The following is a 69,215-nucleotide window of genomic DNA, read 5'->3' as shown; positions in this document are numbered from 1 at the left end:
AGTTTCATATTGAACGCTGCTGCTTATATTTCACTAGTGTTAGCCTGATTAGATTACCTATGTACTGACTTTTGGCTTTTGTTTTGCATAGTCTGATCTTTTAAAGCCACGAGAACAGATAACAGTCCCACTAAAGAAAACTTTATCAAACAAAACAACGATAGTGAAATAGCTACCTTAAAGAATCGCCATATACAGATTTTATTCCTGGGGAATAATCAGGGCCTCATCGTTTGCACTATAAAGAATAAGCCTTTACCAAAATTTGAATTCTAAAACTTAATTTTAAATTAATTTTAGAGTATTCTCAACGTACTCTTTTAACATTGGCTTTAAGTCGTCACGGTCGCACATATAAATTTTTTCTACTTTCAAATTATCTTTTAATTACGATATTACCAACCGATGGGGACCATTTCTGTTCCTGACCAATTATATGGGTTAAATCTACTCATCAATTAATAATGAGAAAATCGCTTGTATACCCCTAAATTTTTAGCTAGTTCCTTCTATGCCCCTGAATTTTACTTACTTCCTTGTATACCCCTAAAATTTGATTTTGATCCCTTCCATACCCCTCCCGTCAAATGACTGTTAGTTGACCGTCTAATTTCTATAAAAACAAACGACCATTTTAGTTGACCGTCTAATTTCTATAAAAACGACCATTTTACCCTTTGAATGAACATAGAAATTTATGGATTACATTATTAAAAATGTAAAAGCTTCTTACATGAGACTGTTATAGTTATGAGTTTGTTGTGCGATGCATTATTTATCCAAAAAATTATGTATAGATAATGAAATAAAAAATTATGTATTTATTTTAAAAAAATTAGAAAAATGAGGAGCATTCATACGAAGATAGGACTACCAATTTTCACAATAATTATTTTATGAATGCTGCCGATCAAAAAAAATCCATTGTCCTATTAAAATTTTAATTTATTACATTTGTTTTATTTCCTAAATTTATGTCAAAATTTTTTGCACTAATTATTTAATCTCATTAGTTTCATAAAATACACATACTGTGCACTCAAACAAAAATTTCAATCGTGTTTGAAGCTTATATTCAAACCTAAAACATCAAGGGCAAAAAAGACATTTGCAACCAAACGTAATAGTGAAATGATGAAAAATATAACGGTAGGGGCATGGAAGGGATCAAGTTAAAATTTCAGGGGTATAGAAGGGATCGGGTAAATTTCAGGGGTACGAAAGGGATTTAGTGAGTTTTCAGGGGTACATAGGGAATTTACTCATTAATAATAACCAAAACCCATAATATTTCTTTCTTTCTTGCTTGCAAACTTGAGCTTTTCAAGGCTTGTTGATCCTCAATAGCCAAATATTTAAGGTCTTGGGTCACCAGCCATATTGTCATACCATGGCTGACAGCCTGGAATATGGGATTTTTTTTTCTAAGTTCGGGCACTTTTGGGAATTGTAACATTCCAATTGTAAGAATGCAGGAATAGAGAAAAAAGGATTATGCTAGCAAATAAACTTGATTCTAAGCAATCTCAAAACACTAGAAATGCCCACTTTTGTTGTTTGGATGCTTCACAGTAAAACAACACTGACTTAGGAGAGAGAATGATACAAAGGAAATTCTCCAAGAGGTTGGAGCTCATGATTTTCTCCAAAATTCCTATGAATTAGACTATTCCATAGGAACTTCAAAGGCCCATTGCTTTGTTTCAAAAGAAACAGAAAAACTTTTCCAAATATTTTGTACCGTACAAAATTTTCAAACAAACCTTTGTTCCAAAGGAGCTTGACATGAGCAAACTGATCTGATTTGTATCAAAAATCCTATAAAGCAAGCATGGTTGCATGCAGAACCCAAATTCATGATTTTTCATCATAAGAAAGAGACAGTATAGCCCAATACCCAATAATGCTTCAAGCATCAAAACCTAAAGGACAATACTGAACCTAATAAATAGAACAATCATCCAAGCATGATAAATCTAACCATATCTCTTTTGATTGTTAAATAGATGTCTCAAAAGACAAATCTACTGAATGTCTTATGCTTGGAATAAACATTCATAGTGAAAGACAGACAAAACCTTAATCATCTTGGGCATACTTCTCACCTGACTATCTGACTCAAAACACAATATTTCCTGGCACAATTTAACACTTGTTGTTTTGGAATTTTATAGCAACTCTTCACATCGCAAAGATGTAGACTTCCCTAAAAATCCCCTTTGTAATCATCTTAACTACAATGCTGCATGTCCTATATTAAAATGGAGATGTTTGATATCTTCAACCAACTAACAGAAGATCAGAACAGGCAGTTACACCTGCCAGCCATAGAATCATTCTGGCATCTCAACAAACTTCGCAACAATATTCATCCAGTCATCCAGATGCCTCAGAACTACAAGCTAAAGAACATAATTCCATTGAGTTATTTTTTTTTCTCGGTATAGTTCCCAAAGAATTTGCATACAAGAAAATTCAGCTGATCTTACTTTCTCCTGTGATTCTCTCTAAACTGTCTGAAACAGTGCAGAAACATACGAAATCGAGCTCTGAATTTCCTATCCCATCAAAAAGTTGGGGATCTACCAATTCTTGTTTATTAACCCATCTAAAGATAGATTTGGATCTTGCAGCTCACACCAACAGCATTTATCCAAGAATTGCTTTAGAGCAGCAACCTCCAAGGATCGAGGAGGAGGAGGATTCTAGAACGCACCTCGCAGCCGCAGGCTGGGCTCCGGCAGCGGAAGCGGCAGCGACAGATCGCGGTGGTCGTGGCAGTCGAAGCCGCAGCCGCACTGCGGGGACTCGAGGAAGTTGTCGATGCCGAAGTCGGCGGAGGCGATGCCGACGGAGAAGCCGAGCTCGTCGCCGTGGCGGGTGACCTCGACGATGTTGACCCACAGGAAGAGGATCTTGACGGAGACGCCCTGGAGGTTGGTGAGGCGGTCGGCGGCGATGCGGCCGGAGAGGCGGCGCTGGTACCGGAGGGAGTAGGAGCCCTGGATGGAGAAGGCGCAGGTGGAGGTGGTGTTGAGCGTGGCGGTGAAGTCGCCGGTGGCGTCGTCGAGGGTGTAGGAGACCACCCCCTTGGGGAGGATCCCCGGCGGGAAGTCGAACGTCGCCAGCGCCTCGTACGCCGTCGGCTTCGTCTCAGCCGCGGCGCCGCCGCCGCCGGCGACGAGGAGGGCTACGAGGAGGAGGAGGGGGAGAGGCACGCGAGGCATGGCGGATCTTCTCCGGCGAGGTGAGGTGAGCTCCGGTTGCGGCGGAGGGAAATCGGTTTCGTGTGCGTGCGGTGCGGGAGTGGAGAGTTGGGAGAAGAGAGGGATCAGAGGAAGCGTGAGCTATAATTAAAAGATAATAAAACACGGATTAGGAATCTTGATTACAGTCAACTAATCATGGATTAAGTTGTAGTTATAGAATCATCGAAGAACCGTTTCAGTTAGTTTGTTATAGGGTTTCCTATTCTTACTCCATCCGGTGAAATTCAGTTACAATTAACCCATGACTGTAAATACTTTCGGCATTTGTGTTTGTTGTGCGCTTTTTTTTAAACTAGTCGTTTTTCCGTGTGTTGTCACGGAATCAAATTTCTCCTTAACAATAACTAACCAAATTATTTTGTTTATAAAACTGAATCAAATTATTTAGGATGGACGACGACAGTGCTCTTGGCGTCGTTCCCTCCTTAGAGGCGTCGTTTAGAAGACCCATTCCTTAGAGAACAATTTCAGTTTGTGCTAGGGTTTCCTATTCTTACTCAATCCGGAGAAATTCAGTTAATCATAGTTATGATTAACTGATGACTACAGATACTTTAGGAGAATGCTTCCGATCGTCCGTCCGGTGGAAAGCCAAATATCGGACACGGAAAATGCCAGCCGCAGGGCGCCCACGTCTCTCCCACGTGCGCCCTTGTGCTGCCACGTGTCCCCACCATATATTCCGTTGTAACAAATCAATCACATATTTTGGAAACCTTCTAGTAAGAGAATCTATTTCATTTTTTGTTCCACTAAAAATATTTCACCTAGTGTACTCACAATGTTTCACTATGTATAGATCTAATGTTGCATTGAATTGAAACATTCTTTTGCAACAAATCACCCACATATTATGGAAACTCTATATTAAGGGAATTCGCTTCATTTTTTTGTTCCATAAAAAATGTTTGTTTTTTTATTCATAATGGTTCACTATGTATGGATCAAATATTGCAATGAATTGAAACATCCTTTCGCTATTCGCTGAAACATTCTTTTCATATAAAGTGAAATAGCGTCCGATGAAACATTTTCGATCTACTTAGTGAAACAATTCTGATATACTTGGTGCAACAGTGTACAACATTTAAAAATATTTCAATAATAAGCTAATTTTTTTCATCGGATTATATCCATGTGTGGTCTTGTTTTAAATATTTAATTCCAACAGATTTAATTGTGCAATTGGATTATGATTTGGATTAAAAATTTAAGAGAAAAAATAGTTTAAAGTTTGCTTAGATGCATGCATGCAGGATGACGTCATGATGACGTGGGCGCGTCCGATTTGTAGCTCTCTCCAATACTTTATGCATCGGTTTCATATGCGTGCGGGAGTTGGGAGGAGAGAGAGAGGGGATTAGATCAGGAAGCGTGAGCTGTAATTAAATAAAAGCTAATAAAACAAGGCTTAGGGAATCTTGATTACGCTCAACTAATCATGGATTAACTTGTAGTATCATCTAGAGAACAATTTCAGTCCGTATATTTCCTATTCTTACTCGATCCAGTGAAATCAGTTACCGCTCACTGATGAATGCAAATACTTTCGAAAATTCTCCGCGTGGGGCGCTCGATGGGGGGAGAAAAAATCGGGCGCCCTGCCTCCCGCCCCTCCCACGCTCGCATGCCGCCCCCACAACGCGCCCCACCACGCGTGTCGTTGCAACAAATCACCCGTATATCACAGATACGCCCTATATAGGGGGATCTGTTTTTTTTTTCACCAACAATGTTTCATCTAGTGTACTTGTGATGTTTCACTGTGTATGGAATAAATGTTATAGTGGATTTTTGATACTATTTTAATAATTTCATCTTGATGGAAACGTGGTTTAGGTGTTGCAATGGCTTTAAATCGTTTTTTTCATACGTTGAACCAAATTATTTCATGTAGCGATCTAGACCGTGTTTCACTTTTTTTTAAGAATTGAAACATTCTTAATTAAAAGCTAATAAAACAACGATTAGGGAATCTTGATTACGCTCAACTAATCATGGATTAAGTTGTAGTATCATCTAGAGAACAGTTTCAGTTTGTACGTTTCCTATTCTTACTCGATCGTGTGAAATTCAATTACCGCTCGCCGATGACTGCAAATACTTTTGAAAATTCTCTGCGTGGGGCGCCCGATTGGGGGGGGGGGATCGGGCGCCCCATGCCTCCTTCCCCTCCCACGCTCACGTGCCGCCCCCACAATGCGCCCCACCACACGCGCCGTTGCAACAAATCACCCGCATATCACAAAAAAGCTCTATTAGGGGGATCCGTTTCATTTTTTGTTACACCAACAATGTTTCAGCTACTGTACTCGTGATGTTTCACTATGTATGGATCAAATGTTGCGGTAGATTTTTTATGCTGTTTTAATAATTTCATGTTGATGGACACATAATTTGTTGATGTACACGGGGTTTAAGTGTTGCAATGGCTTTAAATCGTTTGGTGCATACCTTGAACTAAATTGTTTCATCTAGCAATCTGACCGTGTTTCATTTTTTTTAAGAATTGAAATATTCTTTCGCTATTTGCTGAAATATTGTTTTTATGTAGGGTGAAACAATGTCCGATTTTAGAAAAATGTTTCATGAGGTGATTTGGTTGTGTTTCAGCTTTTTACAAAGATTGAAACATTTTTGATCAACTTGGTGAAATAGCGCCCGATTTTTGAAAAAAAAAAGGGCGCCCGATTTGTAGGCGCCTCGAATACTTTTGGCATTGCGTTTATTGCGTTCAAGTTTTGTTAAAAATATATGACATTATATTTTTACAGTAGGTTAGTTGGATCTACGCTATTGCAAATTTACCAAATTAGAGAAATATCAATACTATTCACGATATCGGTTGAATGCCACTGGAATTTGAGAAAACTAGTACCATACCACTCCATCACAATTCTTGTCATCTCCGTCACATCATTATCTATGTCCTCGTCCCCATCCTCATCCCCTCCTTGTCAAATATATGAGGATTAGCCGATGACTGCAAATACTTTCGACATTTGTGTTTGTTGTGCCTATTTTCTAAACTAGCCGTTTTTCGTGTGTGCCACAGAATCAAAATTATCCTTAACAACAACTAACAAAATTATTTTGTTTATAAAACCGAATCAACCATGGGCAAGCAAAGACGATGCCTGCGGAGGCCGTTTCCTCTTGGGGTGTTGTTGCATTTTATCTCCTCTCCTCTTCATCCCAATAAGTTCTTCAGGTGAAAACCACGTTCTGATTCTTTAGGACGGACAACGACAGTGCTCTTGGCGTCGTTCCCTCCTTAGAGGCATCGTTTAGAAGACCCGTTCCTTAGAGGTGTAGTTATAGTATCATCTGGAGAACAATTTCAGTTTGTACTAGGGTTTCCTATTCTTACTCAAACCGCTAAAATTCAGTTACGATTTAACTGATGACTACAGATACTTTAGGAGAATGCTTCTGATCGCCCGTCCGGTGGGAAGCTAAATATCGGATGCGGAAAATGCCAGCCGCCGGGCGCCCACGTCTCTCCCACGCACGCCCTCGTGCTGCCACGTGTCCCCACCACATATTCCGTTGCAACAAATCACCAACATATTTTAGAAACCCTCTATTAAGGGAATTCGTTTTATTTTCTGTTCCACCAAAAATGTTTCACCTAGTGTATTCATAATGTTTCACTATGTATGGATCAAATGTTGCAGTGAATTGAAACATCATTTCGCTATCCGCTGAAACATTGTTTTCATATAAAATAAAACAGTGTCTGATGAAACATTTTCGATCTACTTAGTAAAACAATTCCGATATATTTGGTGCAACAGCGTGCAACATTTAAAAATAATTCAATAATAAGCTAATTTTTTTCATCGAATTATATACATGTGTGGTCTTGTTTTAAAGATTTAATTGCAATGGATTTAAAGGTGCAATCGGATCATGATTTGGATAAATAATTTAAGAGAAACAATAGTTTAAAGTTCGCTTAGATGTATGCCTGAAGGATGACGTCATGATGATGTGGGCGCGTCCGATTTATAGCTCTCTCCGATACTTTATGCATCGGTTTCGTGTGCGTGCGGGAGTTGGGAGGAGAGAGAGGGGGGATTAGAGGAAGCGTGAGCTGTAATTAATTAAAAGCTAATAAAACAAGGATTAGGGAATCTTGATTACGTTCAACTAATCATGGATTAACTTGTAGTATCATCTGGAGAACAGTTTCAGTTTATACGTTTCCTATTCTTACTCGATCGTGTGAAATTCAGTTACCGCTCGCCGATGACTGCAAATACTTTCCAAAATTCCTCACGTGGGGCACCCGATGTGGGGGGGGGGGATCGGGCGCCCCATGCCTTCCGCCGCACCTCCCACGCTCGCGCGCTGCCCCCACAATGCGCCCCACCACGCACGCCGTTGCAACAAATCACCCGCATATCACGGAAACGCTCTATTAGGGGATCCGTTTCATTTTTTGTTGCACCAACAATGTTTCAGCTACTGTACTCGTGATGTTTCAATATGTATGGATCAAATGTTGTAGTGGATTTTTTATACTGTTTTAATAATTTCATCTTGATGGACATGTGGTTTGTTGATGTACACGGGGTTTAAGTGATGCAATGGCTTTAAATCGTTTGTTGCATACCTTGAACCAAATTGTTTCATCTAGCGACCTGTCTGTGTTTCACTTTTTTTAATAATGGAAAACATTGTTTCGCTATTTGCTGAAACATTGTTTTTTATATAGGGTGAAACAATGTCTGGTTTTAGTAAAATTTTTCATGAGGTGATTTGGTTGTGTTTCAGTTTTGTACAAAGATTGAAACATTTTCGATCTATTTAGTGAAATATTTTTGATCTACTTGGTGAAATAGCGCCTAATTTTTGACAAAAAAAATAGGGCGCCCGGTTTGTAGGCGCCTCGAATACTTTTGGCATTGCGTTTGTTGTGTTCAAGTTTTGTTAAAAATATATGTCATTATATTTTTACGGTAGGGTTAGTTAGATCTATGCTATTGCAAATTTACTAAATTAGAGAAATATCAATACTATTCACGATATCGGTTGAATGCCACTGAAATTTGGGAAAATTAGTACGATGCCACTCCATCACAATTTTTGTCATCTTCGTCACATCATCATGTATGACCCCATCCCCATCCCCATCCCCATCCCCATCCCCATTCCCTCCTCGTCACCGATGACCTTCTCCTTCTCCATCCCTCCCGCTGCTCCCCGCTACGCAGCGTCATCCTTCCCCATTCCTCATGTCTCCTTCTCTTCGCTCCCCGTTGTTTGCCGCTGCTTCACCACCCGTCGGTGGGGAAGGAGTAGCACGGTGTTGTTGTGCTCGCCGCAGGACTTCCACGACCACCAGGAGGCAGTCGCAAGGTTGCAGCGTCATCGGCCGGTGCGTCACCTGCCTTTGTCTCAAAGTAGCGGAACTATGCGTCCTCGACCTTGGGCATGGTGCTCAATTTCCTTCTTCCACAGTCGTCGCACTGCTGAAGCCCTCGATGGGGAGGATCCCTGGCGGGAAGTCGAACGTCGCCAGCGCCTCATACGCCATCAACTTCGTCTCCGCCGTGGCGCTACCCGTCGCACTGGCGATGCGGAGGAGGAGGAGGAGGAGGGGCACGCGAGGCATGGCGGATCTTCTCCGGCGAGGAGAGGTGAGCTTCGGTTGCGGCGGAGGGAAATCGGTTTCATGTGCGTGCGGGAGTGGAGAGTTGGGAGAAGAGAGAGGGATTAGAGGAAGCGTGAGCTGTAATTAAAAGCTAATAAAACATGGATTAGGGAATCTTGATTATGCTCAACTAATCGTGGATTAAGTTGTAGTTATAGACTTCTAGTATCATCGGAGAACAGTTTCAGTTTGTTGTAGCGTTTCCTATTCTTACTCCATCCGGTGAAATTCAGTTACATTCACCGATGACTGCAAATACTTTCGGCATTTGTGTTTGTTGTGCCTATTTTTCTAAACGAGTTGTTTTTATGTGTGTTGTCACGGAATCAAAATTCTCCTTAACAAACAACTAACCAAATTATTTCGATAATGCTCGTTACCGAGCGCCCGACGCGGAGGGAGCCGGATCGGACGCTTCCCCCGTGCGCCCCTCCCCCATGTCCTTACTGTTGGGCCCACCCACTTCTCTCTCCCCTTTTTTCCACAAAAGATGTTTCACCTAGTGTACTTACAATGTTTAAATAGATCCAATGTTGCTGTGAATTAAAATACTCTTTTGCAACAAAAAACCCACATATTTTGGAAACTCTCTATTAAGGGAATTTGGTTTATTTTTTGTTCCACAAAAAATGTTTCACCTAGTGTACTCACAATGTTTCACTATGTATAGATCTAATGTTGCAGTGAACGAAACATTCTATTGCAACAAAAAACCCACATATTTTGGAAACCCCATATTAAGGGAATTTGGTTTATTTTTTGTTCCACCAAAAAATGTTTCACCTAGTGTACTCATAATGTTTCACTATGTATAGATCTAATGTTGCAGTGAACTGAAACATTATTTCGCTATTTGCTGAAATATTGTTTTTATATAAGGTGAAACAACACCCGATTTAAATGAGTGAAACATTTTCGCTCTACTTAGTGAAATAATTCCGATATACCTGGTGGAACATCGTGTAATATTTAAAAATAATTCAATAATAAGCTAAAAAAAATTTTCGTCGGAATATATCCATGTGTGGTCTTGTTTTGAAGATTTAATTGCAACGAATTTAATGGTGTAATCGGATCATGATTTGGATTAGTAAATTTAGAAGAAAAATCAATTTAAAATAGTTTTGCACGTAAATCGGACGCTGACGTCGGCCCCCTCCCGATCGGACGCCCGACCGGGAGTCGTCTCCTTAAACAACCATGGGCAAGCAAAGATGATGACTGCTGAGGCCGTTTCCTCTTAGGGTGTTGTTGTGTTTTATCTCCCCTCCCAATGAGTTCTTCAAGTAAAAACCACGTTCTGATTCTTTAGGACGGACGACGACAATGCTCTTGGCGTTGTTTCCTACTTATAGGTGTCGTTTAGAAAACCTATTCCTTAGATGTGTAGTTCCTTAGAGGTGTAGTTATAGTATCATCTGGAGAACAGTTTCGGTTTGTACTAGGGTTTTCTATTCTTACTTCATCCGGTAAAATTCAGTTAGAATTAGCCAATGACTGCAGATACTTTATGCATTGTGTTGTTTGTTGTGCCTCTTTTTCTAAAGTAGCTGATTTATCCGTGTTGCCACATAATCAAACTCTCCATAATATAATATAATATATTTCAATGCCAGTTGTGAAAAGATGGAGAAAAAAATTTCAAAATATAATATATCAATGCAATTACCAAATGAGCTATTGCAGCATCTATGTTAAAATATACCAAGTTTAGTGCCTTTGGATCAAGACCGGTCAGACAGTAGTAAAAAGAGGAGCTTGGTTTAGGCTGGTCCGACCGGGGTTCACGTGATCTGATTGACATATTCTGAGTCCGAGTCCAATTAATATATGTCTTGTGTTTCTTTGGGTGTGCATGAGGTTTCCTAAATCCTAATCAATCTTGGGATCTAATAGCCCTATGGACATAGCCAATTATGACCGATTCGATCGAATACATGAACCCTTTACCTGAAATACACAAGAAATGTTTTCTGCTTTACCTTTTACCTAGTACCCTAATTCATTTATCTTGGCTGATTTGCGTCAGCCGTTTACCTTTACTTCTAGTCATTTTCTACTTTATTTTTCCCCTAGCAGAGTAGTCTGTTCATCTTTAACGATTCGCACCATAAATATCTTTGCTACAAGATCCTTTGTAGTTTTGTTCCATAATTTTCTAATTCGCCCATGAGATATGCGTTCACTGCTAATCAATCCAAATCGGCCTAGAAATTTGCTTGATCACTAAATCGGATCCACCAACTGGTTTTTGATCTTCACTAACCACATCTTGATTAAGAGATTCTCCTGATTAAAATGATTGGTAACTCCATACTATAGGTGAATTCGTGTTGGCGGAAAAAAACGCCAACACTCTACTGCTAAGCGAGAAGAGCCCCACTACGAAAGCAATCTGAATCGTTAGAGATTTTCTAACGTGCTTGGGAGGCATTATATCCGTGGATGGCTTGTAATCTGACGATCTGTAACAAAAGGTAGATATAGGAATGTATTACAAATGTGGGCCAAGGTATTAAGTAAAAATTGGGTGGAGGGTTATATAGGTAATTTTATACCTGATATCACATTAGAAGGCAACGGTTGTTTCCAACTAACTGCTGAGATAAACTCGGTAACTACACTTGAAATTAGGTAACCGGGGAAGAACTAGCAATACTACAAATTAGCGACATGCATCGAACTTTTTGCAATCTTGCATGGAACTTTCTAAATAAAAACATAGGCATATAACAAAGCTTGATCAAACAAGAACCAAGTACGAGTGCCGTCATAAATGAAATATACTCCTACATGTCAAGCAGCCGATTACCATCTACGCCATGGAAAAATCAAATGGCAAGGAGTCAAGGTTATCGAATGATAATGATTACCGTATAAAATAATTACTTAATTATCTGTGTTTACGTTAATCTCTTATTCCAAAGTTACCCTTTCAGAAATCAACGGTAGATTTTAAGCAGGGAGGAGGGTACCTCCCATACGTTAATCTCATTTGATCAAAAGGTTTAGATCTATTTATACTACTACCTTAGTTATAAATGTAGAGAAGCATTATTGTAAAAAAATAGATATAGAGAGGTATAATCATCATTTAGCTATGATTAAACTCTTTTTCCTTCTTTGTTGGCTTTTTCGATAGGATATGAGCGATACCAACGCAATGGATGAGCATATATCGGTCTAGCCGAAAAAAAAACCATAAATAATAAAGTTAGCCATAAGTAAATTACTAATTTACTCTTAATTCTACACCGGAGAATACCTCCAGCCAGGAAGGGTATAGGCAGAGACGGTGGAGATCCGTACAGCGGCCAGAGCCAACTGTTAACAGTAGAAGGCAGGAGGATGAGCGTGGGCCGCGTCAGAAGTTGTGCATCAGTGCATGGGCCGTCTCAGCAGATGCACTAACGAGCTCTACAATATATTCATATATATACTTCCTATATTCATAAACTGTAGTCCAGATTTACCACTTATTCAAACTGTCGTACACAATTACAGATTTTGCTAACTATCAGTTGTAAATAAAAGGAAAAAAAAGAGAGAGATAACATCACTGCATCTCCTCAAATGGGAGTCACGTAGCAATAGCAGCAGGATACCAGTATGAACAGATGAGATGAGCCCCTAGAGCCGTGACATTGCACCATCAGCCATGGCGGCCTGCAGCAGTTTCATCGACAAATTTGTAAGGCGAAGCCATCGACCCAAAGGTTTAGAGAGGAAAGTGGTGTTTGGTAAACGCAAAAGCTGTATCAGAGCAGATTGAATATGCTATATAAGGTCTTACCAGAGACAAACCCTGACGAGCTCTTGTTGATAAATATTCACAGGGTTCAAAGATCCCTCCGTGATACTTGGACCAATCCTTCAGTCTGTCGTAAATGTATTTCGCGCCAAACGAATCGGCCCAGAACATCACTCCGCCCCTGGTGTCAAAATACATGTTGAATGGAAGATTCACCAGTTATGAACATGTAATTAGTGGCAGGGAAGGAGAATTAATGTGAGAGATGATGCAGAAGAGAAACAAAGAAAGGGACCTGTAGGAAGGGAAGCCCCTCCCCATAATGGATGCTACATCAAGATCAGATGCTTTCATAGCAACCCCCTCGTCAAGCAGTCGACAGGCCTCATTCACCACGGGGAAGAGCATCATCTCCACGATTTCATCATCTGTTAATTTCGGCAGCTGACGGGAAAGAAACTGTCAGATTTCTTTGTGTAGAAGCAGTGAAAAATTAAAGGTTTGCTGGTATGCATATTTTGCAGATCGAACGGCAGCCAAAAGATGCAGTAACCATACATGTGTACAACCATTTTCTTGCAAACTATGATCTACAGCACTGCAGATACCTTGCAATTCACTTGCTAGTTACAGTACCTGTGCTGAACTAGTATTGTACTTCAAATTTATCATTTTTTTTTTGAAATCAGGTTAATTTCATACGGTTTTCAGCACCTTGCTACAAAGCTCACTACTGTAACAAAAGAACAAAAAAAAGACACCCGGAGAAGTTTACTCTGAGAAGTACGACATCTAAATATGCAAACCAAAGTACAGCTGTGAGATGTGATGCATGGCAGTACGGGCCAGTACTAAGTGTCCAGCATAAAGAAAAGGAGAATAATTTGGTTCCAAACCAAACCTAGTACTAAGTGTCACATCCTAGTACTAGGTTACGCTTTTTTTGGACAGAGGAAGTACGAGAGTACCTTAGGATCTTGTACAATACTAGCCATGCTTCTTGATTTCTCAATGTACTTGTTCATTTCAGGATCTGGAGAAGCCTTTCGCTTATCATCATAAAGATAAAATCCTTTGCGTGAAGATTCACCTGCCAAGCACTCCAGAAAGTATATCAGCCATGAGATTCAGCTTCACATGTAGCTCAAAATCATATTCAACAGCATGAAGAAATTGTAAGTGAATGTATTGTTAATATGAAAAACCTGTCCTGTTTTCCTCAAGCATAATTTGAATAAGCATTGACTTGTAACATCGCTCAGGATAACTTTGGAGATATTGCTTTCTGGAGGCAATAGCAACTCCAAAACCAACAAGATCAGCTAATCTGTACGGACAAGACAACAGAGAACTCATGGTCCAGAAAACATGCACCACAAAGGCCCCTTCAATAAACAATGAAGAAATAGATATCTACTAGAGTACAGAAACAAACATGAAGAAAGCGTGAAGATATCTACCAAAAGGACCAGTAATAAACATGGGTATGCTATATCTGTTGTACTAAATCAGAAATAGATAACATCAGAACAACATTACTATAGTAGAAACAGAAAGAAACAGGTAACATCAGAAACAGTGGTTACATGGAAAATGTAATAGGTAGCTAAAAGAGGAAGAAGAAAAGACATGAATCTGTTGCCATTCAAAAAATCGTATTGTACCATAGTTTTACTGGAACGGAAGCCAAAAAAAATTAGACATAACTGAAGGTTAAGTATGATAGGAGAATGGACTGGTCCAAGTTTTTAATTAAGGCATGAAAAGTTCAGCAACCAAATCCTATCTACTCTATCTAAACTGCACAAAATGGCTCATAACAGGTTTATGGAGAAATTGACTTGTTGGCAGTTGCAGATAAAAGTAAATGGCTGCACATGACAGAGTACTGAGTGGAAACAATAGCAACAAACCAAGTAAGGTTAATGCTGAAACACCTTTCTTTATATAGTCATAGACAATTTTCATTTGCTCTCATAACATCTGAGAATCTTTCTGATGCAGGAAAGCTGTACCTCATACTTTTATTACAAGGAACATAATTCAGACAATTCATAAATTACTATAAAAGGAAATAAAAATAAATTTGCATCCGAAGTGCTTAACAAGACTAATAGCCATCGCCTAAGTGCTCAAGTCTATAAAGGAATATCTTGTTAAAAAAAAGAAGTCCGTAGAGGAATAGGATCATTCAGTAAAACTGGCATCCTTACCGGAAAGGTCCCATTGGCATTCCAAACTTTGTAATCACATGGTCTATGTGGTAGACATCCAGACCATAATCAACAAGAAAATAAGCCACCTGTGTGAAAGGAAAGAACATCCGATTCACAGCAAAACCTGTGCAGTTCCCAACAACTATTGGTGTTTTTCGTATCTGTTTTGCCACGTTTAGCAAGTCAATGACAACTTGTGAGGAAGTCCGATGAGTACGGATTATTTCCAACAGTGGCATTGCATGGGCTGGACTGGAGAATATACATCAAAAGACAAGTTATAAACAGTAGTTCAGAAAAAAAACAGGAATACAAGAAAAGAGGCATAACACATTACCTGAAGAAGTGTGCACCAGCAATTCGATCCTGGCAAGATGTCTTTTGGCCAATTAAATGAAGGTCTATTGTTGAAGTATTCGTGGCAAGTATGCAATTAGAGTGGCAGTATTTTTCAAGGTCAGCAAATATTTTCTGCTTTAGTGATAAATCCTCAATAACTGCCTGCAAGAGTTTTTATCATCAAGCAGCGATTAAGATCAGTGCTTTCTCCTTCAGTTACAATAGACTTAAAAGTTCAACTACTTGACTCAAAGACTGATGAATTGATTTCTACAATCACTAAGAACGAAAACATTCATCGTGTCAATAATATGTCATCATTTTATCAAGTTGCTATTAAATCATTCTCCTTATCCTGAAGCTATGGAAAAAATCATAAAAATATTCTTAAGTGGAAGTGATCTGGTATTTTTTATTTCTTATAAATTTGCTATTAAATCATTGTGCTTGTGTCCTGCAGGTAGGCAAAATTGTTCTTCTTTTCTTTCAGAGGAAAAAAAAATCTTAAGCGGACATTCTGATGCTGTAACCAACATCTTAAGTGATCTAGTCCAGTTAAATTTCATAACTATGTTATAAATAGCACAAAAGTTCTGGCAAGCATGCTGAATAACAGAATAAGCACTCAAGTAGAGCTATTTTCTACTGAATAAAGTTAGCGAAAAGAAATACTTGAAAATATTGGATCTACCTCAATGACCACATCAGCTTCTCTAAATTGTTCATAGTCAAGAACACCAGATAGTAAAGAAAGTTTCTTTTCATAATCTTCTTTGGTCATTTGCCCCCTTTTGACTAAGCTCTGCAGATTAGCTGAACAGGAAAATAGAAGAATTAATGAAAAACTTAAAAGACAAACAATAAAAGTTGGAGAAACAAAAAAAGATCACCTTTAACTCTGCTAATACCAGCATCTAAGAACTGCTCATTGACTTCTTTCAGGATTACCAGGAGGTTGTTCGATATCAATGCAGTTGCTATTCCAGATCCCATTAGACCTCCCCCAACAATAGCCACCTTGTGTATTCTCCGTGGTGTCAACCCCAAGTTGCTGATATTTGGAATCTGTTAGAGCATAAGACGCTCAGATAAACGAATGCATTTGACATAAGTACTATATATAATTCTATACCTGAAAATTCTACCCAAAAGGATCTTTACCTGAGAGTAATCATGGAAATCACAGTGCAACACGACATTTTTGCATTTAGTCATTCAGATGCTAATTCATCGTATACAATTAAATAGATAATTGTACTGCACCTTGTTCTGTTTTGATCTTAAACGAATTGGATTAAAAGGCATATAGGTATGATTCTCTTTTATCATTTCACAGATGTTCATAAGAATCTATTGCTAACTTCTGATTATGAGGCAGGATGAAAGAAGTATTAAGAATGAACACCACATAAACTTCAGCAAATGTGACTCTAACAACCTTTGAAGTTGCACGTTGTGCAAAAAAGACATGCCTTAAGCTTTTGCTTATCTGAGACATCTCAAGCATTTTTCCACAAAGTGTTTCCTGTCATTACCAAAAATGAACATTAAACAGCATTAAGAACAACTTAGACTAGGTATGTAACAATTGCTCGAAAAGTTAGCACTAAGTGGTGATGTACCTTCATTAGGCCAGCTCGAGGGCCAGAAATTATGCCCTCCTCAATGACATCAATGCAAACTAAGGGATGTTGGAGACTAGCAGACTGCTTTTGGGCCTGAACTCTTGCAAAATTCAGAATTTTCTTCGTTTCCTCAAGAGCTGGAAGTCTATCGGTTCTATGGAGACTCCTGAACCATGGGCGTTTGTCTTCAACAATTTCCAGAGCCCAGGAACAGGCCGTGCTGATCAATTCATCAGCTGAAACTACAGCGTCAACTAAACCAAATTTATGTGCCTCCACTCCTTTTAGAGGTTTAGACATCTATTAAGAGAAGACAATCCATAGTTAACTTTCTTGCATGACCATGACCACCATAGAAGAAAAGATGGAAAAAGAAATTGTCGATGCACTACAATGCAATGTATAAACAGCCATACCAACAACATCTCAAGAGCTTTTGGCAGGCCAACAAGGCGGGGCAGTCGTTGTGTTCCTGTAGAAAGTAAAGATCCTTCAATCAACTGGAAAAAGATAAAAAAATTCTTTTGGCAGAGGAATAAACATCCATGAGGCTTTCTCTCGTCATATCTAATTTTGTTACCATAGAACAGGAAATTTGTGTATGCCTTGTTTTTTTAATAAAGAATTAGGCACTGTTTGGTACAAGCTCCAACCCCAATTGTTTCTGGAGTTGAATATATATAGCTCCAAAAAATTTTGGAGTTGGAGTTGGGGCTAGATTAGGGTTGTTAGTGTGAGACATCTTGTTCAAACTTTTAGATTAATCACTTATTTTAAGCAACAAACTCTGTCTTCTACAAGAATCTGGGAGTGGGAGCCATGCCAAACAGGCCCTTGTAGACCCCTTTTTTTTGGAAACCATGTAAAATGTTCTTTCGTTTCCTTTAGAATGATTATGCCTTTCACTAAATAGTTAGTTTGGAAAAGAAAAATACAGATATTTTTTCTTGCTCATTTTCTGATGTATTCGCCCTCTGTACATCTTAAAGTTCATAATTTATCTTCCTCTTTTTCAACAGTCTTTTCTGATTTCATATCTTATTAGTAATGGCTGCAAGGACAGATGTCCCATGATTAGAGTTAAGCCAACCAAACCAACAAAGCGCAGTAGTTAAACATATAGGATCAGAGTCTCTTTTTTTTTAAAAAAAAAAAGGGATGACCCAAAAGACCAGGTTGGGACTTGAGCATACCTCCCAACCCAGGAATGATGCCCAGTTGAAGTTCAGGTAATCCTAATTGAGCCGAAGATGTAGAAACACGAGCGTGACAAACCTGCACAAGAAAATGCCAATGTTGCAAAAATAGCCACATATTGGAAGTAAAAGAAGAATCCCAAAAGGTTGAAGCATACAATTCGACCATTGCAATCTACACATACCATTGCAAGCTCTAAGCCGCCACCTAGAGCAACGCAATCTATAGCAGCCACTGATGGTTTCGGAGCATCTGGCAGCAACATGAACTTAACGACATAAATATTCAGCTTGTTGACAAACTTGGTTTAAAGAAGAAATCTCAGGTTATGTTACCTTCTACTATGTCCGTTAAAAAATCAATAGACAGATATCCAGGCTTCTCATTTTCTGGTGAAAAGAAAATTTTAGCAATGGAAGTGGGGGTGGTGAAAAAGGCAGGAACATACTGAGAGCACTGGACAATCTTTACTTGGCTTCTTGTCGAATGCGTTTATATCAAAGCCTCCAGAAAACCTCCCTTTGGCGCCTTCACATCATATGAGGCATTAGAAACACACATCGCTAGCATAAGATCCTTGACAAGAAGCTCATGTGCAAGTAAGTACCAGTGAGAACAATTGCCTTGACATCACTCCTCCTCAGAGCTTCCCCATAATCTCTCTGCAAGCTGGCTATCACTGCAAAAGTAGAAACCATAGGTCCTATAATTAGTAACAAAAATAGTTACTTGATTAAACAGCACAAATTACTTGGCGACAGCGAGAACTGATCAAACAAGGCCAACAAAAATTGACTGCATATAGTAACACAACACATGTTGACAACTTGGCAATAACAAATAATTCGTGTATATATAAGGCATGGCTCGGAGCATGGAACATGGAGACATGGAGTAACAACCAAATCTGGCATATCAACTCTAACATAGACCCTCAAAATATCCCAAAGCACACAAATCATCTCAGATTTCACAACCTGTTCTTCCAAAACACACACTCACACACACACACACACACACAAAAAGAAAGTTCAGCAAAATTTGGCAAGATTGCGACAACACAGAGAACCACGCAGGCAAACATGGCTGCTAACCAGCCCCGCAATGGGCGGAATCCGAGCATGGAAAGGAGGAGAGGAGGGGTTGTACGGATATGATACCGTCGAGGGAGAGCGCGTTCACGGGGGGGTTGGAGACGGTGATGACGGCGACGCCGTCGCGGCGGACCTCCATGGAGGTGGAGCCTCTCGCCATCGCTCGCTCGCTCGCTCGCCGGCCGGAGAAGGCAATGCGGGGAGCCCCCCTCGCCGCCGGCGACGATGACGTGGCTCACACTCGCCCGGCCGCGAGATCTCTCTCTCTCTCTGAGGATACAGCCGACAGATGGTATAGTATTACTACTACTCTCCTCCCGGACTCTGGTTGTTCAACTGGTTTTAATAATAGAAACGATTAATTATTTGCCAGTGGTGATAAAAATTTTGTACCGAAAGCACCTGTTATAGACACATGATGGCCTATATGTTATAGAGTGGTAAATTCTTAATTGTCACATTTTAAAAATAGCAAAAAAGCTAAATGTCCCTTAATAATAATTGGAGCTTTGGATTAATTGCACGTACACTTCATTAAATACAAGTTGGAAAAATTAGATATTTGTACTACTGCTAGTACGTGCCAAATATGAATTGTCTTAAGGACTTCCACTGTTTGGAAAAAAAAATCAGGTAATTGTCTAGTGAGATGTTTGTTGAAATGCTCCATGTTTTTTTCCTCATTCGTACGAAAACGTAGAAAATTCTATGAAGAACTTTAATCCTATCGTTTATTTGGAAATTTATATTAAATAAACAATCATGTAGAGATTTTATATAAAAGTTAAAAAAATCCAAAACCTCTTGAAAAAAATTATTTGAGTATATATCTCTCATCCGATTCTTTTATTTTTCATGCAGCCTAATCAAAACGACAATTCTTGTGTTGTGTTTTTACTGTATTTTGTAAATATTTTGTTTTGCACTTGTATTATGTCAAAATCATATGTATTTTCTATTCATCCGTTTTCTCATTCTGTCGTTTTAGAGAAACTATTAATATACGACGTTCTACTTTTCAACACAACGTTTGGTCATTGGTATTATTAAGAAATTTAGTGCAAATATGTAAAAATATATATCAGCTTCATGTACTCTTGTACCAGTTTATTCTTTCATCTATCAACTCCTCTACTAGTTTATATTCCTCGTATATCAAATCTTGTAGAGTACTACTTTGTTCCCCAACTATCATATTTTGTACTATATGATATGTCTTTTTATACTTTCTTAATATTTTGAAAGAAATGGTATAATGTCTTATATTATAGGATGAAAAAAATATAAAATTTGGCTGTATTTTGAGCCAAATCTGGATGTATGATTTCGTACCACTTTTTATACTATTACTACGTCTAAAATTTTGCGTCATCACGTCAGCTTCCCTCTTCTCCGATAGGAAATTAGATCACGAGAGGGGCGTGGGCAATATGTTAGCAATACCGTGTGATTTGCGTGATAATCAAGAGTATATTTAATTAAATAATGACCCCACCGTGTGATTCTCTACTGAACAGTTTGGGTGGAAGCACATTTCCCTTCTCTGTTTCAATGATATTACTGTAAATCCCATCTCAATGCCCATTGGATTAGTTATGTACTTATAAGTCGAGTGAAGAAACTTGGTCTAAAAAATCATTTCTTAGTGATCTGCAAATGACAACTCTGATTGCATAGTCCCCGCATAAAAAAAAAACTCTGATTACATAGTAACTTCTCCATTTTCTATAAAACTTGTTGTTGACGGCTCTTATGCCAACAGAACCACAAGTGTGTGGATACTGTTGTAGCTTCCACTCTGTAGTATTCCGCTCCGTAGTATATCAGAGCATCGAATCCACGATAAATAGAATCAGTATTTTACCCTAGTCAGCTATCTAGTTTTAAAAATAGCAACATATTTGAATATAAGGTAAAAAAGAGAAATCAAGGTCTCCTAGACGTCTAGGTGTCGCCGGTGAGCACCCAAGGTTGTGGTGTGCCACAGGAAGTTTGTGAAGGCTTCGACTTTACCTCCACAAATGAAAAAAATGATCAAGAGTGAAATTGAGGAGTGTATTTGTGCAACCTCGTGAGGCAAAGGGTTGAAAGAGACCTAGCCTTTGTGGCCCCTCAACGAAGATGTAGGATTGGTGGATTCGAACTTCGTTAAACAATTTGCATGTCTCTTCTCATGGTTTGCTCGTTCTTGCCTTATTCATATTGTGCTTGAGTTTATTCTTGGCCGATCTATTTACATTCTTAGTTGATCTACTTGGTAACCATATATCTTGATTATATATCCTGGTTGTCTCCCTGTGATTCATACATATTGTTTTGTTGAGCTACATGCAAGTTCACATTTAGTGTTTTACTCTCTTAGTTGTCGGACATTCGGATTGATATCAGAAACTTTGATTTCATATCGAAAACTCTGACTTAAATCGGAAGGTGCAATTGCTTATTAATCTGCTTCAAAGTTGTTATAATTTGTAAGAACACCAATTCAACCCCAGCCCCCAAGTGACATCAAGGTCCTTTCACGGGATGGGTTAGGGTTGTAGATCCAATTGTTTTTTTTTGAGTAAATTACACTAGCGGTCCTTAAACTTGTAACGAAGTTTCACTTAGGTCCATAAACTTGCAAAACACGCATCGAGATCCCTAAACTTGGTTTAATGTATCATCCGGGTCCAAAGCCTCGTTTGACTGTGGTCTTACCTACGTGGACGATGACATGGAATTTTTATTTTTTTCTCCTTTCTTCCTTCTTTTTTTCTCCCTTCTTATCACTTTTTTTCTCCACTTTGCCTCCTTCCTCTACCTTCTGCCGCATTTTTCTCCACGCGAGGTGAGGAAGGAGAGAAAAGATGGGAAGAAAAAAAGGGAAAAAGAAAAATTAGCCATGTCATCGTCCACGTGGCATGACATATAGGCAAGATCACGGTCAAACCAGACTTTAGACCAGGATGATACATTAAACCAAGTTTAAGGATCTCGATGCGCGCTTTCCAAGTTCGTGGACCTAAGTGAAACTTCGTTACAAGTTTAAGGACCGCTAGTGTAATTTACTCTTTTTTTAACCATCACTTGTTTTATTTTCTGGTTTTCTCGGAGGGGCAATGGTTGCGCACTTCGTGGAGAGGAGCAGACATACTACTTTTGTTTCTTTTAAGTAGTAGAGATAAATCACAGTCAATCAAAATATGCATGTAATTTTTTTCTCTTTTCCTTAAATTAGTTACAACTACTTCGCGATAGTCCTAACCTTTAAGACCTGGATGTGCATGTAACCATCCGAAGAGCACCATACGTGTTCTTACCAGTACAACATTGCAGTCCTCGTGGTACACATGGACTCCCAACTTGTAGGTGGCCAGGGATGGGCAGAAAAAAAGTGGGTCTAAGTGCCGGTGACGCGATGTTAGAGAACATTGTATGCGTTGTTGCCTCCTAAATCCGAAAAAAGGTGGTGGTGTTGGTTGCAGTCGATGGGTATATGGAAACCGATGTAAATATATAGGATTTGGAGATTTGGTGTGTGGTAAATGAATTATTGCGTGGGGTGGGAGGGGCATAGGGGTATTGCGGAGTAGTGTGCTACTTGTGCTATAGTAGTTCTCAACAATTCATTACATATTATTGCTCAAATCTATATGCATAATGAGAAATTTTTGAATTGACATTTAGAAATACGGACATTGTTATAACAAGGAAAAATATCATTTCTAACAAAGAAAAACTAAAAATGAAGCTTAACTTTATTGCTTTAGCATGAGCTGGATGCTTTACATTCAGCTATATTTTTAAATGACATCTCTTCTCCATAGTGTCATGTCAAGTACTCAAGCTCTATTCTATCATACCATTAGGAGGACTTGGAGGTGGAGGTTGAAATAAATTGTGGACTGGATCTAGGCCTGTAGGAGTCAATCTCTTGCCATCGCCAATCACATTAGCACCATTAGGAGGACTTGGAGGTGGAGGTGGAGGTGGAGGTTGAAATTCATTGTGGATTGGATCCGGGCCTGTAGGAGTCAATCTCTTGCCATCGCCAATCACATTAGCACCATTAGGAGGACTTGGAGGTGGAGGTGGAGGTGGAGGTTGAAATTCATTGTGGATTGGATCCGGGCCTGTAGGAGTCAATCTCTTGCCATCGCCAATCACGTTACCACCATTAGGAGGACTTGAAGGTGGAGGTTGAAATTCATTGTGGACTGGATCGGGGCCTGTAGGAGTCAATCTCTTGCCATCACCAATCACCTTACCACCATTAGGAGGACTTGGAGGTGGAGGTGGAGGTGGAGGTTGAAATTCATTGTGGATTGGATCCGGGCCTGTAGGAGTCAATCTCTTGCCATTGCCAATCACATTACCACCATTAGGAGGACTTGGAGGTGGAGGTGGAGGTGGAGGTTGAAATTCATTGTGGACTGGATTCGGGCCTGTAGGAGTCAATCTTTTGCCAACGCCAATCACATTACCTGCAAGACCTATATATGGGGTCACATGGACCAAGAGCAACACCATGGTTAGTAATAAGTCTATGGTGGATCTGGTCCAAGCCACTTGGAGAAAACTTACTTCCACCATCTATCCCAACGAAGGATGGAATTCCTGAGGAAGAACCACCACCTACCACTTGAGCAAACACGATGAACCCAAAACCGTCGCATAAGAGCATAGCTACTAAGAAGTAAGATATTGATGACATTTCTCTCTACTTTGTGTGTATCCTATTGTATCTTTGTTGTAGGTCAGAAGTGCTTGAGACAATGATATATATGTAGGGAGGCGCATGTATGTCATAGTATTCTTCTCTTTCTGCATTGATATGTACCTTCTGCATAACAAGGCAATATATTAATTTATACTTTTGTGGCAATCTAGATAAGCTGGTTTGGCTATCTTCCAATTTTAGTTACATTCTACTATTTGCCTTTTGAAAAATGTGATCTAGTTTGAATATTTGCTACTATGGCACCCAATCCATTAGCTAAAATTTGAATCAATGTACTCATTAACTATTATGTCTCATATTTAAAGTATATGTATATTTCCTTCCTTTTTATTTCATGGATATGTCTAGGTATGCTAGTTTTCACATTCTAGTATTGCCTTTTAGAAAATATGATCTACTTTCACTATTTGCTAACGTGGCACCTTATCTATTAGCAAATTTAGAATTGATGCTCTCACTAACCATTATGTCTCAAATTTCTAAGATATATGTCCTTAGGGATGGTGTGGTCATTTGCTTCCCTTTTTTTCTTGATTTCATACCACTCAATCCTTGATTCTCCAAAATAAGACGTGTTGTACCTTGGTTAGGCTCAATTATAGGTGGTTTTGATTGACACGTGAGACCTCTAATCCATGTATTCACCAAGACTTATGGAAATGGTTAATAATAAACACTACCTCTAAGTTTGATATTCCATTATATATTTTTTTTATTTGCTTTTATGAAGGGTCGGATTTTATAGTTAAAAGACCGTCAACAGGGTGCTAGGATTTCCTGAAATTTACTTTAGAGTTTAAGAAAATAAAATAAAATAAACGGGTAATTTCGTTCTTACCCCTATTTTGATGTTCAATATTGATTTTCCCCTATTTTTTTAGGGTTTTCATTTTTGCCTCCGTTTTTTAAATGAATCCACATTTTACCCCTACTTTGGATGATGAAGTTAACGGTGTTAAGTCATTGGCAAAATGACATTTAGGCCTTTTTTAGTTGGTGAAAATTTTTGTGTTTGGTTGTCACATCGGATATACGGACACACATTTGAAGTATTAAACGTAGTCTAATAACAAAACAAATTACATATTCCGCCTGGAAACTGCGAGACGAATTTATTAAGCCCAATTAAGCCGTCATTAGCAAATGTTTACAGTAGCACCACATTGTCAAATCATGGCACAATTAGGCTTAAAAGATTCGTCTTGCAATTTACAAGCAAACTGTGTAATTATTTTTTTATTTAATACTCCATGCATGTATCCAAATATTCGATGTGATAGGTGAAAAGTTTTTGTTTTGGGAACTAAACAGGCCCTTATACTCTTACTTAGTAAGATGTTGCACATTTGCCCCTATAAGTCATTAATTGTGTTTTTATCCTCATTCTTGGAAAACTTTATTTCAAAAATAGAATGATTTTTAATAAATTTTGACTAATATAACAAATTGGACAAAATATCAACAACATTGTGACATGATCCGATTCGTATAATTTAGACAACATTTCAATAGCATTTTGATAGAATTTGGACAACTTTGACAACATTTCTGCAGCATATTCATCTCAGTATTATCAACCATGAAAATCTCCTCTATTTGCAAGATATGCTCAAGCAGTGTCGACACCAAAACCAACCCACAGCCTGCTGCTCCTCCCTTAGCCACCTGCTTGCAGCCGAGCCGAACCGACCCTGCACCTCCTTGCCGCCACGACCTGGTCAGGTCACGGCCACCTAGCCCTGTCGTCAACGACGGCTGCTGTTCGTTCCCCGCCGCCACGCCCTCCTGCTCGTCGCCGTGGCTTGGTCGGGTCGGCGAGGACGCGCGGCTGCTGCTCCTCGCCGCCATGCTGCCCTCCTGCTCGCGGTTTGGTCGGGTCGCGGCCGTCTAGTTGGGTCGCCAACGACGGCTCCTGCTCGCCGCCGCCTGGTCGACCCACGGACGCCGCCTGCGCGCGGCCGAGTCTCCGCCGCTGCCGCCGCCGTCTCAACTATATGGTCGCGATGGGGATTGAGGAAAGGAGGCAGCGGCAGAAGAAAGGGCCTCCTGATATTTGTAAAATAACCTTGGGCTAGAAAGGTCAATATATAATATGTAAAATCATTATTTCCCTTTTCTTTTTTATTTTTTTATGCAATAGCTTTTACTCCACTAACTTCCATCCAAAGTAAGAGTAAACGCCACATTCGTTTAAAAAAATAGAGGTAAAAACAAAAAATCCTAGAAAAATATGGATAAAATTAATATTAGATATCAAAATAGGGATAAGAACAAAACTGTCTCTAAAATTAATGTCTCTTTGTGTCATCTTGTTGCCGGGACGGAATTGACAGCAATGACGTTAATTTTTGTTTATTTTTAGCCTTCTTAATTTTTATTTTTGAAAATAAATCAATTCAAGACTTATTTTTAAAATCTGAATTTTTTGGCCACGTCGATGTGACAATATTATTTTGGCCACGTCAATATGATAATATTATTTTGCCACATCGATCTGACTGACGTAGTAATATTATTTGGTCACACCTCGTAAGATAAAATTGTCACACTCGCTATGTATGATGTGTTAGCGTTGATTTGGCACGCCAAGACGGAATGCCGTGATCAAAAGTTTTATATTAATAAGTTTTGGAATCGTTTATTTTTAAAATTAAAAATTAATAAAGTTGAAAAAATAAAAAAAAATCCAAGGACGGAGGGAAGGAAGCGTCGTGGTCGATCGGGCTCGGAGACGTCGACGCCGACGAGGAGCTCCGACGCCGACGGGCGACGGCTGCCGGTCGAGCCGCCGATGGCGGGCTCGGGGACGGCGACGGCGAGCTATTCTCTCCTCGGCCCGGTGGTCTGACTGACAGGTGGGCCCAGCCCCCAGGCACGTTCTCGACCAGCTTGCTTGACCCGAGTCGAGAGCCAAATTTGGGCTCATTATCTACTTCCTCTACTTCCCCTAATCCACTCCACTCCACCGCAGCTTCTCCCGCGGCGAGGCGGCTCATCCCATCTCCACAGCCGCAGGTGGGAACTTGCCAACGGGGATTCTCTCCGACCGATTCACCGGGATTTCTCCCGCGGTCGCCGCTCCACCCATGTTTTTTTTTTTTGGGTTCTTGCTTGTCCGTCCCTGACGAATGTTGCAATGGTGTTTCTTGGCTGCAGTTGTTGCAGCAAGGAGGCATGGCGGCGGGGGGTGAAGAAGAGAAGCCCTTCAACTTCCTCCAGATTCTGTGTGGTGCGTCAACTCCTCCCCTCGTTTGCTTCATCCTCCTCCTCCTCTGCCCATGGATGGTACAGAGCACAGAGTTATTAGATAGATAGCCACATTTTTCTTCTTGTTCTTGTTCTCTCTGTCTCTCTGAATTTTGTGTGAAATTACTCCGTTTCATTGGTCCCGCGATGCAATGCGAATTCGATTATTTCCCCGTGTCTTCTGCAGAGGGCGTCATAGCTGGTGGCACCGCGGGTGTGGTGGTGGAAACAGCTCTGTACCCGATTGATACGATAAAAACCAGGCTTCAGGTGATCCAATTTTCGCATCATGCTGTATTGCAAGTATCCACTTTTGATCATCATATATAAAGCATTTACTCGTGACGATGCTATTTATAGACTGTGGAAAAATTTGTTAGTTAATTTACATTGAAATAGGCCCCAGAGTTCATTCCCAAGAAGGGATCTTATTTATACTGAAATTACCTGGAGTAACCAGATAATTTAAGCAAATGTCTAGCAATGACAACCTTTTCTTATCTTTCTCTTCAATTGGTCCAACAAGGACTTAGATTCAAGCGAGTAGTAATTACATGAATCATGTGAGGCATGTCATGTTTTGGCATGATTGTAAGAACCCTATAGTCCTCTAGGCTCTAACCTATGCCAGGTAACTAGAGAAAATTTAAGGAAGTATTTGCAGTATTTTGGTATTAAAAAAGATGCTTATACAGAGAGGATTGATTCAGAACTTGTGCTCAAATGGAAAAATGTGAGGAGGGTGGATCAACTAAGAGCATTCGCTGTGTTTATGCATAAATGTCGGGTTTCATGTGGATGTGGTCCTGAAGCAACCCCAAATTCTAATATATTTCTAGCAAATGCATGTCTCAATTATAATTTATATTATCTTGTGCTTCCAGTTTCTTGTGTGAATATGGTATGCTTGCTATTAAATTTGAATAGCAACCTGTACATGTTGTCTGAAGTTTGTGATCTTCCATAGGCTGCTCGGGGAGGAAGTCAAATTCAATGGAAAGGATTGTATTCTGGATTAGCTGGAAATATTGCTGGTGTTCTCCCGTAAGTACAAAATACAAAGCATTCAGTTTCTTTTCTTTTCCTCCTGGCATCATGATATAACATGTTATTATCAGTAAATATGTTCATCATTTTGCATCATTTATGTTACAACCTAACATAGACAAGATACTGTATATGATTCTGGGGTCTGATGCTATGATTGCTTTTACTTTCCTTCCAAATTGATATTGTTAAATTAAGTACTGTTGTTTATCTTTGGCTAGACCCCTTCTCAGGTAATAATCCTTAGCTTCACTTTTTCAGGCTCCATAACATGGGAATCATTTCATTCTCTTTCCATCATATTGTTTCTTCTCTATTTGCTTGTAGGGCTTCTGCTGTATTTGTGGGAATATACGAACCGACAAAAAGAAAACTACTGGAGACTTTTCCTGAAAATTTGAGTGCTGTTGCCCATTTTGTAAGTTAACATGCATTTAACATGTTTTTGCACTAGTTGATTGCACGTAGAATGTTGATCAGGCTGTACATCGTGCTGTTTATTTTGTATAATCTGTTTTTTTTTTGCGGGGAATATTTTGTATAATCTGTTAAGTCTCTAGAACTTCTAATTCGTCAGTTACAGCATTGAAGTATCAACCATGCTGTTTGATGTCGTTTTAATGCTTAATCTTCAGAGCATGTTGCTTTCTATCACTGCCTTTTCTAAATGAGAATGCTACAGACTGCCGGGGCTATTGGAGGAATTGCGGCTTCTCTCATTCGCGTCCCCACAGAGGTCAGTTTTTCTATTCTGAACTCTTTCACATTTTTCTTGATGAATTTAATGTTGTTTTACACTGAAAATAGATTGCATTCCTTTCAGGTTGTCAAACAAAGAATGCAAACAGGTCAATTCAGGTCTGCACCTGATGCTGTCCGTCTCATTGTTGGTAAAGAAGGATTCAGAGGTCTTTACGCTGTATGTATCTTCTGACCTCATATATGGTGGAACCTGTATTTAGCCGATTCAACTCTAATTTTTGTTATCCCTGTATATTTCAGGAAAAATAATTATTTGAATCTGTTTAATATGCCTTTTTAATTGAATTGTTGTTACAATGGAAAAAAACCCATTGCCTTCCTTTATCATACTGTTTCTTTTTGTTTGTAGGGATATGGATCATTTTTACTTCGAGATCTGCCTTTTGATGCCATTCAATTCTGTATATATGAGCAACTTCGAATTGGTTATAAAGTTGTGGTACCCATCTTAGCCTCTCTGTCTTGATGAGAACCATATTTTACTTCTGGTTAGCAATCCTTACTAGGCCTCAGACGACCTCAATATAAATGTAGGATTGAGGATTCACACCTTCATACATGTTGTCTATGGACGAGTCTTGTATCTTGTTAAGTACTAATTGTGGGCATCAGCATCACGCTGCTTTGCCAATCATTTTTGTGCTATTTGCATCAAATACTATAACTTGATTAGCTGCCCAAAGTGAGATACTACTATTAATTGATAATCCTTGTGACATTTTCTGACTCCACCATGAACTGTAACTGTAATTTCAAGAAATTTATGGATTTACTACCACCTTTTCACTTGTCTGTTCAGGCCAAGAGGGAGCTGAATGATCCAGAGAATGCACTTATTGGTGCTTTTGCTGGTAGGACTAAATTCTGTTTCTTCCTCACTTTCTAATCCTTGTTGGACAATTTTTCTGTTCTTATGTTGCCGTCCTTCTTTTGTTTACCTTCTTCTATAACCCATCATTTCTTTCTGCTAGGTGCCATTACTGGGGCTATAACAACACCACTCGATGTGATGAAGACGCGGTTGATGGTTCAGGTGGATCCTTTTGTATCAAAATCCATCCACAGAATAACACATCATTCCTTTCAACCCCTGTTGGTATCGCTGACCCCATATATTTCTTTGGACCGCAATCGCAGGGATCAGCGAACCAGTACTCCGGAATTGTAAGCTGCGCCCAGACAATCCTGAGGGAGGAAGGACCTGGGGCATTCTTGAAGGTAGCAAAATTTTTCCTTTCGCCTGCTGATGGTGGTGGGTGCACTGGGGTTGTGATTGAACTTGGTGGCTGGTGATGGCAGGGGATCGAGCCGCGGGTGCTGTGGATTGGCATCGGCGGGTCCATCTTCTTCGGCGTGCTGGAGAAGACCAAGTCGATGCTCGCCGAGAGGAGGAGCCGCGAGCCACCAGCCGGGAAGGATGAGTGACAGATTGTACCCTCGGCCATGGATGGATGCTTCAAGTTTTGTGTTTGTTTTGATCGATTTCACATGAGAAGTAGTACATCTCTCGAGGAGGAAGACAATGCCACTTTGCGTCCCAATGATTAAATTCCCATTCGTTTAATGAATAATATTATGTTCAAGTTTTTTTAAAAATCTGATTATACTACATTATAGCTTCTCTCTCTCCCTGCAGTTTACCCATGCTGTATGACTTGTAGATGTAACAGTCGGTCGTTGCCGATCAAATTGTACCTTTGTCAATCCAGATAGTATTGCAGCAGTATTTACAAATGGTAAGCTTGTTATATTTTCCTTTTCGTTTTTCTTGTTTGTTCTGGAGGTAGTTTACCTGGAGAAAAGAAAGAAAAGAAAACACAGGGCAACTATAACCGATTCCTAGATCATCAGGTAAACTATCTACTACAGGCCGAAGCTGAAAGATTTCTCTTCCATCAACTTCTGCAAAATGTCCAACAAATGGAGCACACTCCATAGCTGCATCAAAGAGAGTGATCTGTGAACAACCTGCAAAACTGACTTTAAAAGTTTGTTTTACATCTAACTATACCTACCTTCCAATTTCTCTTGATTAATTGCAATCAAAGCACATTGCATTCTCTCCCCCTACCAGAACAATGCGATCTTAATTTGAAATAAATTAAGTAGACAGCCCATCAACCCAAGTGAAAAGTAAATCTCACAAAGCAACCTGAGTAAGCCAAGTAATCAACACAACGGTGACCATCCGATTCAGGAAAAGACAAATTAGAAAGTATTAGGCTAATAAGCTAAAGGAAAAGCCAAATTTTAAATTTTCAAACTTAATTTTGAGATTGATTTCAAAATATTTTTAACGTAGTTTCTTTTTCAGCATTGGCTTTTAAGTCATCAAGAACACATATATAAAAGTTTTACTTACAAGTTCAATTTTATTCCCTAATAAGCCGTTTTGGCTTATTAGAAAAAAAAAAGCGAAACGATGGGGCCTTAAGACCCCCATCGGATGGCCTAAACAGCCAAAGAATAAACCAAAATTTAAATTTTCTAACTTAATTTTAAGATTGATTTTGAGATATTTTCAACGTAGTTTCTTTTTCAGCATTGGCTTTTAAGTCATCAGGAACACATATATAAAAGTTTTACTTACAAATTCATTTTTATTCTCTAATAAGCCGTTTTGGCTTATTAGAAAAAAAAAGCGAAACGGTGGGGCCTTAAGGCCCCAATCGGATGGCCTAAACAGCTAAAGAATAAACTAAAATTTAAATTTTCAAACTTAATTTTAAGACTGATTTTGAGATATTTTTAATATAGTTTCTTTTTTAGCATTAGCTTTTAAGTCACCAAGAACACATATATAAAAGTTGTACCTATAAATTTATTTTTATTCCCTAATAAACTGTTTTGGCTTATTAGGGAAAAAGCCAAAACGATGGAGGCCTAAGTCGTAGCCATCCGTCGAAATGAAGAGGCTTCCAGAAGGTTAAATAAATAGAAAGGTTGAAGACCACAAGCCCAAACATCAAGTACAGGAGCATCGCTTCATTCTGTGCATCTTGTTGAATTTCTACAGGGCATTTGCAATTGCATCCAACGGATATAGACTAAAATATAAACTAATTAACAATGTGAAAAATCAAATTTGAATAAATTAAAATTTAGAAAACTTATTATTTCCTGCCAAATACTTTTTTTCAACACCTATTCAAATATGAAATAAAACTAAATTTGCTAAACAAAAGGTATCACAAATAGAGGATATACGGAGTATACAAGACATGGTGGTGCGTCAATAGAGATGGAGGGAATTCAGTGGCTCACACAGCAGCAAAGAAGATGATTATTCGTACTAAATTTAATACCAAAGAATTTAGAAGTTTTGACAACATAGTTAAAAAAAATAAAGGGATCATGCAATGACGAAAAAGGTGAAAATATGGTGCCTCGCGTAATAACGAAGACTGTTAATAACAGGATGGTCATAGTCGTGCGAATGCATGACTTTATAAACTAATATATGTGATCCACGAATATCAAGCTACGCCTAGAGGTGGCCGATTTACCGCACATGAATGTAAAATTTACAGAGACATAGCACATTTAATGATATATCCAAAATATGAACTTTTGTCATTTGGTTGCTGGCTTATTATCAACCATAGCTAAAATTTAAATGTTCAAACTTAACTAATGAGTAGAACTTATATTTTTAAACTGCTAAGAATACAAATATACAAGTTCTGCTCATTAGTTATTTCTGGTTGTTTCCTTTTTTTTTTTTCTCCAACTTAAATGAGGCCTATTAACGGTGGCCCTTATTGAAAAAATTGATCGAGGCCTATTTGTGCACTATTAGGGCATTATCAACCCAATAACTAGGATGGTGTCCATAGTATTAAATAAGCTGCTACCTAGGATAAAAAATGATGTGGCAAGTAAATAAATGAGAAAAGAGAAGGAAACCATGTCTTGCATGAGACATGGTTTCTACACAACATCCAAAATATCATGTGAGATAAGTAGCATTAAATTGAAGTATGGAATAGTGGTGTTTGTATTGGAAGAATAGTGTTTAGTACTAGTTTCTTCATGACGTGGAGTTTATAAAAACTATATTATAGTATTATGGGTTGGGACTGCCATTATGGCCTAGCGGCAGCCCATTAGCGTTCTCTTCGAAGCCACCTAGACCTGTACAGGAAAAGCTCTTTTATTTTCCTAAAGGACATTGGAAAAATGGAAAACCTAAGTCAACATCTTTTACTCTCAATGTATCGAAGGTGTGGCAAGCTACTAGAGAACTACTACTTTCTCCGTTTCATATTATAAGACTTTCTAGCATGGTTCACATTCATATAGATGTTAATAAATCTAGACACATAAATAAGTTTAGATTTATTAACATCTATATAAATATGGACAATGCTACTACATATGCATCAATAGGAAGAGTGAAGTTCAAAAAAAAAAAGGAATAGTGAAGTATGGCTTGCCATGATCCCATCGTACCATCAATTAAGCACTTATCTAACTAATTAATTACTATGACATATTTTCTCTATTTTTAATCCGAGCCTACCTTACCAAATTTCGTTGTTAACACTCTTACACTTCTTTTTTTTTATATAAAAAACTCTTACACTTCTGTGTGAATGAGTAATCACTTTTAAATGGTTAGATTAGTATGAACTATGCTTATGTTTATAAGTTTTTTTTTAGAAATATTATGTTTAAGATACAATACATTCGATAAGTACTTGTATTTTTTAAAAAGGGACAAAAATTAAGGATGAATCATTGTGTTATGCTATAGCTGTTACATCATCAAACAGCTAGCTAAAAATGTGTAATGCACTTAAGATTTCGCTTGGCAACTTGAAACATCTGACCTAACACACCCTAATTAACTCCTCAATTTGATACTTCCCCTATCCCAAAATACAAGTTTTGACTTTTGAGATGGATATTGTATGAATTGGCTATTAAATTGACTATAGATGAATTGAAGCTAGTAGTGGGTTATACTATTAAACTTGCTATTAAGACGAGGAGGTAAAAAAAAAATTGGTTAACTTCATGGGATGAGTGGGGTACGTGTAATTAAGCCTAGGCTAGTTGGGGCCATAATAACGACAAGGGGTAGAAGGAGTATTATGGATAATTTAATGGTAGAAGTAACGTTTTATAAATACTACTACCTAATGTATGACGCCGTTGACTTTTTTCCAACGTTTGATCATTCGTCTTATTCAAAAAATTTGTGTAATTATTATTTATTTTATTCTGATTTGATTCATCATCAAATGTTTTTTAAGCATGACATAAATATTTTCATATTTGCACAAAAATTTTGAATAAAATAAATGGTCAAACGTTGGTCGAAAAGTCAACGGCGTCATACATTAAAATACGGAAAGAGTATATATTTTCTCTATCCTATAATATACTCCGTAAGAGATTATATAATTTTTTAGGAAAAAGTAAGGAGATATCACAATGATATGTGATGGTACAAAAGTTAGTAGGTAAAGAATAAAGCAGTACAATATATAGTTCAAAAGTTGATAAGTGGGGAATAAACTAGTATAAAAGTTTAGTACGTGGAGAATATAATATATTTCAGGAATTCCATATTCATTTATATTTTGGAATAAATTCGAAGAAAAAGATTCCTATATTATAAGCCAGGGGAAGTATATGTTGTTATTTTTAATTTATGACAAAACTTGAACTTTAAAATTTGTTATAATTTTCCCATGGAGTACTAAATTCAGACCAGAAATCCATATTTAATTTGGTGGATGGCTAGCTAGCTAAAAGTCGTTTTGCTTTCCATCTGGCTAGCTCAGCTGCACTGCCCTCGATCAGCTAGGGTAGTGGGGGAGGAAACAATGCAACGCAATGCAAAATCCGGTGTGCGCCGTCGGTTTGGCTCCCTCGATCGCTCGCACGAATGCTCGAGAGAGAAAATTAGAAGAAAGACGTCAAAGAGAGTTAATTAGAGTAGTACGTAAATTGTACCTTACGTGTACGCGGGTTAATTAACTGTCTCTGCACCCGGCGACCGGCCGTACCATTCATAGACTCGGTGAAGTATTTACTCCCTCGGTCTAAGAGAAAAACTGTCATAGCTATGAATTACTCCCTCATTCAAAAGAGTTGTGCTATACACCCGACTCAACCATCCAACTCACATACGACCGTGCTGAACCAACCAACCACAAAGCTCACGTGGGGTCCGCCAAAACCATGTTTATATACATCGTACACAGGTCGGACAGATAGCGTCGTACGTATAGCTATTCCACTTTCTAAAATATATCAACTTTCAATCTTTAGGATTTATCTTAAAATATAATAATTTCTTTACCAACACGTTTTCGCAACCAATCACAACCCCTCACCATTTAACTTCCCCACTTATCTTCGCTTCTCATCCAATTATATTATTTCCGTATTTATATAATTAAATATACCTACTAACTATGTCCAATTGTTATCCCTAAAAATCTTTATATTCTGAGATAGAGCTAATAATTTCATTTAGGATGGAATAACTGGCTAACTATGCAACTATAGGATTTATTTGAACTCCATGATTTTAGAATACATGAATAAGGAAAACATAAAATTATAATCATCATATAGAAATATCAAAACCTGGAAATTTAAAAGATCAAGCATTTGGATAGCTCATAGGAAGTAAATATGAGAATTTAGACGAAATCTAGATATATAGTAGAGATAAAGCGAGAAGATTCATCGAACTGCTCAAACAAAAATTAAAATGATATCAGAGCTCAAGAATTCAGTAAACTTCAATCCTACTATATATGTTCCCAAATAACCTAGCCGGAAAATTTCCTAATCCAGGATTTGAAGCCATAAGATCACTCCTGTGAAAATACTCTCCAAAATAACCCTTAGAGCAAGGATAATAATATAGCCCACTTCCTACTATTAGCCCATCCTAAAGTCAACACATATAATAGATTAGCTATAATTTTCTTCTCTTATCTCTATCTCTCTCTTATACATTTAATGTATTTGTCTTGGAGCTTGTGTTAAGCTAGCTCTTGCATGAGAGCTAACACCTTTCTTTTTTGTTTACCTCTCTCCTCCATATAAGCTTATAATAGGCTTATTGCTCACTATTATACTTGCTCTTATAGCTGATAGTTAATTAACATGTATAGTACATGTCGTACATGCAAATCTTAATTGACTAATAAATAAAAAAGATTAAGATTTGATATATAAAAACAAAACTAGTAGTGAAATCATTTTTGGGTAGTTATATATATATATTTTTTAATACACTGTTGTAAAAGGCACCGACCAAATATAAATTAGAGACTATACAAATCGATGATGTTCTAGACATTAGATTATCTTAAGAAAGAACATATGAACTCCAGTACTGTACTTCAGCTAGATATGGAGTATACTGTAGCTAGTTAGCTTACCTACCTAGTTAACTTAGGTTACAATAATTAATGGAGGATCTATATGCACATTTGGTCTTGCACTGCCCACATCGATCAAAGACTTTTTCTCTTTGAGGAGACGACTCCGTGTTAATTAAGCAAGTGATTGTACTAAATGCTCTAGCTAATTAACCTAGCTAGTAGGAGGAGAAGAATGGGCAATACAGCTTCCTATTACTAGGATATGGTCTACAGCTCACCGGCCGCTGTCTGCTGCCGTAGAACACAACGTCTAGTGCATGCTTCCGGCCGGGCTCGATATTTTTTCAAAAATAATCTTTTACGTCATCCACCCTAAAATATAAACATTTCTAAAATATAAACACTAATAAATTTTCCATAAAAATTAAAGAGAGAACTAAAATGAAATAATAAATTGTTATGAAAGCATTTCTAGATAAATATCTAGTGGCGCAATTTTCAATTTAAAATCCTACATAGTTGTAGATATATTAACGCGGTGTCAAACTCTAGAGACTGATGGCACGTGTTCTAGTATGTCGAGTAAAAGAGGAACAATAGTACGTAGGGATTGGTCGCATATATATGAGATAGCAACTGTCATTATAAAATATATAATATACTTCAAGAAGAGCTTTTAAACGTGTTTAGTGCAAAAGCTAGTACTTCTATGAAGCATTACAGTCAGCAAATCTCGAGTAAACAAGACATCTATCAGATGTTTAAAAATAGTAATTGTGGCTTACTTCTAGATCACATATATCTTTCTTGGCTGAAGCACATTGAGCATATATTATTCCCTTCGTAAAAAGAGAAAATTTCTTATTTATCACCTAAAGTTCATGAATTTTTTTATGTCATTGAAAAGTTGTTATTTTCTTATATGTCACTGTTCAAACTTTTCCGTTCCTCATATGCCATCCATATCATCATCATGTATAATATGGACATAAAGTTACGAGATTACCCTTTTGATCTCTTTTAATCCTTAAGGGATGTCCATTAGTTTCTTAGTACGCCATCTAGATACATAGTTATAAAAAATATTTAAAAAAGATAGAATAATATGTGATATTATATCATATCACAAGCTTACAGTTTAAATTTGACTTATACAAGTTATTAAAAAATAATTGTGAGCACACGTGTACTAATTTAAGCTAAATTTGTTATTTATACTACAATTTGTAAAGATTAAATTAAACTTGTTTTATGCAGTGATACATCACATATTCATCTATCTTATCATTTTATTTTTTTAAAAAAAATACCTAATGACTGCAATAATGAGGGGATGTCCCTGAATAGATTAGAAAATATGATAGATCAGCTGTAAGTAGAACCGTCATGCTCAATTGTGAATTGATGATGGCTGAACGGAAGCAATGGAAAGAACACACGAGAATAATTTTGTCAATTTCATTAAAAAATTGGTAAGGTCAAAGCAGTTTGATCTCGATAGTGGTGTATAAAGGATGAAATTTTTCGTTGGATGTCATATAAGGAAATAGTTACTTTTCAGTGGCATATAACAAAACTCACGAACTTTTAGTGGCATATAAACTATGATATATTTTTTGTGACATAAAATTAATATCATTATCATATTAAAAATATTTTCTACTTGATTATCTCCTCTTCCTTTTCTGATCCTCCTAGCCTCTTGGCCTAAGCAAGTCATGGAGGTTTGACAATTGTTCAGTACTTCAGTGTATGTTACTACCAAGAGACTGGGGCTTGTTTACTTTTTTTACCAAAACCAAACCATACAAAATTGGTAATCCAACAATCTAAACATGAGTTTATCATCACAACCTTAATTTCCAATCTCTGTACCAATATTTGGTAATTCTTTAAACTTCTATTCATTGAACTATGCAAAATTTGATAAGGTGACAAACTAAACAAACATCTTCATATCTTTGATCTTATCAAAATTTTGGCATTCCTAAATTTCGGTTTTTACCGATAAATGGTAAGGTTTTTTTTTAAGCATTGGACTGAATTAAAAGACCTGAGTGAGTGTCTGACCTGAAGTTTCTATCTCTTGTTTCTAGAAACGACGGGAGAACTTGACAAAGGCTGAACTGCATGTTCTGCTCGAGCAAGTAACACTGGTGGTGAAACCATCTTTGGTCGGTCAGCCAAAATCCACAATAGTCCCGGTTGCAATAAAAACCGGGACTAAAGAGTCCCGGTTCAAAAGGTTAGAGCTACTTTTTTATCTTTAGTCTCGATTGGTGTTCTCAACCGGGACTAAAGATCTATTTTTAGTCCTGGTTGGTAACACCAACCGGGAAAAAAGATCCCTATTATCTTTAGTGCCGGTTGGTAAGATCTATTTCTAGTCCCGGTTGGTAGCCTAAACCGGAACAAAATATCGGCATGCACGCATACGTGGCGGAGAGGACGAGGAGTGCGCGAGATCGAGGAGTTAATAAATTCTACTCCTTATCTCTTCCTCCTCCCATCTCTTCCTCTTCTTCCTCCTTCTCCTCTCCCCATTCTATTCCTCCCTTCCGTCAGTGGCCAAGCGGCGGCGGCGGCCGGGCGCGTCGGTGGGGCCCTCGTGCGGCGGCGGCCGGGCAGAGGCGGAGGCGGCCTCGCGCCGCAGCGGCCAGCCAGGCGGCGGCGGTGGGGCCCTCGCGCGACGGGGCGGAGGCGGCCTCGCGTCGCGGCAGCCGGGCGGCAGCAGATCTGTTAACAGTGAAATTTGGTAATCGGCAAAGACGTCATCGGCTTAGAATCATTATCGGCTGCAGCATCTCGAAATTAGCTGATGGGAGTTATCAAGTCGCCAATAGTCGGATTCCTGCTATATTCGGTTAAGGAAATCAATCTACTAAAGAAAGCTTATCCCTAAGTGACCGAGTTTAAAGAGGATGCGGCATGGCAGTTTATCTATTAATTAGGAATAGTTTGTTAGTTTCCTTTTACCTTTAGGAAAGTGTGTTTAGTGTCCGATAAGGACTTTATATTTTCTTTTTATCTTTAGGTTAGTTTCTTTCTTGTCCGACAAGGACTTTTATCAACCCATGGGTATAAATATGTACACCCGGGGTCTATGTAATCTATCCTCACGATCAATACAATTCGGCGCATCGCCACCTTTTACCTTTTCTACTTTTGTTTTTTACATTCCGGCAGAACTTGGCACCCGACACGGGGCTGCATCGTCTTCGATCTCCGGCGAAGGGATAAATCCAATGTTCTGTCGGCCCGGGCAATTGTATCGTTTACGTCGGCGTCGTTCAAGGCTGCATCAGTACATTCGACCTCTTGGATTGCTCTGATTTGGATGATATATTTGTCTACCTATTTATCATGTCTCTGTTAATCTAGTCTTAGCATATCAATTTAGCTCTATCGGCTGCTTCTCGCTTTACGGTTTCTGCCGGTATCGACTAAATCGTGTTGCTAGATTAGATTAGCTTAGGCATCTACCACCCTAAAAACTCAGTCAAAGGCTTGATTGTCTAGATATTATGTTTCTTCTCATACTTAGTGCTACATCAGTTAAGTTTGATCTACTAAGTCGTGCTTAGAACCATAATCTCTAGCCTGCTTCTTGATTGCCAATAAGGGTTATCATCGGGGTTTCAGCCGGTGAGTTATCTGGACGTTGCATCGGCTCATAAGGATTGCATATACATATAAGTTGGATTTAGCCGATGACAACAAAGGTTTCACTGTTTAATCTAATCTTGTGGATTTCATGACATCGGATCTCCAGCCGATGTATGCTTTAACCTTCGGATCAGTGCTTATTCTATCATATCAATATTAGCCGATTGGTTTATACTGGACTATATTATTATTATATTTTATTATCAGCAGCCGATTGCCTTTATATCATTATCTACATTGGACATATAGCCGATTGCTTAAACCCTATCGCTATCGAATGGTATCGGCATCGGCTATCGGCTGACATTGCTCCATCGGCTGTCTAGCCGATCGGCTGTTTTGTCTGCTATTTGCATATCTTGTCAGTTGCAGGATTAAACTGACTGGCACGCTCGCATCTCATTAATCTTTGGACCTGCACAGGAGCTAAGCAGATCTCCCAGGCCGGTGTGTTCGATTTTTTCGTCAATAGGATCCGGAGGAGAGGCAGCCGGCCGCCGCCGGATCTGAAGGGGGAGGCGGCCTCGCGCGGAGGGCCACGCCCGGCGGCGGCCGGTGCGGCGGCAGGCGGTGGAGGCCAGCGCTGCAGTGGATTTTTTTTCTTTTTTTCCCTTAATGTACGATTCGATCTGTGTTGATTGATACGATCTGTGTTGAATGTGTGATTTGATCTGTGTTGTTGTTGTAAATGATTTGGGGATGAACTATTGTGTGAATAATTTGGGATGAACCATTGTTGTGAATGATTTGGATGAACTATATTGCTGTGTGATGTGAATGTTTGATCTGAGATAATGTTGTGAATGATTTGCTGTGAATGTTTGATCTGAGATGATTAGGGCAAATAACAAAAGAACAGTGAAAAGGAAGAGAGAAATGGAAAAAAAAGAAAAAAACCTTCCAACCGGGATTAAAGATCGATCTTTAGTCCCGGGTATTTAAACCGGGACTAAAGATAGCGATATTTAGTCTCGGATTGTTACTCCCGATTAGAAAACCGGGACTATATATAGGAGGGTTTCTAACCGGGAGTAAAAATTATTTCTCCACCAGTGTAGAGGAAGAGAAGCAGCGAGGATCAGACGAATGGTAGCTAGAACACCTTGATTCTGTAGTTAGCTAGTTAGCTCTCCTGCACTGCTAGATACAGGGTTTGCAATTTCCGTGGTTGCTGAAAATTTGAAAATTTCGTGTTTATTTTGGTTTTTTGGACCGAAATCATTTGAACTTTTAGCATATTTTGACTGAATTTGAATAAAATTTAATCAACTTTACAAGTATTTGAAAAAAACCCGAAAATTTCAGGGAGATTTGTGCTTGCCGGGCAGGAGTTTGCAAAATTACCGAAATTTCAAGATAGCTTGAATTAAGAACTAGTTAGGGGTGGATTTGGAGCACGCAATTGTGCGCGATACGACGAATGACCATATCTATAATTGAACTTCTAATTAGGTATTATTAATTACAATAAATTTTATAAAACTGTAAAATTTAACTAAATTATTATAAAACTATAGATATAGATTTAAGGTGTTGGCATCGTAGAATTACAGGTTTAGCACTATCACAAATCTATATATTTGAAGTCAAAGTATCACAAATATACAGAACACAGTAAGAGAGTATATATAGCTTTTCTAGAGGGCAGGATTACATATATAATCGCCGGAATAGAAATCAATGTGAACATTTACATTTATGAATAGGAATGACATCAGAGTGAACACACTGGATCAAAAAAATTTCTTGGGCTGGCAGAAGCAGAACACACGGCAGCTGGCCACGGACGTAAGGAAACTACCGTGACAAACTGAAAAGTCACACATACTGAAGTAGTACCAACTGCATGCGTCAATCGATCCTCGTTTTAAAAGTATTTCACTGCATGCAAAAAAAAAAAACACTCCAAAAATCCTCGGTTCAAAAGAAATTTGATAACATGAGAACTCAATATACTTAAACAATTGTAATTAAGTGGCGTATTATTAAATTTCTCATTCCAAACAAGGCCTTCCAAACAAGGCCATGGTCGGTACAACTTCCCATTGTAAATTGCGTGACATATTATTAAATTTATCTAAAAGATCATATAAATAGATAAAATATAGAAACAACGTAGGATGTTAGCAGAAATATAAGATTTACACAGAAAGAACAGACATGAATAATTGTGATTAATTGTTTAAAAAATCACGTGAAAACACGAGAACTAAGGGCCACCTTGAATCAACGAAAATAAGGTTGAATAGAAAAATCTTATGATTCTTTTATGATTCTGATAGGAATACAAGTGTAAACCAAAGATACAATAATAGGAATACAAGAGTAAAACAAAGATACAAAACACAAAAATGATTGTTTGATTGAACCGTAGAAAAAACACACTAATTTAAGAATTAATAAATACTCAAAGGATAATTTCTATAAGGTTTTACCAAATGTTGAATTTCCTTTATAACTTATATGGAATTTCATAGGATTTCGTAGAGTTAATTTCCTCTGGGATTGCATAAAGTTCATTCTATAGATTTCATTCCTTCGATTCAAAGGCTACGTAGGAAAAATTTCTATAGGAATAAAATCCTCTAAAATTCTTTGATTCAAAGGCTACGTAGGAAAAATTTATTCCTCTAAAATTCTTCGATTCAAAGGCTACGTAGGAAAAATTTCTATAGAAATAAAATCCTCTAAAATTCCAAAGAGAGTCTGCTCCTTCAAATGAAAGAGAGCCTAGAGAAGAGAAGAGATAAAAGGGGAGAGACTCAAACAAAATATTCCATAAGGTTAGATGTGGTGCTAATCGAAATTTTCCATCGGATGGGACCTAACGCTAATGTCTTCAGCAGTTCAGCCGGAGTCCCAATCCTTGTTTCGAATGACCAAATAAGAAATTACTAATTTTCTTACATATTTCGTTCATAGAGGTATATAGATGTAAAGTGGAAGTCGAAATGCATTATTGCTCATGTTGCCCAAGAAGTCTGAAATCATTACGACACTAGTTAGCTCTAGGAGGACATATATTTCTACTACCACTTTATATAGTAAATCTAATCTGCTAGCTAGCTCTAGGAGGACGGCCATATAATTACCACGATTACATGACATGCATCACCTGGCAATGCAATGCTTAACGCCAAAGTACATAGTAGTACTAGCAATTAGCAAAGCCAAGGATTCCCAGAAGAACACCCTAATTAACCAACCCCATTTTATTTCATTTACCTACGCAGTAAGTAGTAATTAACATAGTAGTAGTACTAAAGTTGTATATCTTGCTGCTGCATGCATGAATAAGCTTGGATGCATGAGCATGGCAACGCTGCCATTCCCGGCGAGCCTACTCGAGCATCATGTCGACGGCGTCCCATGGCTCACCGGCGCCGCCGTCGTCCTCCTCCTCCTCCTCGAGGCCCAAGAACGCCTCCAGCCCGGACATGCACTCGCGGAGCTGGTGCTCGGCGGCCGGCGGCGGGGTGGGAGGCAGCGACGACGCCGACGAGGAGCCTGAGCTCTCCTGCTGGTGGTGGTTCGCCGCGGCGGCGGCTTTGCGTCGCTTCTTGGGCGGCGGTGGCGCGGCGGCGGCGCCGATGGTCGGGGGGAAGTTGAGCTTGGCCTTGGCGCCGCGGATGTCGCGCGCCGCGACGTCGTAGGCGCGGGCGGCCTCCTCGGCGGTGGCGTAGGTGCCGAGCCAGACGCGGGCGCCCTTCCTCGGGTCGCGGATCTCCGCCGCCCAGCGTCCCCACGGCCGGCGCCGGATGCCGCGGTACGCCGTCTTCCTCCCCGGCGCCGGCGCCTTGGCCGCCGCGAACGACTCGTCACCTGCACAAAGAAGACGCGACCCAGGAAAACAGCCAATTAGAAGATTAACCACGCATATATAGGATAGGACTCTGCAGCAACGTTACAAAACCGTGTGCATCCATCTAAACAGTGGACACGTTGCGCATGCGAGGACTGCAAAGAAATGGACATGGGAAACATCTGTTCATGTCGAATAGGAGTAGATAGATAGAAATACCGGCACCGGCAGCGGAGAGGACGGCGTTGTCGGAGATGTCGGAGGCGGCGGCGCGGCGGGCGCCGGCGGGCGGGACGAAGTCGGCGATGATCGCTCCCCCACACATTGTCTTGCTACTATCAATTACCAACTCACAAGGCTTTTCTTCTAGCAACACACTTGCTCGGCTGTTCCTCTATATAGCAGCACAACTTGTTAACAGGAGTAGGAGAGGGGGTAGGAGTAGTACATTGGCACAGTCGCTGGCTCGTCTCCCTAAAAAGTGAGAGGAGAAAGCGAGAGCTGTGAGAGACTACTCCTACACGTTCACGTGCGTGGCGAGTGGCAGCTGCAGTGACGCTGTAGCAGTAGGGGGGGGGGGGGGTGTCCGCGTGGTGATGGGCCGCTGCTGCTGGTGCTGGAGCCTGCCACCGGCACCGCCACTGCCTCGCGTCGCGCGCTCGAACACTGTAGCAGCAGCAGCTGTACCAAAGGCGGCAGCGCGACGCAGATGCCGCGCCGCGCCGTGTGGCTGCGTACGCACGCCGCGTGTGCCCGGACGCCCGGATCGCGAGCGGATGGCGCGGCGGGGAGGGGGACAAGTGGCGTGGAGGCGAGGACGGGTGCGTTGAACGGGGTCAGCGTCTAGCGAGGTGGGGGGTGGCCTCGCCACGCCTCGGCGGAAAGGGCGGGGTTGGGGGGTGGCGGTGGCGGTGGCGGTGCGGCCCTGGTTTTGGAGGGGGGAAAACGGTGGGTGGGGTGGACGTGGGTTTGCGCCTACGCGGGGGGTTTACCGACGCCACGCCGCGGAGGTCGCTGTAGGCTGTACTAGAGGTATTGCTGCTTCCTGCTTTTACTCCTTTTCAACTCTGGTACCTGTCATTTCAAACTCCCCTCGTTGCGTTGGACAGGGAAATTTCGGGGTAGTGCTAAAATATTGGCAGTGTTAAAATGTGTTTAATTTGTGTGCCAAATTTTTTTATATAAAAAACACATTTAAAGTATTAAATATAGATTAATAATAAAACAAATTACATATTCCGTATGTAAACTGCGAGACAAATCTATTAAGCCTAATTAATTCATCATTAGTAAATGTTTACGGTAGTACCATATTGTCAAATCATGGCATGATTAGTCTTAAAACATTCGTCTCGCGATTTACATGCAAACTGTGCAATGCCCCATGCATGTCTCCAAACATTTGATCTGACGGAAAAGTTGAAAGTTTAAATCTAAATAACACGACCCTAGGCATATTTTGGCACTACCGATAATTTGGTAGCGAAGAATTCTAACTAATATGTTTGGATCAATATTAATTGAGAGCCAAACTTTATGCTATGGTGAAGAAAGTTTTAGAATCATACAAATTAAACATGGGCACTGCCATCCATTTACTCAAACTAAAAAATTAGCATGGCATATTTTGGCATCCATACAAAGTGGCTATCCATCGTGCTACAATCAACTTTGTGATAAGTGCTGTACTAGCATCACTAGGAGTACTAGTAGTTTAACACTAGCTTCATTTTAAGTTATTTGCATTTTTAGAGAAAAAAATTAGACACTAGCTTCATTTTAATGTAAATATCTTGGGAAACTAATTGCAATACACGGGTTCTATTCATTTTCAGCACATGCTTCGAAAGATAATCTACGCATTTAAAATTTAACCGTAGATGTAATGAAAATTGGATATTTTTGTTCTATCTTAGGTTTTTCTTTTCTAAACAACTTAAAAATATTTATATTTTGAAATGGACAGAGTATACTCAAGATTCTATCGATGTCCTCGGTAGGTGATAATAAAAATTAAGTAAGAGAATACTCATCTCTTTCAATATTTGTATATATAGCATCATAAGAATGGAGGAGTTTCAATAAAATTTTAGGGGAATTAACTAACTCCAATGAGATTGCTGTAAAATTCCTACAAGGGCTTAGTTGGATCAAATGATTTTCTTAGAAACTACTATAATAGAATAACTAGGTTAATGAAACTTTACCGTTTTCATCCTATGGAATTATTTTCTAAGTCTCATTTGTTCATTTTCTAAAATATAAATGAGCATAAAGTTAGGTGACAAATTCTCTTGTTCCGATCAATTATTTCTTTTCAAATTTACAATAACCAATCCCCTCGGTGAGAAAATATTTAGGACAAATGGGGGTGTTTAGATACATGGATGTAAAGTTTTGACGTGTCATATCGGATATACGGATACACATTTGAAGTATTAAACATAGACTAATAACAAAATAAATTACAGAATCCGCTTGTACACTACGATACGAATTTACTAAGTCTAATTAATCCGTCATTAACAATTGTTTTCTATAGCACCACATTGTTCAATCATGACACAATTAGGCTTAAAAGATTCGTCTCATTTACATATAATTTATGTAATTAGTTGTTTTTTCGTTTATATTTAATACTCCATACATATGTCCAAATATTTGAAGTTATATAGTTATTCACCACGTGCAAAAGACTTTTGAACGACAGTCAAAAGAACGGGTCACTAAATTGATACCCACCGGCCACCACTTCAATCTTTAGCAGAAAACGACAGTAATATATATTCACCACGAGATAAATCCCAGTTAGAAATGGAAGGAGCGATTTAATTTTCACCACGAGCCAAATCGCAGTGAAAAGGATAGCAAAAGTCACTCAAGCTGGAAACATAAATTTAAAATGCAGGCCGGATACCTCCAAAATTGAGAGATCTAGGCCCCGTACGTTTCGATCGGTGAGCAGTCACTAGCGCACGTGACACATTTATCCAAACGAAAAAGAAGTGCATTGCATGTATTCGAGGTTTAGTTCAGCTGAACCTGAACATCAGAACATGCAGGTTTGGTCAAATCCCAAAAGGTAAAATAGTTTCAGATAGATGCTGCAACCTCATTCCTACTCTTCTTTTTTCGTTGTTGTTGCGTTTTCTTCTGTTCGTCCGTCGGCGCCGTCCGGTATCCACGCCAATATATTCTTCATGTCACGACCAGACCCCACAAGGATTTCTATTGTTTAGTTTCGAATTCAATTTAGTAATTACCTCCACAACTTGGTTTTAAATTTGGACGTGCAAAACCGTCGGCGACGGTAATTTAAAATTCACGCCTGTTTTGGTGACGGTTTCTCACATAATCCGGTATCGCCTTTCTTTTTTTTTTTTTTAGGGAAACGCATTTTTTTTCTGTCCAAGAACTACCCTAAAAACATAAATATCCCTCATGTAAAAAAGTAATATTTCCAAATTCCAATATTTACAATCACACATGGGTCCTTGAGTTGCCTTTATTAGCTCATACAATTTTCAAGACAATTTTTTATATAAAATACTTGAATGGGCCCCATTTCGTCTTCCTACAAAGGGGGGCAAAGCTTTTCTTTTTTCCTTTTCATTTTAACGCCTCATTCGTGGCATGGACCACCTTCTTGATGTCTTGGAACAAAAAAGGAATTTTTCGAATGCACCTTATTAAAAAAAATGTGAACTTAATATATATATGGCTGATTGCTTGATCTGATGTTCGCTGCACCCACAGTTTTAATCTCACCTTGAAAAAAAAAGAATAAAGCTCGTCATCCTAAGTTTGCATTGTTTTCTTCTTTGCTTCTTGAGAAAAGAAAGAAAAAATAATTCCAAATATCTGTAAACATATCGCAACAATCGATGGGCTACCCACAATGCAACAGTTGCTTCCCAAATAATTAATTTTGTCCGATGCTTGCTCTAGAGGCCTGATTACTACTGTCCCCAAATGTAGGAAAAGTCCACCTTACATCCCTCCAATACAGGTAGTGTTTCATTTGCGTCTCTCCAGTCTCAACTATAAAGTGAGGTATAAAGTGTCGTACAACTTCTAGAACTAACGTAAATCGGTGGTCTATAGAGTGGTTTGGGGCTAACGTGACATGTTGACCATGCAAAGTAATCATGTAGACTGGCCCCACCCTTACTAAGGGTTCACACGTACTTTATACATGATTTCATGATTGAGGGTATCCATTCGACTTATAGTTGAGGGATCTACAGTAGACTTTTGCCCAAATATATATAGTGTGACTAAATGGGTCATGTGAATAATTGATTTAGCTCGTCTTATGGAGGGTTATCTGACCTTTTTCACTAGGAAAATGTACACCAAAGATAGGGGTGGAAAAAAGCTCGGGCTTTCGTGAGCTCAGTTCAGCCTTGGCTCGAGCTTGGTTGACTTGGCTCGGCTCGTAAGCCAAACGAGCCAAGCCCAAGCCTCCTTTTCAGCTCGTTGCTGAAATGAGCCGAGCCGAGCTAGCTCACGAGCCACTTGTTTTGACTCGTGAGCCTAGGCTATCGTGTGTTTATATCGATTATTTTACTTTATATAGCGTTATTATTTGTCAACTTGAAATTTATCATTAAGATTTCGAAGAATTGAATATATAAACTTATTTAATTTTTACATGTTGATGATTTGTTTTCACTTTTTTTAATAATTATAAAATATATATGAAGAGGTGTTTCAACATAAAGGATTGCAAGCTAGCTCGAGCTGGCTCGAGCCAGAAAACGAGCCGAGCCGAGCTCAAGTTTTAGCTTATTTCCCTAACCAAGCCGAGCCAAGCCAAGCCTAGTTTGTTGCGAGCCACTGCAAGCCGAGTCGAACCGGCTTGTTTCCACCCCTAACTGAAGGTCCCTCAACTTGTCATCGAGTTACATAATCATTCCCAAACACAAAACCAGATATCATGCGTCCCTTAACTAATCAAAACCAGTCACAATAGGTTCTTCGGTGGTTTTGACCCCGGTTTTATCCTGCGCGGTGGCTGAGTCAGCGTGGGACCCACATGGGCCCCACATGTCAAATGCTACATCATCTCTCTCCCCTCCTCCTTTCTCTCTCTCTCCTCTTCTCCTCTTCTTAGGGCAAGCCGGCCGGCGGCTGGTGAGGAGGCCACCGGGGCAAGACGGGAGAGGAGGAGGGCAGCGCCGCGACGGCAGCCGTAGTCTGGAAGCACGGTGGCAACCCGGCGAAGAGGAGGAGGCGCCGCTCTCCCCGTCGCGCACAAAGGCGACCGTGCCGTCGTTGGAGTACGAGATGTCGTCGGTGACGTGGGGCGTGATCCAGGGGAGGAAGGAGCGGCTCGTCTCCCGCGTGCTCGCGCTCGACTTCCTCCAATCCGTCGGCGTCTGCGACCCCGCCGGCGAGCTCGAGGCCGTCGAGCTCCCCTCCTCCCTCGAGGTGCTCCAGGAGCGGCTCGACTTCGACATCCGCCTCGGCCTCTCCACCGACAACCTCTCCTCCTACCCACTCCTCCCCGCCTGCTCCCTCCGCAAGAATGCCATCCCTGTCCTCTCCTACCTCGAGGCAGGGGACGCGGAGCATCGGAGAGCTGCCATGGCCGCGTGCCCCCTTCTTCTCCCCCTCTCGCACAGCGTTGCTCATGTAGTCATAGATGAGGAAGTTGGCGAGGGAGCCATTGCTCATGTACTCGTAGATGAGGAGGCGGTTGGCGCCCTCGTGGCAGCAGCTGAGCAGGCGCACCAGGTTGCAGTGGCTCTTCCGCACGATGGCGCGCACCTCTCTCTGGAACTCCCACTCGCCGTCCTCCACCAGCTTCTCCAACCACTTCACGGCAACCGCCCTCTCGCCGCCGTGCCGCAGTGTCCCCTTGAACACCGTGCCAAACGCGGCGCGGAAGCTGTACGTCGCGTGATCCAGCTCATCATAGCTGTACAAGCGGAGCGGCGCCTCGTCGTCCAAGGCCTCAACGTCGGCTAGCGCGACGTGCCGTCGCACCGTCCTCTGGTTCAACCAGAGCAGCCGCGCCGACGCGAGGAGGGCGCACAGCGCGACGAACATCAGGAGCCCGACACTAGCGCAACGGTGCTTGCTTGCCTGGGGCAGTGGTGGTGGTTGCCGTCGCCGCCGAGCGCTGGGCTCACCGCTCAACCGGTCTTGACGAACAGCGTGTAGCTGCTGCCTGCGCGGGCTTGAGCTGCACTGACCTTCGTCAAGTTCTTGGTGTAGCTGCCATTGTTGCTGACGAGGTAGAGCACGCCGCTGGCATCGAGGCGCAAGGTGATGGGGAAGCCTATCTGGAACGTGCCGGTGTACTGACATGTGGGGCCTACATGGGTCCCACGCCTACTCAGCCGCCACATAGGACAAAACCGGGGTCAAAACTACCGAAGGACCTATTTGTGACCAGTTTTGATTAGTTAAGAGACGTCGTATATCTGGTTTTGCGGTTGGGGGACGATTTTGTAACTCGATGACAAGTTGAGAGACCTTCGGTGTACTTTTTCCTTTTCACTATCATGTTTGTTACATGTTTGTTACACATATATAGAGAAACTCGGCCTCATCCAAGAGCCTGGCTAGTTATTCTTCGATGAAATAAGAATAATGTGGAAGCTTTAGATCAAAGACTAGAATATTGGCACTTGTTAAAGATCCATGTGGCTAGGAATCCTAAAAATAAAGGAGGTTTTCCTCTTGCCATGAGAAAAAAGCATGAGAGCTAGGTATCACCTCTAGGTACTTTCAACCTAGAGCCCTGGAAGCTGCACCTCATGTAACCAGTGCCAAGAAAAAGGCAATGTTTTGAGCATCTCTCTACTCACTAGAGATGGCAACGGGTGCATATCCATCGGTTCCCTTGCACTATACCCGCACCTGCTAAATATTCCTACTTAAATACCCACATCTATCGCGGGTACAAAATCGTCCTCATACCCACACCCATGCGGGTAACGGGTACCCAATGGGTACCCATACCCATATAATTGGCTCGTAGCATTTATAGTTTTGTACTGTAATTAGGCATATTAGAACTATAAACCATCAATATTTTCTTTGGCAACAATGCTATTAACTTTTTTTTTGACGGGAAATAACAGCAGGAGAGGCTCCTACTGCGCTTTATTGAGAAAATAACTACAGAAGAAGAATACAAAAGAGAGAGGGGCAGAATTTACAGGAGATTTACAGAGGGGATCAAAATAGCTGTTGTATCCATGATTGCCAAATTGTATTATCAACTTCTTTTACTGTATGCACATGTAGAGTAAACTCTTCCTTGAAGTCAGCCTTCCATTTTCTAAAGCTTACAGGCACATGGTTGAATATGAGATCATTTCTTCTGCTCCAAATGTTCCAGCAACAGATTGCGAAAACCTCCATGAAGAAGAGATGGGTAAAATTGTTCCTTGCTTCTAAAATCATGCTCATGGGATCCACATGAAGGTTCCAATTCATACCTAAGTTGTGCCAGCATTGATGTACAAAAGGGCACGTGAAAAATAGATGTAAAATGCTATTAACATTCGCGTTCAAAGGAGAGTAAAAAAAAAACTGCAACCACATTACATAATCAAGAAATCAAATAACAATTTCATATAACTAGATTAGAACAACGCTTAAAATGTGAAAGGAGTTTTATACTATGGTTTAATAGTTGTTGGGACTTATGTTACTCATATTTCTAGGCTCAATCTATTGGGTTTTTTACCCACGGGTTGGTGGGTACGGGTGGGTAAAGAATATACCCATACCAAGGTACCCAATGCGCAAAAGTTTTCGTTATCAATAGACCCATGGGTATAAGAGTTAAAACATGATTAACGTCTAATAAAGTAAAAATCTGTCAGGTATCGGGTCATGGCTCCCCATTGCCATCTCTACTGCTCACTATTCTGAACATGCTTTAAAGCAGATATATTTGGTTTAGATATCTCTAGGTATGATTTGATCACTTGATTTCATCAGCTATTAATTTTCGACTGGACATAAAGTTAAAGTGCAAATCACAGTAGTGTCTCACAGTCCATATGCTGATGGAAAGTTGGAAACAACAAAAGCACCACAAAGTTAGGCTGAGAACCATATATACCTTTCCATGTAGTACAAAGTGTACAACTCTTTATCCGATCGATCTGCTACTGCACTAGCAGAAGTCAAGTAACCAACCCACACAATACCAGTATACCACCACTCCACTAGTACTATACTCCTCTCTTATTCTTGCACACATAATAGTATTATTACTCCATCTCTTAAACTAATTTCGCTTAATTTACCTGTCATCTCGATCTCACAAATATTGTAACTAATAAATAAGAAGTAAACTAACTAATAATGCCGACACCGAGATCGATCGAATACTAGTAGTACATTATGTGTTTGTCATTCTATAATTAATTAATTATTAATAGATGGGTTTAGATGATCATATATATAATTAATTAAATAATGAATTAGCTAATAGGTGGATCGGAAGTGAGGAAGCCGCTGGTGAAGGGGACGCCGGTCTGGGGCAGCCAGTTGTCGCCGAGCACCATGCTGGTGACGGTGAAGTTGCCGGCGTCGGCGCCGGCGCCGAGGACGTGGTAGCCCGGCCAGGCGACGCGGCGGCTGGTGTCGGCGCCGGGGCCGGAGTTGTTGTACTCGGCGTAGAAGAGCGTGTCGAGCGCGAAGTCGCCGGACCACGGCATCCACCCGGCCGGGTCGACGAGGCCGCCGACGTAGGACTCCATGACCACCGTCCTGGAGAAGTTCTTCCACGGCCGGCCGAGGTAGGTGAGCGTCCGGCCGCCGTCGCCGGCGGCGGCGAGGTCCGGGGCGGCGAGGAGGGAGCAGCCCTGGATGGAGGTGCCGGTGTTCTGGTTGGGGTCGGATCGGCCCTGCGCCGTGACGGTGTTGCACTGGCCGGGGAGCGGGAGGCGGGAGAGGAAGGCGCAGGACTGGAAGACGACAGCGGCGTTGCCGAAGACGTAGTCGACGGTGCCGTAGACGTCGCAGCGGCGGTAGAACTGGCGGAGGGAGTGGGCGTAGAGGGTGTCCTGGTACGCCTCGAAGCTGCACCCGTAGAACGCCGACAGGTCGGCGCCGGACCGGAGCGCCACCGCCTGGTGCTTCGACGGCCCCGCCGTGTTCCGGAACGTCATGTTCATCGCCACGAACCCTTGCCCCACCACAGCTATATATATGTATGAAAAAAGAAGCATACAATTCAACAGTTTGATCTTTTTATGGTACAAATCTACTACTCCCTCTACCTCGATTCCTAAGTTTCATTTCTTTTTATGATACAAATCTACTACTCCCTCTACCTCGATCCATCCTAAAATATAAGTATTTGTATAATAATAATATTAAATCAAATATTTATAACTTTGACTATTATATATAACAAAAAATTTGAAAATATCGATTACGTCGTTACATAATATATACTTCGTAACTTATTTTATTTAAAATAACTTTTTTCTATAAATATTACTCCCCCTTCTCAAAATTTAAACATTTTCAGTTTTGAATCTGGACAAGTGTGAGTGCAGATTTATAGTTAAAAATTGTTGTATTTTGAGAGAGATGTAGTATTGGTTAAAGTAGTATCTCGAAGATAACGTTGAAGTCTAAAAATATTATATTTTAAATGGCGGAGTACTATTACGTGTGTCAAATATAAATAAAACTAGGGCAACATATAATGCGAGAGATATGGCGCATGATGATTTGATGAGACCACAAATTATCATCCATAGATCGGGAATGGATCGTGGAACGCATTCTCCTGTAGTGTTGCATGGGGCCAAGTAATTAAAAGCGACGTTTTCTTGGTTACATCCTCCCTAATCCATGCATATGTATGCATATATGCGCCGATGAGAGCATTATATATATCATGCTCTGCTGCCTGCCTAGCTAGTCTCACGCTCCAATTTCATTTGTCCTTTAGTGAAAGTGCAAAGCTCACTAATGGCACCAGAGTAATTGCTATCTAGCCTCTTCCACTTCTTCAAAAATTTATCCTAATAGAATTCGAACGTCTCAAAATTTGAAAAACAATTAATTGACATATTCGTGCCAAAACTTGTAGCATACCCCAATTTTTTTTAACGTATGACGCCGTTAAATTTCACGTGACGTTTCGCCATTCGTTTTATTAAAAAAATATATAAGTACCATTTATTTTGTTGTGATTTATTCTATTGTAAAAAATTATAATCTTAACCTATACTTTTATATATTTATACTAAATTTTTAGATAAGATGAGTGATCAACGGTTACATGAAAAGACAGCCGCGTCAGGAGGTGGTGTATTGCTCACCGAAGGTGGCGGAGTTAAAAGTGGTCCAGCCATCGACGACGCTCCGGTTGCCGGTGATGACCGTCTGGCCGACGCCGTCGCCGACCATCATGATGTACCTCTTGTGCTTGGGCACCACCACGTTCTCCTCGTACACGCCGCCCGCCACATAGATCACGTAGTGCCCCGTGCTGCCGTCCAGGTTGCTCGGCGCCGCCGCCACCGCGTCACCCACCGTCGTGTAGTTCCCGCCGCCGCCCTGGTCCACCGTCACCACCCCGTTCACCGCCACCGTCGCCTCCGGCCCCTCCATCGCCACCCGCCGCGCCATCTCGCCGTCGGCCGCGTCGAACAGCCCCCTCCTCATGCTCGCCGCCGCCGCCGGCGGCTGCTTCTTGCCGTGGCCGTGGTGAGGCTTCTTGCCGCCGCCGTGGTGCTTGGACCCCTTCGCCGTGGGCACCCACGCCCTGGTGAAGAGGGAGAGCGAGAGGCTGTAGAGCTTGGTGCCGTTGGCGATGGGCGCGGCGAGGCCGCCGCCGCCGCGCTCCGACCACGACGACGACGCGGCCTGGAGGCCGTCGAGGCAGGTCTGCTGGTTGGTGAGGATCGCCGACAGCAGCGTGTGCACGTCGTCGGCCTGCGGGTCGGGCAGCGCGTCGGCGGCGCTCCTCAGCGTGGCGCCGGCGGCGGAGAGGAAGTCGACGTTGAGCTCCGACATGAGCTGGCAGTCGCGCAGCGCGCCGACGGCCGCCGGCGACAGGCCGCGGTGGCGGGCGAGGTAGCGGCCGACGAGGCCGGCGAACCTCCGGGCGGAGTCCAGCGACCGGGCCACCGAGAAGCGGCCGTAGGTGTAGAGGTCGCTGGACCCGCCCGGCGGCAGCACGGTCCGGCAGAAGCTGGGGTCCGTCGTGTCGTTGCAAGCCGTCGTCGGCGACACCGGCGCGGACGGCGGCGCGTCGCCGTCGCCGGCGGCGGCCACCGAGAGCGCCACCATGATCAGCGAGAGCAGCAGCGCGCACATCGCCTTCTTCTCGTAGCGAACCGCCATTGCAGCTACTAGCTTAGCTATAGCTCGCAATGCTGTCGTCGCAGCGTGTGATGTGGGTGAGTGATCGAGAGGAGAAGTGAAGTGGCCATTTTATAGGCGCGAGATCAGAGCAGCAGAACGGGAGGGGCTTCATGGTAATTTCGAGTACAAATTAAAGCTGGGGGCAACAAGAGCTAGCGCTTTTTGCGTACGTCTCGAAAAAACGCGTGGAAATAAATAAGGATAAATCATTTCATGGCATGCATGCAAGTGGACGGGAAATGTGGGTGTAGGCGTGTAGGTCAAGCATATGCATGCACTCGAGCTGGCTTCGACAGAGAGACCGAATTAATGCATGATGGGGAATTGATGAGGTTTTGGGTTGGTTTGGTCGGATCCAAATTAAAATGTGGGGTGTTTGTGTTGTTCTTTTGTGCTTTTGGTCAAAGTAAAAGTGCTAGGGTCGTTGACCTTATTTTAATTCTGCTTATCTAGCTATCTCGTCATTTTTGTGCTGATCTTTTCAAAACATGCATCTAGAATGGTTGATCTGTCATGGGTTCATCTAAAAAATTTGACAAATAACTCCATTCTTCAGCCAAGAACTTAGCATGTACTCTTGAGAAATGAGGCGTGATATGGAGACAAACCCATTCCATATTACTGAACTAACAACTCATCATTCATTGAGAATAGAGTGGCAAATTAATTCATCATTCCACTCCTTAAAAACAAATAGGCCATTAATGTGGCAATATCTTCGACAATGTCCTCCTTGACTATGTGCTAGCATCAAATGGTATGGTCATCCACAACAAGACATCTATAATAACTTCGTCAATTTAAATATATACCGAGTCAATCTATCGATATCATATTTATAAAAGTATAACTACAACATACTTGTGTATATTTTATTTGCAGGGTGAATGTGAATGTACCATGTTTTTTTTTAAAAAAATATATATACAGGGAGTGAAGTGGCCGTTTTATTGGCTGCGGACTCGTGTGAGGGACTTCATGGAAATTTCAACAATAAAGGATAAGCAGATCGGAGAACGGAAGGTCGAGAGCTTTTTTGCGTCTCAAGAAAACGGAAAGAGCTACGGATCGGACGTACGATATTTTACGAAATATTGGATGCATGTCTAACGTCTCCTAGGCTGCATGGCACGCATGCTACACGTTGCAAAAGAAATGGTCTGAGCTATTCTCTGACAACTGATGAATGCCTATGAGCTCCTATACCATAGTACAAGCCTCTATCTCTCTTAGCAATATTTTTAAGTAAAACTTTAAATTATTTTTTATTCTAAATTACTTATCTTATCGACAATTTGATTTCACTATCATATTCGTTACAATTAAATCTTCGCAATAAGATCTCACTTGATTATGTTTATAATAAAAAAATAAATATAATTATATTCTTTATTGAAACATTTCTATATTATACATGAAACAACGAAGTGTAATTAATGAAACATTAGAAAATAATTAATGAAACATTCAAACAACACCGCGTGCAACAATTACAAATGAATTAGTGAAACATCATACTATATTTGAAACATCCAAATGACACCACATGCAACATTTGTAAATAAACTAGTGAAACATAAAAAAATATTTATTAAATCACCCAAATAGCACCATGTGCGACACTTAAAAAACTCAATTGCAACATAGAACACAAAATGTGCAACATAGTCAAATTCCAACTGAAACATTTATTTCTCACACGTGAAACATTAAATTTTAACAGACTAAAACATATATATATATATATATATATATACATATATATATATATATATATATATATATATATATTTCGTCAGAACACAATCAACTGAGATCATGTTGTAAAGATTTAATTACAACAAATACAATGATACAATCGGATAAACAGTTTTGAAGAAAAAGATATTTAAAGCTTATAAATAAAGTCCCATGCATGCATAAAGTCTATAGCATAAAGCATGTAGTAGATGCATGGGAAGGAGAATGAAGAGAGGGAAAATTATTTCTACAAGCGTCGGCGTCCGATTTTCTATTCTCCGCTGGATGATCGATAACAAGCATTTCCGCGAGAAAACGTGTGGAAGTAATTATTAAGGTTAAATCATTCGTGCATGTATATATGCATGCAAGTGGGCGGGAGATGTGTGTGTAGCTTGTAGAGAGATTGAATTAATGGGTGCATCCATGGATGACTAGTAGTGATACATACTCCCTTTGTACTTGTCGGAGATATGGGCCCGGGGGTATGTGAAGTAAAGGAGAGTTACCTTCCCGTCCAGCCGCGTGGCTCTGCAAGCTGGCCCCACTCACGCACCTCACGAGTCGCGAAGGCGGCCGGGGGAGGGGGGGGGGGGCTCGGGGCGCGACGTCACCCCCACGGGCTCTTCCGCTGCTTCCCCCCAGGCCCACGCCCGGCTGCCACGTGGCAGGGGGAGAGTGTGAGAGGGGGACCCAGGCTGGACAGCCATAAATATGCAGTGCCCTAACTGTCCCTCACTACATTTAATGCGGTAAGGGCAGACGTGCGGTGCGCCTAACTGACCCCTGTCAATCGGATGTGACCAGTCTGTGACCGGCCTGTTGCCGGTCACGTCCGATTGAACGGGCGGCCGTGCCCCCACGTCGCCTCTGTCTCCGGCGGAGTGGGGGTAGGTGTGATTTGTCACATCGGAGCGTCACTCGAAGGAGGGCTGCCACAAGTCTTCACTCATTTATGAGGGAATGACAGGGCTGTCCCCCGTGTCAGGCGGGGGACGACGCTGGGACCCACTCAAGGCCCGGTTGCTGCTTAGCTTCTGGGGGAAGGCACGGATCGAGGCCCAGTCAAAATGGAGTGGGGTCCCCCTCCCATGGAAGGGTAGGTAGAGGCGGTGCATATGGTATCCCCTTGAGCTATAAAAGGAGGACCTTGCCCACCGAGATAAGGGGACGACTCTCAGAAAACCTGAGCTCTAGGAGAAGGAAAGCGAGAACGCTCTCCAGAGCAAAGGAACCTTTGTAAAACTCATCCATAATCCCAAACACAGGAGTAGGGTGTTACGCTCCATAGCGGCCCGAACCTATATAATCCGACTGTGTGCAAGCTAGCCGGCAGTCTTAGGGGCGAACGCGTGATTTCCAAGAGGCGAGCCTCTGCCCCTGGCCGAACTCACGAAAGGGGGGGTCTCACGACTCCCCGCTATCGAGGATCTTCCCTCGACAGCTGGCGCGCCAGGTAGGGGATGGGGTCAAAATGGCATTTCGATCACAGGCAAATTAATTATACCCTTTTGCTCTGGTTTTTTCTTCTCTCTATGTCACAGACATCGAATGAAAAAGGCAAAAGAGTAAAAGGGACAAAGGAAGTTTCAGTTGCAGAGCAAGACAGGATGGCACGATGGCCTAAATACAAGAAGTGCCTGCTACGGGCACACAACAAAAGGGAATTGAAAGCGCGAGTGGTCACAGAGTGCCCGGGCCCCCCGAGGCCGACGCCGCTGACGACGTCGTCCCAGTTTTCGTCGCCCACGTCATTGTCGTCACCCCCACTTCCGCTCTCCTCGTCCGAGGCGAGCCCGAAGGTGAACCGGGGGGCCGACCCCTCGAAGATCGAGACAATCGTGTCGGCCGCCTCCCGGACTTGCTCCCGGGCCTTTGCCTCGGTCCCCGGGGGAAATCTTCGAGCGTGCGCCATGGGACGAAGTCGGGGTCGCGCGCTTGGTGGCTCGCGAGGACCAGCTCCACCGCAGCCCGGGCCAAAGAAGCTGACGACGACTTTATGGTCTTGCCGACCTCCTCCTCTAGCCTCTCCAGATCCGCCGCCAGCCCGTCCAGCCGAAGCGCGAGTGCTGGCTGTGTGGGCGGAAGTTTGCTATCCCGGCGCACAGAGACGCCGACTCGGCGCCCCGCGCGCTCCAGCCGGTCGACGGCGTCGGAGAGTTGCCCGGGCCCGATCTCGTTGGAGAGGCGGAGGCCCGTGATCTCCCCAGCCTGATCTTGCACCAGGTGCTCCAAGTCAGCGAGGGTATTCTGAGCCATGGCGAGCTGGCTCGCCAACCCCGCGCCGCCGGGCGGCCCGCCTGCTGCCAAGTCCTTCTCCCGGGCCTCCAGCTCGGAAGCCTTCGCCGCTATTGCCGCACGCTCGGCGCGAGCGCTCTCCAGATGCCGGGCCTCGCGCCCGGCAACAGCCTCCTCGCGTTTCGCGAGTTGCTCACCCAGCCGGTGCAAGGCTACCTCGCGGCGGTTCACCTCGGCTTCGCGCTTGGCGAGTGCGGCGTCCCGCTCCCGGCATGCCTCTTCCCACAGCCGTAGCTCTTCCGCGCGGCGGTCCGCGGAAGCTTTCGCAGCAAGGGTGATCCGGTCACGCTCGGTTGCGGCCTCTTCGCGAAGGCGAAGGGAGGCCTCCACCTCCGCCACCGTTCTCTCGTGGGCGGCCAAGGTGGACTCCCGCTGATCTAACAGGCGCGCTCGCTCCTCCAGCTCCTAGGCCCGCTGCGCTTGTTCCTGGCCGCGCGCGTTTTGTTCGCGCTGGCTCCGGTCGAGGACCTCGATCCGCCGATGGATCGTGGCTTCAAACTCCTGTGCGGAGCGGGCACGATCATCCAAGGCCCTGTGTTCAGCCTCGAGTGCCGCCGTCCGGGCCCGCAGCGAGGCGTCGGCCTCCGATGCTCGCCGCTCGTGGGTAGCGGCTGCGTCGAGAATGCTGCGAGCGTCCCTGATCCTCTTCGCCAAGTCCTCGGCATAAGCCTCGTACTGGAGGCGGATGTCGCCCAGCGCTTCATCCAGGACGCTCGAGGCGATCAACGCCGCCTGCCGTTCCTCCTCCGTCTCCCGCATGACGAAGTCCAGTGCCTCCTCGCGCGCCTGGATTTCGGCTAGTTGGGTCTGGCGCATTTTGCGCCCTACCCTCACCATGTTGTCCACGGCGCGACGCCCCTCGTCAACTCGCGCGCGGTCCGCAGCGTGCTGTGCCCACTCTGCGTCCAGAGCCGTTCGCTCTTCCGCCAGGGCTTGGACTTGGGCGTTGAGCCCCTCCCGGACAGTGGAGTCGGCGGCGGCGAGCACCTGCAGAAGTGGCTCCATACTCACCTGAGTCGGGGAAGAAAAAGCCGCGGTCCGGCCCCGGGACGACGGGGTACTGCTGGATCCCCCGTGAGACTGGGGGCTGGCTGCTCTCGGCCCCCCTTCTGCGAGACCAGCCCCAAAGGCGCACCAAGCGCAAGGGGGAGCGGCTGTCTCTCTCGCCCCCCGCTTTGGGTCCTCGAGTAGATTCGGCCTCGGCCTCGGGCTCGGGACCGCCCCTAGCCTCGACCTCGACCTCGGGCTCGGGACCGCCCCCAGCCTCGACCTCAACCTTGGGCTTAGGACCACCTCTGGTTTCGGCTCCCGAGCTGTGACCTCCCTCACCCCCTGATCTCGGGTGGCGCTCCGCATGGACCCTGGTCTCGGAGCCGCCCCCGGGAGGGACGTCGCCGCTACCGTCGCCCGCAGCAGGTCGAGTCCCGGCTGAGGGTCGCTCGGGATCGGGCCCGGTATGTGTCCTGTGGGTCCCACCGCGAGGCTACGAAGACCCCGCGGCCCTGGATTGGCCGGGCCCGGACTGCTCCGATCGTTCGGATTTCGTCCCCCGTGAGGGATCCGACCCTGAGACTCCCTGAGAAGGAATCTCGCTACAAGAGAACCCAGATCGCGTTAACGAAAGAAAAAGAAAAGGAGGGAACAAGAGGCCGAGCTGGGTAAGAGCACCGAAGTGGTTGCCAGCAATCGTACCTGCGGGAGGGCGGTTGAAGGTCCACTTCGGGGGCTCGATGAAGTTCCTTCGACATGGCTCCGTTTGCCCTATCTTCCGGAACCGTTTCTTCTTCCGTTCGGCCTCGGGCCCGATAGGTCACTTGTGGCCCGCTGGCGGACGATGTCGCGCGCTCGGCGCCTCCACGCGGGGGAGAGGGCAGTCGAGATTCGGGCACCTTCCGCTTCTCCTTTGGGTCGCCGGCCGAGTCGTCTCCGGGTCCGCGGCTCGGGCCGGGCGCCCTTAAGCCGCCACCACCGCCTGGACCGCTTGTCCGGCTCCCGCCCACGGTCGCGTCGCAGCCACCTGCGCCGACGGCGCTACCGCTGGTGCCGTCTCGGCTGGGCCGGCTCCTACCGGCGCCGACAACCGACATCACGGCCAAGATGCTCTCCCGGTCGCGGTCGCAGCAGAGGGGGAGGATGCCATCTGGGATTAGTGTTTGCTCGGCGAAGTCCAGGCCCAGCACCCACCGGATCACCATCTTCGCGTCCTCCTCTCCCCAGTCCCAGCGCTCGCCCACATGCGTGCGCATGGGGTCGTTGGGACCAGTGTATTCCCACGCGCCACGGGATCGTTCCTGGAGAGGTGCGATGCGGCGGCGGAAGTAATCACCAAAGACCATTGCCCCCGTGAGGACCAGGCTTCGCAGGCCCCTGAGGCGATCCCACACCGCGTCGTATTCCTCGCCTAGCTCTGAAACCACTAGCCATGCGGCGGATCTTTCAGGAGGACCAACGGGAACTCGAAGTCGCGGATGGTCCGGCAACGCGGTGTAGAACCAGTCCTTCTTCCAGTCCTCCCATTTCTTGCCGAGATGACTCTCGATGTACTGCCCCACCGTGCCTGGCCGGGGCTGGAAGTAGCATCCCCCCACCACCGCACCTTGCAGCAGCTGCGGGATGAAGAAGGCTTGGAACAGCCGCATCGTCGGCCGCACCCCGATGAACATCTCGCACAGATGCGCAAAGATGGCCAGCGTCATCACGGCGTTGGGTGCGAGATGCAAGGCATGGATTTCATAGAAATCCAGAACCTCATGGAAGAATCTGGAGAACGGCGGAATCAAGCCCGCCATGGCGAAGGACAAGAGGTGCACGGATCGCTCCGGATATCACGGCCGTAGCCGTGATTCGCCCGCCCTCACAACGGCGCCATCCGGCATGATCTTGCGGGGGGAGACTAAGGTGCCTGTCTGCCGTAATGCGGGAAGAAGGGAGCACTGTGTCGCTAGCATCTTGAGCCATGGTGGCCGGCAGAGTAGTGGCGGAGAGCGCGGCGCGCGAAACAGTGTGAAGTGGCGAGAATGTTAGGGTTCGAGGAGCGAGAGGACGAGTGGGCGGTTGTCGAAAGGAAGGAGGCGGAGTCCCTGCCTCCGCCCCCTTTTATCCTCGTGTCATCCGCGCTCACCTCCTCGTTCCACGCCCTCATAATTGCCCCCACGATCCTCGCGCCCGCAGTTGTCTCTTCGTTTGCTGCGCCCACTCATCACGTCGCCCGTTGTATCCGCGTCCCGCCTTTAGTGCGCCTGACAGCGGCACACTTGAGGGGGGTGCGCGACGGCAATGAGCGCGAGCTGAGCGAACTGTCACCACTGCCGCCGCGGAAGTAGCGGGCGAGGGAATCGAGGCGTGGTCTGGCTGACCCCCCGGTTATCGCACCTCAAGCATCCTCATCATTAGCGCGGTCAGTGGCGGTCAAACCGCTGCTATGGTTGGCACGCCAACCCGGCCACTTGGCAATATTCCTTTCGATTCCCCGACGGGCCCACAACCCCAGTTTGAGAAGTCGTGAGGCACCATGTCAGACCGATCTCAGGAAGCCAATGTCTGATATGGTGCCGGGGGCTACTGTCGGAGATATGGGCCCGGGGGGTATGTGAAGTAAAGGAGAGTTACCTTCCCGTCTAGCCACGTGGCTCTGCAAGCTGGCCCCACTCACGCACCTCACGAGTCGCGAAGGCGCTGGGGGAGGGGGGCCTCGGGGCGTGACGTCACCCCCTCGGGCTCTTCCGCTGCTTCCCCCCGAGGCCCACGCCCGGCTGCCACGTGGCAGGGGGAGAGTGTGAGAGGGGGACCCAGGCTGGACAGCCATAAATATGCAGTGCCCTAACTGTCCCTCACTGCATTTAATGCGGTAAGGGCAGACGTGCGGTGCGCCTAACTGACCCCTGTCAATCGGATGTGACCAGTCTGTGACCAGCCTGTTGCCGGTCACGTCCGATTGAACAGGCGGCCGTGCCCCCACGTCGCATCTATCTCCGGCGGAGTGGGGGTAGGTGTGATCTGTCACATCGAAGCGTCACTCAAGGGAGGGCTGCCACAAGTCTTCACTCATTTATGAGGGAATGACAGGGCTGTCCCCCGTGTCAGGCGGGGGACGGCGCTGGGACCCACTCAAGGACCGGTTGCTGCTTAGCTTCCGGGGGGAGGCACGGATCGAGGCCCAGTCAAAACGGAGTGGGGTCCTCCTCCCATGGAAGGGTAGGTAGAGGCGGTGCATGTGGTATCCCCTTCAGCTATAAAAGGAGGACCTTGCCCACCGAGATAAGGGGACGACTCTCAGAAAAGCTGAGCTCTAGGAGAAGGAAAGCGAGAACGCTCTCCGGAGCAAAGGAACCTTGTAGGATCGAGATGTCGACTAGAGGGGGGGTGAATAAGCGATTTAAAACTAAATAACACCTAATGAAATCTAACCTAAGTTGCTAGGCTTGGTGAGGGTGAGCTCTAACTAAGCAACTAAGTTATGTTTTGCAAACCTAGGGTGATAGTGGCTCAATTATATCTCTAGGAAAGTAAATCACGCTCCTATGTCAATGTTTTGCAATCCTAGGGTGATATGATCTCAAGTGTCTCTAGAAATGTAAATTGCATAAATGTAAATGCGACAATCAAATGAGACAATGAGACAAGAGATTTTTCACCGAGGTTCGAAAACTCGCCGGTTTCTTACTCCCCGTTGAGGCGAGCCCAACTCCACCGCTCAACCACGAAGCCACCGCACGCCCCCTTCGTCAAGGGGTGGGCAAGGCGGGAGCCGGCCCACGGAGAGGACTACCCAAACCTCGATCACTCGGGGTAGTTCTTCCTTCACTCCGAAGGTGGTGAACTCCAAACCACTCACAAACCGGCGCCGGGCCTCCTCCACAATCTTCTCGGAGAAGTCACCGGGCAACTCCTCCACAAGCCGTCTAGGAGGCGGCAACCTCCAAGAGTAACAGGCAATGACCCGGTGTGGAGATGATCAAGTGCCACACTAGCTCTACAATGGAAGCAAATGCACTTGACTCTTAGCTAAACAACCCTCTAACACACTAGATGGATGAACACAAAGCTTAAATGAGTGTGAGAGAGGTGCAAGGAGTGTATGCAATTGAATTGGGTGCCAAGAGAGCCCCCTTGCTGCTGGTGGGGGAGTATTTATACTCCCACCCACCAAAACTAACCGTTGGGGGCGAAATCCCCCAACTCTGTGCTCTGCCAGTCTGACCGGAGGTATGTGGCCGGTCAGACCGTGCTACTCTGCAATGGCTAGAAAACTAGCCGTTGTAGCCCTGTCGGAGGGCCCCATCGGCCTGGCCGGTTAGACCGGCATGGGGTGGCCGGTCAGACCGGCCTCGGCTCGGTCAGACTGCCATCGGCTCAGTCTGACCGAATACGGCTCCGTCGGCTCTGTATCGGCCATCTCGAGCAGCACCATCTCGGCCTCCAGGGGGCCGGTCTGACCGGGAAAGTGCCGCCGGTCAGACCACCACTATATAGCCGGTCTGACCGGCCAGGGCACGCCGGTCAGACCGCCACTATGTGCCCGGTCTGACCGCCCCTGGTCAGGCCGAACCCAGTGAATTTGCAAGTGAATGTGTGTGTAATGAAAAAGAGAGCACAAATGAAAATGCAATGACCTAATGTGGCAATTAAAATCATCTCTTTGCTAGGTCATTACCCCTCTTAATAGTACGGCGAAACTAAAATTAAACTAGCAAATTTGATCGCCCTACACCTCGATCAATTCTAAATTAAAGCGCTAGTTTTACCGTCTTCTTTCCCTTTGCTTTGCGCCGTTAATTTTAATCCATCGATAATCATTCATGCGCACATATGACGTGGACCTAACTTAAAATGTATAGCTCAAAGACAACGGTTAGTCCACAATTAGTGCTTGTCATTAATTACTAAAATTAACACCGGGGGCCTAGATGCTTCAATCTCCCCCTTTTTGGTAATTGATGACAAACACCACAAATATATATAATCAAACATAGAGCACATGGACTTATATTGTTTTGACAAGCAAAAGCTCCCCCTAAACATATGCATAACAATCACAAATAGCAAATATGGAGCCAATGCACAATTCAATTTCACATTTCAACATATCACAAACACAAGAGCAATATCTCAATGTGAACTTCAAGAAATGTTCATCGATGAGCATAAGATGGTCACAAATATATCAATGTCACACCAACCATCCATCATAGCACAAGTTCACATTAAGACCACATAAAGGGCTCACAAATAAATATAGGCTATTACAAGACCACGAAGGGTCCTAATGACATAGAGAACAACAAAACGAAAAAGGAACACACAATATAGAGTAATAGCCCATACCCATACCAAATATAGCCCAATCCTCCTTAACCTATTAAATATGAGGTGACTAACCTCACTACTACTAGTCCCAACCCACAAAACATAGAACACACTATTCTCCCCCTTTTGGCATTAAGCACCAAAAAGGTCTTCACTCTTGTGGAGGAGAAGGAGGACGCGCCGAAGTGGAAGGATGAGAAGCATCACGGCGGCGATGATAGACAAAAGCTTGGGTACTCTCCAAGGTTTGGACTCGAGAATCCAATACACCCACCCTAGTATGCAATCTTCCCACCGAAGTATTCAAGTTGCCAACATCGGTGCGCAAGCCACGAACATCCTCATGCAATGCTTCATGCCCGGTGGATAAGCGTTGAATGCTTTTACTTAGGGTATTAATAGCCCCAAGGACCGGGTTGAAGAAGTCATTGGGTTGCATTCCAATGTAGGCATATTGTGGATGGAAAAAAGCACTTGGATCATACCCTTGAGGAGGAGGGGGGGGGGCTGCACTTGAGCTTGCACCTTGATCGAATGTTGGTTGGCGCACACGAGGAGCTCTAGGGGAGGAGAGTTGGAGACGAGGCTTGTACTCCTTATGTTCTTTTAAATTGTGACCAATTTGTCCCAACTTGCTTTGAATCAACCTCATTATGTAGGGAGCATAATAGATTCCTTGTCCAAGAGTCCCCTTTGAGATGGCTATCTCTTTCATTATAAGGTTGATAACATCAAACCGACGACCATCCATAATGGCATCAATAACATGCCAAGCAACTCCGCGTATGTCATCATAGTTACCACATCTTGGGAGGATGGTGGCCCTTACTATGCGGTTGATCACACTTGGGAGAGCCCTCAAACCCGCCACCTTGCCATATGTGTGCCTTCCCCCTTCTTCATAAAACTGAGAAAAGTGATCAATGGGGAAGGGGTTGTGGGTGTGCTCATCATGAAGGTCATCCCCGTTGTTGAAGCAAATGTGCAAGAGCTCCTTGAATTCACGGCGGTTGATAGAGCATCGGAGGGTCCCCGACATCCACTTCATTGCATCACCAATCGCCGAACACCCATACGGTGGCATAGAATTGCCGGATGAGATCTTCATCAAAAGGTTGCTTCATGGTGACAATTCTATCAATCCCAACGGTCCGGAACATCTCTTGCAAATTCTCAAACTCCGGTGTCTCACCAATGTGCCTCCAAGAAATCCACTTGTGTTCGGTGAAGGCTTTGTTAGCATACACTTGTGCATACATGGACTTTTGGAACCGTGTATGAAATCTTGGATCATTACAATCGTTAGGCCTCCGGAATTGATCATGATGACGGAGGATAGTGTATTGTTGAGCATTCCTCAAATTAAGCACAAATTGGATGGAGGAATCGAGAGGACTCCCATCATCACTTGCCTCATCATCTTCACCATTTCCACTCTCATTGTCATCACCATCATCACTTACTTCCATCTCATCACCCTCAACATTTTCCATATTGTTATCATCACTTTGAACATACTCATCTCCGCTTGATTCCTCATTCTCACTAACGGGATCGGGCGTGGGCTCACGACGACCATGGCGAGTGCGGAGAGGCATAGCTGAAAAACATGGAGCAAAGGATGGATAAGCAACAATTTTAGAAGCCACATAGTGAAGTGGGAGAAGGGGGAGTGCTGTCTGTCAGGGGCGGTCAGACCGAGAGCCAAGGCCGGTCAGACCGCAAGCCCCAAGTCGGTCAGACTGACGACCATAGGCCGGTCAGACCGGCGGCTCACGGCCGGTCAGACCGACAGTCCTCGGCCGGTCAGACCGCCACTGACAGTAGCACAACCGAATCCTTCCACAATCCACACAAATGATTCTTAAAAAAATTGCTAGGACAAAGTTGCACAAGATTGGAACATGAACATCAAGGTGTAGGTCTATTTCATAGAGATTGAAGCAAAGGGGGAAACTACCCTTAACCCTAGAATTGAAATAGACCGATTTAAGAGAAAAGCACAAGAGGGAGAGTGATTTACCGGTTGAAGGAGTTGAATCACACCAAGAAACCACCCTCTATTGGTGCAAATCGAAGAACACCTCTTCCTTCACCTAGGGTTCCATGCCATGGATCACAAACTCAATAAGAACTCAAATCAATCCATGGAATAGAGAGAGGAAGAGGAGGAGATTCACTTACGGTGTAACCGGAGTGATTTTGACGGTTGAACCGGATGGATTTGGTGGAGGGAGGTGGCTAGGGTTTGGGAGAGGAGAGAGGAGGAGTTTTTTCGAGTTGGAGAAGAGAAGAGATGAGATGGGATGAGGAGGGGTCGGGTAGAAGGAGGAGGAGGAAGAAAGGACAAAGTCCTGGGCCCACCATCCCCGGCCGGTCAGACCGGCTTTACGCTGCCGGTCAGACCGCCGGGTTGCCGCCGGTCAGACCGTTCCCTAGTGGCCGGTCAAACCGCTGCCACCAGGCCGGTTAGACCGCGCATATAGCGCCGGTCAGGCCGCCTGGCCCCCCAGCCGACTGTGCACAGCCCTCGCACAGTTGGCTGCCCCCACTCAATAAAAATCAATAAAATTTTGATTTTTGGAGCAATTTTGAAATGTGTGAGTTGAAATATTGCCAACCATTCATAATATTTGAAATTTATGAAGATTTGCAACAAAACTCACTTGAGTGCTAGGAGGTGGCCTTTTATGGTCTATAGGGGTTTTTGGGCGAATTTGATTTTCAAACAACTTTTGAAATATTTGGTTTTTGAATATGATTTGAATACCAAAAACATTTCAAATCCTCCTCACTACCAACTTTGTTTTGAATCTTTTCTCAGATTACTTCTCAAACTCATTTTGGGGTTAAATCTCATTTTGGACAAAAACATGAATCTAGATTCTTCAAAAGAGAGCCAAAATAGCATTTTTCATTCAAAAATCATTTTTTCTAGCAATGTGAGGCTTGGAAAACATATAGGGACCCTTTTGAAACATTTTCCAAGAGATAGTTTTCAAATTTCATTGATTTTGCAAAAGTTTTGACTTATGTAGACTTGGGCATTTTGAAAACACTACTAGCACTTTTAGTTGATTTGCTCACATATAAAAGGAAGTAGAGCACATGCAAGAGTCCAAAACTCCCCCTTAATGTGACATGCTCCATTTTTGCAATGAAGAACCACATGGCAATAAGTCCAAAGCATAAGAGCAAATAGGAGCAAATATACAAAATGCAAAAAAAACAACCATAGTGCACCATCTCAAACCACATTAGAGAAATCTATGACATTTAACTCATTCCTCAACTTGCAAAAGCGGGTTTCATCAAGAGGCTTGGTAAAGATGTCGGCTAGTTGGTCCTCGGTTCTTATGTGGCTAATGATTATATCACACTTGGCAACATAGTCTCTTAGGAAGTGATGGCGAATGTCAATATGCTTGGTTCTAGAATGTTGGACCGGGTTATTGGCTATTTTTATGGCACTATCATTGTCACATAGGAGTGGGGTTTTGGTGAAGGATATGCCATAGTCCAACAAGGTTTGTTTCATCCAAAGCAATTGGGCACAACAACTACCCGCCGAAACATATTCTGCCTCGGCGGTAGAGAGGGCTACGGAGTTTTGTTTCTTGGATGACCATGACACAAGGGATCTACCAAGCATTTGGCAACTACCGGATGTACTCTTTCTATCCACTTTGCAACCGGCATAATCCGAATCGAAATAGCCAACAAGCTTAAATTTAGCACCTTTTGGGTACCACAAGCCAATAGTAGAGG

General features: G+C 42.9%; 6 protein-coding genes across 7 annotated transcripts; 1 reads left to right on the top strand and 5 right to left on the bottom strand.

Annotated features, from left to right (window-relative positions):
* Positions 1 to 2,403: 2,403 nt before the first annotated feature.
* On the bottom strand, positions 2,404 to 3,339 carry LOC127772928 (uncharacterized). The gene has a single exon (XM_052298919.1). The coding sequence runs from the start codon at positions 3,225 to 3,227 to the stop codon at positions 2,706 to 2,708; it is 522 nt and encodes a 173-aa protein (XP_052154879.1). The 5' UTR covers positions 3,228 to 3,339; the 3' UTR covers positions 2,404 to 2,705.
* A 9,005-nt stretch (positions 3,340 to 12,344) lies between these two features.
* Positions 12,345 to 19,452, bottom strand: LOC127774116 (glyoxysomal fatty acid beta-oxidation multifunctional protein MFP-a-like). The gene is made up of 18 exons (XM_052300395.1): positions 19,217 to 19,452; positions 18,664 to 18,735; positions 18,528 to 18,584; positions 18,392 to 18,445; positions 18,241 to 18,308; positions 18,053 to 18,134; positions 17,276 to 17,331; positions 16,857 to 17,159; positions 16,673 to 16,759; positions 16,125 to 16,299; positions 15,926 to 16,047; positions 15,233 to 15,396; positions 14,893 to 15,147; positions 13,885 to 14,006; positions 13,648 to 13,769; positions 12,975 to 13,123; positions 12,722 to 12,860; positions 12,345 to 12,594 (listed from the first exon to the last, which is right to left on the bottom strand). Exons 1-18 carry the CDS (start codon positions 19,308 to 19,310, stop codon positions 12,559 to 12,561), a joined length of 2,157 nt encoding a protein of 718 aa, XP_052156355.1. The 5' UTR covers positions 19,311 to 19,452; the 3' UTR covers positions 12,345 to 12,558.
* Positions 19,453 to 22,981: 3,529 nt separating this feature from the next.
* Positions 22,982 to 23,846, bottom strand: LOC127774201 (formin-like protein 3). Its single transcript, XM_052300467.1, has 2 exons — positions 23,717 to 23,846; positions 22,982 to 23,616 (listed from the first exon to the last, which is right to left on the bottom strand). The coding sequence occupies exons 1-2, from the start codon at positions 23,844 to 23,846 to the stop codon at positions 22,982 to 22,984; spliced, it is 765 nt and encodes a 254-aa protein (XP_052156427.1).
* A 2,891-nt stretch (positions 23,847 to 26,737) lies between these two features.
* LOC127772668 (S-adenosylmethionine carrier 1, chloroplastic/mitochondrial-like) lies at positions 26,738 to 30,662 on the top strand. 2 transcript variants are annotated; one of them, XM_052298622.1, is made up of 12 exons: positions 26,738 to 26,888; positions 27,030 to 27,102; positions 27,307 to 27,389; positions 28,087 to 28,163; positions 28,494 to 28,584; positions 28,849 to 28,902; positions 28,990 to 29,085; positions 29,278 to 29,367; positions 29,728 to 29,779; positions 29,900 to 29,961; positions 30,066 to 30,146; positions 30,228 to 30,662. In XM_052298622.1, exons 2-12 carry the CDS (start codon positions 27,048 to 27,050, stop codon positions 30,351 to 30,353), a joined length of 867 nt encoding a protein of 288 aa, XP_052154582.1. In that variant the 5' UTR covers positions 26,738 to 26,888; positions 27,030 to 27,047; the 3' UTR covers positions 30,354 to 30,662. The 2 variants fall into 2 exon arrangements, with proteins under 2 accessions (XP_052154582.1, XP_052154583.1); XM_052298623.1 differs by lacking the exon at positions 26,738 to 26,888 and having other exon boundaries at positions 27,059 to 27,158.
* Positions 30,663 to 42,881: 12,219 nt separating this feature from the next.
* Positions 42,882 to 44,298, bottom strand: LOC127772878 (ethylene-responsive transcription factor ERF071-like). Its single transcript, XM_052298864.1, has 2 exons — positions 43,968 to 44,298; positions 42,882 to 43,768 (listed from the first exon to the last, which is right to left on the bottom strand). Exons 1-2 carry the CDS (start codon positions 44,071 to 44,073, stop codon positions 43,287 to 43,289), a joined length of 588 nt encoding a protein of 195 aa, XP_052154824.1. The 5' UTR covers positions 44,074 to 44,298; the 3' UTR covers positions 42,882 to 43,286.
* Positions 44,299 to 52,044: 7,746 nt separating this feature from the next.
* Positions 52,045 to 55,127, bottom strand: LOC127773013 (pectinesterase-like). Its single transcript, XM_052299025.1, has 2 exons — positions 54,056 to 55,127; positions 52,045 to 52,920 (listed from the first exon to the last, which is right to left on the bottom strand). The coding sequence occupies exons 1-2, from the start codon at positions 55,080 to 55,082 to the stop codon at positions 52,199 to 52,201; spliced, it is 1,749 nt and encodes a 582-aa protein (XP_052154985.1). The 5' UTR covers positions 55,083 to 55,127; the 3' UTR covers positions 52,045 to 52,198.
* Between the last annotated feature and the right edge of the window lie 14,088 nt (positions 55,128 to 69,215).

The sequence above is a fragment of the Oryza glaberrima genome, chromosome 5 (genome assembly GCF_000147395.1).
Source record: "Oryza glaberrima chromosome 5, OglaRS2, whole genome shotgun sequence".
NCBI classification, from domain to species: Eukaryota; Viridiplantae; Streptophyta; class Magnoliopsida; order Poales; family Poaceae; genus Oryza; species Oryza glaberrima.
Note: the sequence above shows the minus strand (reverse complement) of the source record. Positions and strands in the feature narration are given on the sequence as shown.

Coding starts and splice junctions, on each gene's coding strand:
- LOC127774116 (XM_052300395.1), bottom strand. CDS start 19,310: ATGGCGAGAGGCTCCACCTCCATGGAGGTCCGCCGCGACGGCGTCGCC. Junction 18,309..18,391: donor TTTAACGGACATAGTAGAAG/GTAACATAACCT, acceptor TGTTGCTGCCAG/ATGCTCCGAAACCATCAGTG. Junction 16,760..16,856: donor CTCGAGCTGGCCTAATGAAG/GTACATCACCAC, acceptor TGGTAATGACAG/GAAACACTTTGTGGAAAAAT.
- LOC127772878 (XM_052298864.1), bottom strand. CDS start 44,073: ATGTGTGGGGGAGCGATCATCGCCGACTTCGTCCCGCCCGCCGGCGCC. Junction 43,769..43,967: donor CCTCTCCGCTGCCGGTGCCG/GTATTTCTATCT, acceptor TTCTTTGTGCAG/GTGACGAGTCGTTCGCGGCG.
- LOC127772668 (XM_052298622.1), top strand. CDS start 27,048: ATGGCGGCGGGGGGTGAAGAAGAGAAGCCCTTCAACTTCCTCCAGATT. Junction 28,164..28,493: donor AATATTGCTGGTGTTCTCCC/GTAAGTACAAAA, acceptor ATTTGCTTGTAG/GGCTTCTGCTGTATTTGTGG. Junction 29,368..29,727: donor GAATTGGTTATAAAGTTGTG/GTACCCATCTTA, acceptor TTGTCTGTTCAG/GCCAAGAGGGAGCTGAATGA.
- LOC127773013 (XM_052299025.1), bottom strand. CDS start 55,082: ATGGCGGTTCGCTACGAGAAGAAGGCGATGTGCGCGCTGCTGCTCTCG. Junction 52,921..54,055: donor TTTTAACTCCGCCACCTTCG/GTGAGCAATACA, acceptor ACATATATATAG/CTGTGGTGGGGCAAGGGTTC.
- LOC127774201 (XM_052300467.1), bottom strand. CDS start 23,846: ATGTCATCAATATCTTACTTCTTAGTAGCTATGCTCTTATGCGACGGT. Junction 23,617..23,716: donor CGTTGGGATAGATGGTGGAA/GTAAGTTTTCTC, acceptor TAGGTCTTGCAG/GTAATGTGATTGGCGTTGGC.
- LOC127772928 (XM_052298919.1), bottom strand. CDS start 3,227: ATGCCTCGCGTGCCTCTCCCCCTCCTCCTCCTCGTAGCCCTCCTCGTC.